The following is a 72089-nucleotide window of genomic DNA, read 5'->3' on the forward strand; positions in this document are numbered from 1 at the left end:
ACTGCCGCCGGTGTAAGAATAAGGTCGGAGGATGGTCACAGGGCATCATTAGGCAGCTGCCCCCCACCTACAGCTGCCAATTCCCAGCTGTACTTACGTACGAGTAAGACATTGAATATCTATTTCTCTTTTGTTTGTGTTGAACTTCCCGTTTGATGTATTTCTGCGGTGACCAGCTGTCCATCATGTTTGTGTTGTGGTTCTGCAGGCTGTCCTGTGACATGAGGGTGGTTGTTCAGATGAGGTCTCGCACTCTGGGCAACAGTGCGAACCGGCTGTACAACACCCTGCGGGAGCAGCACTCGGATGCCTGGATGCGGAGAGCGGTCCATTACCTCGGCGTGTGCGAGCAGTTCCTGGCCTTGTGCTCGGTGGGGGGGCAGTTTACACCTCCACCCCAGATGCCCCCCCTGCCAACACCCATCTGGCTGCTGACGGTCTACAGCTTCGACGTCCTGTCGCGGCTGGATGAGTACAAGGCCAGGATCACGTCCACTTTCGGATCCATCTTGAAGATGGATTCCACCAAGAAGGCGAGTAGAGTTTGTCACAATTTCATATTTTCTTTCAGCTGCTGTGACACCACATCTGTGTGTTTATGCTCCACGTTAACATTTCTATTCTCTTTCTCTGTCCAGATGACGAAGAAGCTCGCCGGTACCGCCTCCGACACGGCCGCCTGGGTTACCAACGTGGGTAACGAGAAGGGGCAGGTCCTCATGAGCGTCCTCACCTGCTCCGAGGGCGCTGAGGGCCTGTCCAGGATGGCGGTCGGATTGATGAGGCGGTACAGACTCGCCGGGGTAACCCCCCAGCTCATCTACGTGGACCGCGACTGCTGCAACAGAGACGGCGTCCAAGACAGCTGCTTTGTTTCAGGTGTGAAACTGAGACTTTTAATACTAATACTGTATCAGTGATACACCAGCACAGTTTAACATGATTAAAGCACGTTATGGTTCTTCTCTCACAGGAGTGGGATCAGCTCGTGGTGAGACTGGACATCTGGCACCTGATGCGGCGCTTCGCATCAGGTGTCACCACCGTGAGCCACGAGCTGTACCCCACCTTCATGAGGCAGCTGTCTCACTGCATCTTCGAGGTGGACTCGGGAGATGCCCGCCGTCTCGCTGAGGCTAAGCGGTCCGAGCTGGAGGGGAAGCGCGGGATGGTTGGCCTGACTGACGCCGAGGTGATCAAGAGGATCTCCAGAGAGGAGTGGAGGCTCCACTGCCGCAGGAGGACACGTGGGCCCGAGGAATCGGCACTCCGCATCCAGGAGCTCCTCAACACCTTCGGTGGACCAGCAGGACGCAACACCCTGGACATCCCGTTGCTCAACGCTCTCCGCATCAAGGACATCTGGAGTACGCAGAGGCCTCACCTCAGCTGCATTCAGGACCCGCCAGGTGTGCAGCTGTACACCCAGACCCGTAGGCTGACCAAGGGCGGAGTCAGCCTGCCGGTTTATCGCTGCGCGAGGGGCTCCACCTCCTTGGAGTCCTTCCACCTCCACCTCAACCGGTTCATCCCAGGTACTTGCACGTGTCTCACAGCTTGTCTCACAGATATATTCTTTATTCACAATTCGCAAATTCATGTTTGATCCAAAACCTGCTTCATCAGGGTCGCAAGCTAATGCCAAGCACTTCCAGGCGTTCCTGGTCGACGGACTGGTGAGGTGGAACGAAGACCGCGCAGCAGCAGCTGCACCACCGCCGTCTGCAGCTGAGGGACGGCTGGGGCCTCTGCACTCCTACAGTGGACACCTCAAGCACGTCCTTAACCAGAAGAGCCAAAGAGTGCTTGGCCTTGAGATGGTTAAGGACTTCACCAAGCCTGCTGAGTACACAGGTATGAGATGTGAAAGCACTTTATTCCACGAGGACTGAGAGGAGATGGAGCATTAACCCTTTGCTCTCTGCGGTGTCTGTCTGACAGGGGAGCTCATCGGAATAGAGTACCTGTACCAGCAGACGGGCAGAGTGCTTGAGGACGTCAGCTTGGACCCTGACACTCCGGACGAGGCTGCTGCCATCGAGAAGCTCGATGAGGAGGAGGAGGATGATGAGGGTATCGTGGAAGATGTGGAGGACCCCACCATCTTCGAGCCCGATACCCCCTCCACCAGCACAGCAGCAGCCCGGTCAGGTGATCCAGCTGACGCAAAGTCTGAGCCATCTGGACCGGACCAACATGCCTCTCCTGAGGCCCCTGAGGGTCAGGACCCTGAACCCCAGCAGCCCTCCTCAGACCCTGAGGTGAGTTCACTGACTACAGAACACTACTGATAATTATAATCATTATAATATTAATAACAATACAGATAGAATATTTCACCGTGCAGCGCTCTGTGCTCACTGACTCTGTTTCTCCTCCTCTTCCTCTCTCTCGTTTCTCCTCAGGAGAACATACAGGGTCCTAGTAACCAGCCCGGGTACCAGCATGTCCTGAAGCTGGCCCGGGCCCTGGTGGAAGGAAGAAACCTTCAGGGGCTTACTGACAGTCGGGTAGACAGACTCATCCTGCTCTGGAACCGCTTGCCAGAGCAGGACAAGCAGCGAGTTGTCTACCCCCCCAGATACCGGGAGAGGCAACCTAAGGGCCGGTTCAAGGCAGCGAAGGGGAAGGACTCCTCCTGTCCTGGAAAGGAGAGTCTCCAACGGTAAGACTCTCTTTAAAGATGAAGGTTTCCTCCAGTCAATATCTGCTGCATATTAACCCACGCTGATCTCCACCACCCTTTCAGCTGTCTTCTCGGATCAACCTCGGGCCCTGCAACTTGGCCCAGTGCCAGTCGCCTGGTGGAGGCCATTTGCAGCCAGCTCTGCCAGCTCCACCCAGCGGCCACGCGAGTCTCTGGGGTCTCCAGGACTCGATGGTCCCTCATCCTCGGAGACTACGTGGCCATCAGGGAGGCAGTGCTGGCCAGCCCGAGGCTGATGGCTCAGACGGAGATCCAGCTCTTTGAGCTCAATCAGAGGACCCTGACCCACTGGTAAGAGACTAACATTAAAGCTGTGTTGATGGGGGGGGGGGATCTGAACTGTGATTTAGAGTTTGATGGAGAGTCTAACAACAATCTGTGTTTGTCTCCAGGTTCTCTCGCCGGCAGAAGGAAGCAGTGACGACTAAGCTGCTGCAGGGAACTGGCATCGTACCTGCAGCAGCTGTTGCTGTCGATCCCCTTCCTTCTGCCAAAGGGCTGTCCTCTGTTCAGGTGGGACAAGGACAGCCCTTCAACTACGTCGTCCCGGAGGAGCAGCCAGGACCCTCCTCTGGTGGCCTTCCTCCTCCTCCTCCTCCTCCTCCCCCTCCAACTCCTCCAGCACTGATCCCGGGTGTCCTCAATGCCCCTGCCGGTCTGCCTCCTCTTCCTGGACCTCCGGAAATCCCAAGGTCTACAGCCTACAGGAAGAGGAAGGCGGACGAGGCTGCTGCTGATGCTGCAGGTCAGGGGCCGATGCCCGTGAACAAACCCCGCCGGCAGTACGTCTGTAGGAAGTGTGGCCAGCTAAAAAGACTGGACACTGGCCACACACGCCTGTATGGAGTGGCGTACTGCGCAACTGTCGGCGGGAAAACTGTGGAGGAGTGGAGGGAGGAGATGAAGAAGAGACATTCATAATGTATATACTGTATGTTTGTAAATAAAGTGTCATATAATAAAAAAAAAAAAGTTTGCAATCTTTACTTTGTCTGGAAGCTTTATTATTTCTACATTATACATCAATCAAAACAAGCTCTACACATTATGATAGTAATGATTAGCAGGATGAAACCACCAACACAAGAAATGATCTTATTAGAACTGCAATGCTCTCAGATGGAGCTCCTATATTATAATAATAATAATAACAATAATAATAATAACAACAACAACAACATAAGAGGATCTATGCTGCTGTGGACCATGAAGCTCCGGCTGTCCAGCTGCTCCTCTGATGCCCACATGTGGTCCACACAGCTGAGGAGACAAGGACAGATGTGCAACATCACCATCAACCTCCTAAGTTACTGTTGTTATCTTATATTTAATCACTATTACCCTCTATATGCTCATGAAGCTCCTGCTGTCCAGCTGCTCCTCTGATGCCCACATGTGGTCCACACAGCTGAGGAGACAAGGACAGATGTGCAACATCACCATCAACCTCCTAAGTTACTGTTGTTATCTTATATTTAATCACTATTACCCTCTATATGCTCATGAAGCTCCTGCTGTCCAGCTGCTCCTCTGATGCCCACATGTGGTCCACACAGCTGAGGAGACAAGGACAGATGTGCAACATCACCATCAACCTCCTAAGTTACTGTTGTTATCTTATATTTGATCACTATTACCCTCTATATGCCCATGAAGCTCCGGCTGTCCAGCTGCTTCTCTGCATGTGGTCCACACAGCTGAGGAGACTCACTATTACCAGATGCTCCACATTTTCACATTTCAACAACTTTGCCTTCAGTGGGGATCGATCTGGCGACCTTGTGCTCGGCAGCAGAGAGTGGAGGAGATGCCCCCCTTTCCTCCACTTTCTTCTCTCCCCCCACTGAGAAGAATGAACGGTAGCCTCGCGTGCTCCGGGAGCCCGTTCTTCTCTGTGCCAATTGTGCCAATTTCTGTCTCAATTTCTGAGCCAATCAGACTATCACTGCTTTTGGCGTCCAATCAGATGCCCGGATTGTCTCAATTTCTAAATCTGGAGCCGCCATGTTGGATCCTCGCTAGGAGCGCTCAGTATGAACTCGGACTTGACACTTATGACATCGTAAGTACAATACAGCCGGAGTTTTATAGTTGTTACTCTGTAAAAACTTTAATTTAATATCTGAAGTTATGACGGCACTGTGTTTATCTCTGCTTTGTGTTAAACAGCTGATTTTGCCCGTTTAGTTCAGCTGTCTGCTGGTGCAAACACCACTAACGCACCGCTGTCTGTGTGTTTATACTGTATATATATATATATATATATATATATATATATATATATATACATATATACAGTATATATGTGTATATATATATAACTGTCACTGTTATTAATGTAGAGATAATGAAAATGAGAGATAATTGAGCTGTTTCATGTATACATATATGTCAACAGTCCAGTAGAGCTGTAATGTAACCTGCAGAGAGTAAGTGTTGTGAAGAGTTGTTGATGTGGATTTAGAGAAGTAAATAATAAATACTAGACTAATATATTTCATTGATTTGGTTTTCATGAGAGAAAGTACATATAGAGAACATACTGTCATGTAACTGTGTTCTCCTCTCTGTGATATTATAGATCATAACCTTGGAAACTATGAATGTAAGTGTCACACATCATTTCTTATTCTCTCTTATGACCATAAAGTATTTACTGCAGTATTCTGCTAATGTTCATCTTCATGTTTAGATGGAACACCCTACATTCAGGAGAGCCCCTAACGGGACCCTCCTGCTCAAGGCCTCTCCAGAGGCCCTTGGCCCTCAGCAGGCAGCCAGGGGCCAGGCTCTCTACAGGGCCAAGAAGCCGGAGGAGGTGGACGCAGAGGCCTGGGCCCACGTCAGTTCCGAGGGTGGCGACACCTCCAACGCCACCCTCGTCCTGAGCCGGTGGAAGATCCAGTTCGGCCGATACCAGGGCAGGACCTTCCACTGGCTCCTAGAGAACGACGTGGGCTACTGCGTCAACCTGGTCTCCTCCCACCAGAAGGAGCGAGAGAGGACGGGGTCTCAGTCCCCGCTGATGGCCAACAAGGTGGAGTCCTTCAGTACAAGTAGGTCAAGTTCATGAAATAACAGAGTGATGACGGTTTAACCCTCTCTTTGTGAACCTGCAGGACGCCTTCAGCCGCTACTCCTCAGCGTACCCTGACTTCGAGGAGGCAGTCAGGTTCCACCAGGCGTTTGAGGAGAAGACCAGTGCTTCTGCTGCTGCTGGTGCTGCTGCTGCTGTTGCTTCATCCACCAGCACCAGCAGCAGCACCGCCACCAGCACCAGCAGCAGCACCGCCACCAGCAGCAGCAGCAGCACCAGCAGCGGCGGCGGCTCAGTTTCTGTCTCGACCGCAAGCCAGAGAGCCAGGAGTGCAGCTCAGTACGTGTTTTACTGTAACTCTCTCGGACTGTGATGGGCCTGGACGACCTCCCTGAAGAAATGTTAATATTTGTAATGTCTCATTATAAATGTAGTTGTGTGTCATTTATTCTCATTCTAGGCCTCTTGGTTCAGCTCTTGCGGCCTTTGTCTCCGGGCGGCGTTCTCTGTCTGCGGTGGAAATGCAGGCCCATGTTAAGAAGATGGTGGCCCCTAAGCCTGCATTTTCAGGCAAGTCCAGCCTAAATTATATTCAGAGTTAGTTCAACTTAATGGAATTCCTGTGTTCACTGTTTATTTTCTGCGTTTGTTCTCTCTCTCGTCATGTGATAACAGCCTCCCACTTCAGCCCCTTCGGACCAGCTCCGTCCTCCTCCAGGTCACCTGAGGAGCCTTCAGAAGATGAGCTGGTCGAGGCGGTAGTTGACTTAGAGAAGTGTGAGTAAAAGAAAAAGTTATATTCAGGTAACAATGTGTTAATAACAGAAAGATTTGATTTCATTGTTGACCCTTTATTTATTTTACTTTAAAATGTTCCTTTAATCAGAGGAGGAGAGGAGACCACTGGTAAGTTTGGGTTGAATTAAGAACTGTCTGATGTCTGCTTGGCGCTCATCTCAGATCACTAACCCACCTGCCATCCAATCCCCTGATCGGTGCATCTTTATCTAACATTTCACCTCACAATGCTGCCTGCCTGCCTGCATCACTCACTCACTCACTCACTCACTCACTCACTCACTCACTCACTCACTCACTCACTCACTAACTCACTCAGCATGTCTAATCTGTTGGCTTCATCATTTTGTCTCATCCTCACCTTCTCTCTTCAGAACCTCCTTCTGTTCTCATCTAGTTTAATACGCAGCTTGGCTGAATGTGTGCATCTCACTCAATATTAACACTATCTCCAGGCCTTGGTCAAGCCCTACACCCCTGCCCGACCACTTGGCTCTGCTGCCTCGGGGCGACTGGTTTCCCCGTCGCTCAGAGGTCCCTCCGGCCGATCCACCCGGTCACAGCTTTTTCTGTCCTGGCCCCTCAGTGGTGGAATGAACTCCCCACTGACGTCAGGACAGCAGAGTCGCTGCCCATCTTTAGGCGCAGGCTGAAAACTCACCTCTTCAAGAAGTACTACCCTGAGCCTTCCTCGTAGCACTTATTGCACTCGTATTAGTTGTTGCACTTACTGTATTCGTATCAGTTCGCTGCACTTATTGAACTTGTATTTGTTTACTGCACTTATCCTATTCGTAGTAGTTTGTAGCACTTACTATATTCGGATTAGTCTGTTGCAATTATTGTTTTCGTAGTAACTTGCCTCCGCACTATACTTTTGCTCTGGCTTATGCTTTGAGATGCTTGTTTAAGAAAGGAGATGCACTTATGACTTCTGGTGACTAGTAGTTCTCTTGAATACCTATGTTGAATACACTTCCTGTAAGTCGCTTTGGATAAAAGCGTCTGCTAAATGACTGCAATGTAATGTAATGTAATGTAACACAACAATCTCATTTGTTCCTCTTAATGATACTTTTAATTTATCTTGAAGCCTCAGATGTACAGGCCCCTCTCTCGCTCCTGCCACCACCACCACCACCACCTCCACCTCCTCAGGGAGCTGGTGTCTCTGCTGTGCTGGACGAGCCCACAGACGAGGAGCTGCTGGAAGCCTCACAGGACCAAGACAACACGGAGCAACTTCCAGCAGCCCTCGTCCCCCAGACTGCAGAGTCACCAGCTCCTTCACCGCCGCCTGCAGCCTCCACCCGGACACCGCCGCCTGCAGCCTGTCGGGTCGCCTCCGTGGAGGACCAGGAGGAGGTGCCCCGGTCCAGCCTTCCTCCCTCCCCCTCCTCCTGACAGCAGTGCTGAGGTAAGGCTGTCTGTCAAGCACTGGAGGTGTCCCTGCTGCCCTCGCTCATAACGTGCTGTCCTCGGGTATCAAAGTGTCCTCTTATGTTTCTGTTGTTGTCTCACAGCTGCTGCCTCTGTCCTGGAGGGCAGCTCTCACTGTGGAGCAGCAGCAGTGGGTCGGTCGGGTGCTGTTTACCAGGGACAGCAGTGGGAGGTCTCGACTCATCAGCGAGCTGAATCTCTGGTGGTCGCCCCCACAAGCCCGGCCGGTCTACAACCAGCCTCCCGCGTCCCCCGACCCCTTCTTCGCATGTCGGCTGTTCCTCTGGATGCCACAGCGGATTTGGCATCTGCAGCTGACATGCCCCCAGCCTTTGTGCACTGGGTCCATGACAAAGGCTGGGCTCTACAGGACCATCCGGAGGGTCCTGGACATCGACGGCTGGTACCTCATGGCCACCGAGTACCTGGACTGCCGGTGTAAGAATAAGGTCGGAGGATGGTCACAGGGCATCATTAGGCAGCTGCCCCCACCTACAGCTGCCAATTCCCAGCTGTACTTACGTACGAGTAAGACATTGAATATCTATTTCTCTTTTGTTTGTGTTGAACTTCCCGTTTGATGTATTTCTGCGGTGACCAGCTGTCCATCATGTTTGTGTTGTGGTTCTGCAGGCTGTCCTGTGACATGAGGGTGGTTGTTCAGATGAGGTCTCGCACTCTGGGCAACAGTGCGAACCGGCTGTACAACACCCTGCGGGAGCAGCACTCGGATGCCTGGATGCGGAGAGCGGTCCATTACCTCGGCGTGTGCGAGCAGTTCCTGGCCTTGTGCTCGGTGGGGGCAGTTTACACCTCCACCCCAGATGCCCCCCTGCCAACACCCATCTGGCTGCTGACGGTCTACAGCTTCGACGTCCTGTCGCGGCTGGATGAGTACAAGGCCAGGATCACGTCCACTTTCGGATCCATCTTGAAGATGGATTCCACCAAGAAGGCGAGTAGAGTTTGTCACAATTTCATATTTTCTTTCAGCTGCTGTGACACCACATCTGTGTGTTTATGCTCCACGTTAACATTTCTATTCTCTTTCTCTGTCCAGATGACGAAGAAGCTCGCCGGTACCGCCTCCGACACGGCCGCCTGGGTTACCAACGTGGGTAACGAGAAGGGGCAGGTCCTCATGAGCGTCCTCACCTGCTCCGAGGGCGCTGAGGGCCTGTCCAGGATGGCGGTCGGATTGATGAGGCGGTACAGACTCGCCGGGTAACCCCCCAGCTCATCTACGTGGACCGCGACTGCTGCAACAGAGACGGCGTGTCCAAGACAGCTGCTTTGTTTCAGGTGTGAAACTGAGACTTTTAATACTAATACTGTATCAGTGATACACCAGCACAGTTTAACATGATTAAAGCACGTTATGGTTCTTCTCTCACAGGAGTGGGATCAGCTCGTGGTGAGACTGGACATCTGGCACCTGATGCGGCGCTTCGCATCAGGTGTCACCACCGTGAGCCACGAGCTGTACCCCACCTTCATGAGGCAGCTGTCTCACTGCATCTTCGAGGTGGACTCGGGAGATGCCCGCCGTCTCGCTGAGGCTAAGCGGTCCGAGCTGGAGGGGAAGCGCGGGATGGTTGGCCTGACTGACGCCGAGGTGATCAAGAGGATCTCCAGAGAGGAGTGGAGGCTCCACTGCCGCAGGAGGACACGTGGGCCCGAGGAATCGGCACTCCGCATCCAGGAGCTCCTCAACACCTTCGGTGGACCAGCAGGACGCAACACCCTGGACATCCCGTTGCTCAACGCTCTCCGCATCAAGGACATCTGGAGTACGCAGAGGCCTCACCTCAGCTGCATTCAGGACCCGCCAGGTGTGCAGCTGTACACCCAGACCCGTAGGCTGACCAAGGGCGGAGTCAGCCTGCCGGTTTATCGCTGCGCGAGGGGCTCCACCTCCTTGGAGTCCTTCCACCTCCACCTCAACCGGTTCATCCCAGGTACTTGCACGTGTCTCACAGCTTGTCTCACAGATATATTCTTTATTCACAATTCGCAAATTCATGTTTGATCCAAAACCTGCTTCATCAGGGTCGCAAGCTAATGCCAAGCACTTCCAGGCGTTCCTGGTCGACGGACTGGTGAGGTGGAACGAAGACCGCGCAGCAGCAGCTGCACCACCGCCGTCTGCAGCTGAGGGACGGCTGGGGCCTCTGCACTCCTACAGTGGACACCTCAAGCACGTCCTTAACCAGAAGAGCCAAAGAGTGCTTGGCCTTGAGATGGTTAAGGACTTCACCAAGCCTGCTGAGTACACAGGTATGAGATGTGAAAGCACTTTATTCCACGAGGACTGAGAGGAGATGGAGCATTAACCCTTTGCTCTCTGCGGTGTCTGTCTGACAGGGGAGCTCATCGGAATAGAGTACCTGTACCAGCAGACGGGCAGAGTGCTTGAGGACGTCAGCTTGGACCCTGACACTCCGGACGAGGCTGCTGCCATCGAGAAGCTCGATGAGGAGGAGGAGGATGATGAGGGTATCGTGGAAGATGTGGAGGACCCCACCATCTTCGAGCCCGATACCCCCTCCACCAGCACAGCAGCAGCCCGGTCAGGTGATCCAGCTGACGCAAAGTCTGAGCCATCTGGACCGGACCAACATGCCTCTCCTGAGGCCCCTGAGGGTCAGGACCCTGAACCCCAGCAGCCCTCCTCAGACCCTGAGGTGAGTTCACTGACTACAGAACACTACTGATAATTATAATCATTATAATATTAATAACAATACAGATAGAATATTTCACCGTGCAGCGCTCTGTGCTCACTGACTCTGTTTCTCCTCCTCTTCCTCTCTCTCGTTTCTCCTCAGGAGAACATACAGGGTCCTAGTAACCAGCCCGGGTACCAGCATGTCCTGAAGCTGGCCCGGGCCCTGGTGGAAGGAAGAAACCTTCAGGGGCTTACTGACAGTCGGGTAGACAGACTCATCCTGCTCTGGAACCGCTTGCCAGAGCAGGACAAGCAGCGAGTTGTCTACCCCCAGATACCGGGAGAGGCAACCTAAGGGCCGGTTCAAGGCAGCGAAGGGGAAGGACTCCTCCTGTCCTGGAAAGGAGAGTCTCCAACGGTAAGACTCTCTTTAAAGATGAAGGTTTCCTCCAGTCAATATCTGCTGCATATTAACCCACGCTGATCTCCACCACCCTTTCAGCTGTCTTCTCGGATCAACCTCGGGCCCTGCAACTTGGCCCAGTGCCAGTCGCCTGGTGGAGGCCATTTGCAGCCAGCTCTGCCAGCTCCACCCAGCGGCCACGCGAGTCTCTGGGGTCTCCAGGACTCGATGGTCCCTCATCCTCGGAGACTACGTAGCCATCAGGGAGGCAGTGCTGGCCAGCCCGAGGCTGATGGCTCAGACGGAGATCCAGCTCTTTGAGCTCAATCAGAGGACCCTGACCCAGTGGTAAGAGACTAACATTAAAGCTGTGTTGATGGGGGGGGGATCTGAACTGTGATTTAGAGTTTGATGGAGAGTCTAACAACAATCTGTGTTTGTCTCCAGGTTCTCTCGCCGGCAGAAGGAAGCAGTGACGACTAAGCTGCTGCAGGGAACTGGCATCGTACCTGCAGCAGCTGTTGCTGTCGATCCCCTTCCTTCTGCCAAAGGGCTGTCCTCTGTTCAGGTGGGACAAGGACAGCCCTTCAACTACGTCGTCCCGGAGGAGCAGCCAGGACCCTCCTCTGGTGGCCTTCCTCCTCCTCCTCCTCCTCCCCCTCCAACTCCTCCAGCACTGATCCCGGGTGTCCTCAATGCCCCTGCCGGTCTGCCTCCTCTTCCTGGACCTCCGGAAATCCCAAGGTCTACAGCCTACAGGAAGAGGAAGGCGGACGAGGCTGCTGCTGATGCTGCAGGTCAGGGGCCGATGCCCGTGAACAAACCCCGCCGGCAGTACGTCTGTAGGAAGTGTGGCCAGCTAAAAGACTGGACACTGGCCACACACGCCTGTATGGAGTGGCGTACTGCGCAACTGTCGGCGGGAAAACTGTGGAGGAGTGGAGGGAGGAGATGAAGGAGAGACATTCATAATGTATATACTGTATGTTTGTAAATAAAGTGTCATATAATAAAAAAAAGTTTGCAATCTTTACTTTGTCTGGAAGCTTTATTATTTCTACATTATACATCAATCAAAACAAGCTCTACACATTATGATAGTAATGATTAGCAGGATGAAACCACCAACACAAGAAATGATCTTATTAGAACTGCAATGCTCTCAGATGGAGCTCCTATATTATAATAATAATAACAATAATAATAATAACAACAACAACAACAACATAAGAGGATCTATGCTGCTGTGGACCATGAAGCTCCGGCTGTCCAGCTGCTCCTCTGAAGTCCACATGTGGTCCACACAGCTGACAGATGTGCAACATCACCATCAACCTCCTAAGTTACTGTTATCTTATATTTGATCACTATTACCCTCTATATGCTCATGAAGCTCCTGCTGTCCAGCTGCTCCTCTGATGCCCACATGTGGTCCACACAGCTGAGGAGACAAGGACAGATGTGCAACATCACCATCAACCTCCTAAGTTACTGTTGTTATCTTATATTTAATCACTATTACCCTCTATATGCTCATGAAGCTCCGGCTGTCCAGCTGCTTCTCTGCATGTGGTCCACACAGCTGAGGAGACTGGCCAGCACTGCCTCCCTGATGGCTACGTAGTCTCCGAGGATGAGGGACCATCGAGTCCTGGAGACCCCAGAGACTCGCGTGGCCGCTGGGTGGAGCTGGCAGAGCTGGCTGCAAATGGCCTCCACCAGGCGACTGGCACTGGGCCAAGTTGCAGGGCCCGAGGTTGATCCGAGAAGACAGCTGAAAGGGTGGTGGAGATCAGCGTGGGTTAATATGCAGCAGATATTGACTGGAGGAAACCTTCATCTTTAAAGAGAGTCTTACCGTTGGAGACTCTCCTTTCCAGGACAGGAGGAGTCCTTCCCCTTCGCTGCCTTGAACCGGCCCTTAGGTTGCCTCTCCCGGTATCTGGGGGGGTAGACAACTCGCTGCTTGTCCTGCTCTGGCAAGCGGTTCCAGAGCAGGATGAGTCTGTCTACCCGACTGTCAGTAAGCCCCTGAAGGTTTCTTCCTTCCACCAGGGCCCGGGCCAGCTTCAGGACATGCTGGTACCCGGGCTGGTTACTAGGACCCTGTATGTTCTCCTGAGGAGAAACGAGAGAGAGGAAGAGGAGGAGAAACAGAGTCAGTGAGCACAGAGCGCTGCACGGTGAAATATTCTATCTGTATTGTTATTAATATTATAATGATTATAATTATCAGTAGTGTTCTGTAGTCAGTGAACTCACCTCAGGGTCTGAGGAGGGCTGCTGGGGTTCAGGGTCCTGACCCTCAGGGGCCTCAGGAGAGGCATGTTGGTCCGGTCCAGATGGCTCAGACTTTGCGTCAGCTGGATCACCTGACCGGGCTGCTGCTGTGCTGGTGGAGGGGGTATCGGGCTCGAAGATGGTGGGGTCCTCCACATCTTCCACGATACCCTCATCATCCTCCTCCTCCTCATCGAGCTTCTCGATGGCAGCAGCCTCGTCCGGAGTGTCAGGGTCCAAGCTGACGTCCTCAAGCACTCTGCCCGTCTGCTGGTACAGGTACTCTATTCCGATGAGCTCCCTGTCAGACAGACACCGCAGAGAGCAAAGGGTTAATGCTCCATCTCCTCTCAGTCCTCGTGGAATAAAGTGCTTTCACATCTCATACCTGTGTACTCAGCAGGCTTGGTGAAGTCCTTAACCATCTCAAGGCCAAGCACTCTTTGGCTCTTCTGGTTAAGGACGTGCTTGAGGTGTCCACTGTAGGAGTGCAGAGGCCCCAGCCGTCCCTCAGCTGCAGACGGCGGTGGTGCAGCTGCTGCTGCGCGGTCTTCGTTCCACCTCACCAGTCCGTCGACCAGGAACGCCTGGAAGTGCTTGGCATTAGCTTGCGACCCTGATGAAGCAGGTTTTGGATCAAACATGAATTTGCGAATTGTGAATAAAGAATATATCTGTGAGACAAGCTGTGAGACACGTGCAAGTACCTGGGATGAACCGGTTGAGGTGGAGGTGGAAGGACTCCAAGGAGGTGGAGCCCCTCGCGCAGCGATAAACCGGCAGGCTGACTCCGCCCTTGGTCAGCCTACGGGTCTGGGTGTACAGCTGCACACCTGGCGGGTCCTGAATGCAGCTGAGGTGAGGCCTCTGCGTACTCCAGATGTCCTTGATGCGGAGAGCGTTGAGCAACGGGATGTCCAGGGTGTTGCGTCCTGCTGGTCCACCGAAGGTGTTGAGGAGCTCCTGGATGCGGAGTGCCGATTCCTCGGCCCCACGTGTCCTCCTGCGGCAGTGGAGCCTCCACTCCTCTCTGGAGATCCTCTTGATCACCTCGGCGTCAGTCAGGCCAACCATCCCGCGCTTCCCCTCCAGCTCGGACCGCTTAGCCTCAGCGAGACGGCGGGCATCTCCCGAGTCCACCTCGAAGATGCAGTGAGACAGCTGCCTCATGAAGGTGGGGTACAGCTCGTGGCTCACGGTGGTGACACCTGATGCGAAGCGCCGCATCAGGTGCCAGATGTCCAGTCTCACCACGAGCTGATCCCACTCCTGTGAGAGAAGAACCATAACGTGCTTTAATCATGTTAAACTGTGCTGGTGTATCACTGATACAGTATTAGTATTAAAAGTCTCAGTTTCACACCTGAAACAAAGCAGCTGTCTTGGACACGCCGTCTCTGTTGCAGCAGTCGCGGTCCACGTAGATGAGCTGGGGGGTTACCCCGGCGAGTCTGTACCGCCTCATCAATCCGACCGCCATCCTGGACAGGCCCTCAGCGCCCTCGGAGCAGGTGAGGACGCTCATGAGGACCTGCCCCTTCTCGTTACCCACGTTGGTAACCCAGGCGGCCGTGTCGGAGGCGGTACCGGCGAGCTTCTTCGTCATCTGGACAGAGAAAGAGAATAGAAATGTTAACGTGGAGCATAAACACACAGATGTGGTGTCACAGCAGCTGAAAGAAAATATGAAATTGTGACAAACTCTACTCGCCTTCTTGGTGGAATCCATCTTCAAGATGGATCCGAAAGTGGACGTGATCCTGGCCTTGTACTCATCCAGCCGCGACAGGACGTCGAAGCTGTAGACCGTCAGCAGCCAGATGGGTGTTGGCAGGGGGGGCATCTGGGGTGGAGGTGTAAACTGCCCCCCCACCGAGCACAAGGCCAGGAACTGCTCGCACACGCCGAGGTAATGGACCGCTCTCCGCATCCAGGCATCCGAGTGCTGCTCCCGCAGGGTGTTGTACAGCCGGTTCGCACTGTTGCCCAGAGTGCGAGACCTCATCTGAACAACCACCCTCATGTCACAGGACAGCCTGCAGAACCACAACACAAACATGATGGACAGCTGGTCACCGCAGAAATACATCAAACGGGAAGTTCAACACAAACAAAAGAGAAATAGATATTCAATGTCTTACTCGTACGTAAGTACAGCTGGGAATTGGCAGCTGTAGGTGGGGGCAGCTGCCTAATGATGCCCTGTGACCATCCTCCGACCTTATTCTTACACCGGCGGCAGTCCAGGTACTCGGTGGCCATGAGGTACCAGCCGTCGATGTCCAGGACCCTCCGGATGGTCCTGTAGAGCCCAGCCTTTGTCATGGACCCAGTGCACAAAGGCTGGGGGCATGTCAGCTGCAGATGCCAAATCCGCTGTGGCATCCAGAGGAACAGCCGACATGCGAAGAAGGGGTCGGGGGACGCGGGAGGCTGGTTGTAGACCGGCCGGGCTTGTGGGGGCGACCACCAGAGATTCAGCTCGCTGATGAGTCGAGACCTCCCACTGCTGTCCCTGGTAAACAGCACCCGACCGACCCACTGCTGCTGCTCCACAGTGAGAGCTGCCCTCCAGGACAGAGGCAGCAGCTGTGAGACAACAACAGAAACATAAGAGGACACTTTGATACCCGAGGACAGCACGTTATGAGCGAGGGCAGCAGGGACACCTCCAGTGCTTGACAGACAGCCTTACCTCAGCACTGCTGTCAGGAGGAGGGGGAGGGAGGAAGGCTGGACCGGGCACCTCCTCCTGGTCCTCCACGGAGGCGACCCGACAGGCTGCAGGCGGCGGTGTCCGGGTGGAGGCTGCAGGCGGCGGTGAAGGAGCTGGTGACTCTGCAGTCTGGGGGACGAGGGCTGCTGGAAGTTGCTCCGTGTTGTCTTGGTCCTGTGAGGCTTCCAGCAGCTCCTCGTCTGTGGGCTCGTCCAGCACAGCAGAGACACCAGCTCCCTGAGGAGGTGGAGGTGGTGGTGGTGGTGGTGGCAGGAGCGAGAGAGGGGCCTGTACATCTGAGGCTTCAAGATAAATTAAAAGTATCATTAAGAGGAACAAATGAGATTGTTGTGTTACATTACATTACATTACATTGCAGTCATTTAGCAGACGCTTTTATCCAAAGCGACTTACAGGAAGTGTATTCAACATAGGTATTCAAGAGAACTACTAGTCACCAGAAGTCATAAGTGCATCTCCTTTCTTAAACAAGCATCTCAAAGCATAAGCCAGAGCAAAAGTATAGTGCGGAGGCAAGTTACTACGAAAACAATAATTGCAACAGACTAATCCGAATATAGTAAGTGCTACAAACTACTACGAATAGGATAAGTGCAGTAAACAAATACAAGTTCAATAAGTGCAGCGAACTGATACGAATACAGTAAGTGCAACAACTAATACGAGTGCAATAAGTGCTACGAGGAAGGCTCAGGGTAGTACTTCTTGAAGAGGTGAGTTTTCAGCCTGCGCCTAAAGATGGGCAGCGACTCTGCTGTCCTGACGTCAGTGGGGAGTTCATTCCACCACTGAGGGGCCAGGACAGAAAAAAGCTGTGACCGGGTGGATCGGCCGGAGGGACCTCTGAGCGACGGGGAAACCAGTCGCCCCGAGGCAGCAGAGCCAAGTGGTCGGGCAGGGGTGTAGGGCTTGACCAAGGCCTGGAGATAGTGTTAATATTGAGTGAGATGCACACATTCAGCCAAGCTGCGTATTAAACTAGATGAGAACAGAAGGAGGTTCTGAAGAGAGAAGGTGAGGATGAGACAAAATGATGAAGCCAACAGATTAGACATGCTGAGTGAGTTAGTGAGTGAGTGAGTGAGTGAGTGAGTGAGTGAGTGAGTGAGTGAGTGAGTGAGTGAGTGAGTGAGTGATGCAGGCAGGCAGGCAGCATTGTGAGGTGAAATGTTAGATAAAGATGCACCGATCAGGGGATTGGATGGCAGGTGGGTTAGTGATCTGAGATGAGCGCCAAGCAGACATCAGACAGTTCTTAATTCAACCCAAACTTACCAGTGGTCTCCTCTCCTCCTCTGATTAAAGGAACATTTTAAAGTAAAATAAATAAAGGGTCAACAATGAAATCAAATCTTTCTGTTATTAACACATTGTTACCTGAATATAACTTTTTTTTTACTCACACTTCTCTAAGTCAACTACTGCCTCGACCAGCTCATCATCTGAAGGCTCCTCAGGTGACCTGGAGGAGGACGGAGCTGGTCCGAAGGGGCTGAAGTGGGAGGCTGTTATCACATGACGAGAGAGAGAACAAACGCAGAAAATAAACAGTGAACACAGGAATTCCATTAAGTTGAACTAACTCTGAATATAATTTAGGCTGGACTTGCCTGAAAATGCAGGCTTAGGGGCCACCATCTTCTTAACATGGGCCTGCATTTCCACCGCAGACAGAGAACGCCGCCCGGAGACAAAGGCCGCAAGAGCTGAACCAAGAGGCCTAGAATGAGAATAAATGACACACAACTACATTTATAATGAGACATTACAAATATTAACATTTCTTCAGGGAGGTCGTCCAGGCCCATCACAGTCCGAGAGAGTTACAGTAAAACACGTACTGAGCTGCACTCCTGGCTCTCTGGCTTGCGGTCGAGACAGAAACTGAGCCGCCGCCGCTGCTGGTGCTGCTGCTGCTGCTGGTGGCGGTGCTGCTGCTGGTGCTGGTGGCGGTGCTGCTGCTGGTGCTGGTGGATGAAGCAACAGCAGCAGCAGCACCAGCAGCAGCAGAAGCACTGGTCTTCTCCTCAAACGCCTGGTGGAACCTGACTGCCTCCTCGAAGTCAGGGTACGCTGAGGAGTAGCGGCTGAAGGCGTCCTGCAGGTTCACAAAGAGAGGGTTAAACCGTCATCACTCTGTTATTTCATGAACTTGACCTACTTGTACTGAAGGACTCCACCTTGTTGGCCATCAGCGGGGACTGAGACCCCGTCCTCTCTCGCTCCTTCTGGTGGGAGGAGACCAGGTTGACGCAGTAGCCCACGTCGTTCTCTAGGAGCCAGTGGAAGGTCCTGCCCTGGTATCGGCCGAACTGGATCTTCCACCGGCTCAGGACGAGGGTGGCGGGAGGTGTCGCCACCCTCGGAACTGACGTGGGCCCAGGCCTCTGCGTCCACCTCCTCCGGCTTCTTGGCCCTGTAGAGAGCCTGGCCCCTGGCTGCCTGCTGAGGGCCAAGGGCCTCTGGAGAGGCCTTGAGCAGGAGGGTCCCGTTAGGGGCTCTCCTGAATGTAGGGTGTTCCATCTAAACATGAAGATGAACATTAGCAGAATACTGCAGTAAATACTTTATGGTCATAAGAGAGAATAAGAAATGATGTGTGACACTTACATTCATAGTTTCCAAGGTTATGATCTATAATATCACAGAGAGGAGAACACAGTTACATGACAGTATGTTCTCTATATGTACTTTCTCTCATGAAAACCAAATCAATGAAATATATTAGTCTAGTATTTATTATTTACTTCTCTAAATCCACATCAACAACTCTTCACAACACTTACTCTCTGCAGGTTACATTACAGCTCTACTGGACTGTTGACATATATGTATATACATGAAACAGCTCATTTCATTATCTCTACATTAATAACAGTGACAGTTATATATATATACACATATATACTGTATATGTGTATATATATATATATACAGTATAAACACACAGACAGCGGTGCGTTAGTGGTGTTTGCAGCCAGCAGACAGCTGAACTAAACGGGCAAAATCAGCTGTTTAACACAAAGCAGAGATAAACACAGTGCCGTCATAACTTCAGATATTAAATTAAAGTTTTTACAGAGTAACAACTATAAAACTCCGGCTGTATTGTACTTACAATGTCATAAGTGTCAAGTCCGAGTTCATACTGAGCGCTCCTAGCGAGGATCCAACATGGCGGCTCCAGATTTAGAAATTGAGACAATCCGGGAATCTGATTGGACGGCAAAAGCAGTGATAGTCTGATTGGCTCAGAAATTGAGACAGAAATTGGCACAATTGGCACAGAGAAGAACGGGCTCCCGGAGCACGCGAGGCTACCGTTCATTCTTCTCAGTGGGGGAGAGAAGAAAGTGGAGGAAAGGGGGCATCTCCTCCACTCTCTGCTGCCGAGCACAAGGTCGCCGGATCGATCCCCACTGAAGGCAAAGTTGTTGAAATGTGAGAAAAACAGTGGAGCATATAGAGGGTAATAGTGATCAAATATAAGATAACAACAGTAACTTAGGAGGTTGATGGTGATGTTGCACATCTGTCCTCATCTCCTCAGCTGTGTGGACCACATGTGGACATCAGAGGAGCAGCTGGACAGCCGGCTTCATGGTCCACAGCAGCATATATCCTCTTATGTTGTTGTTGTTGTTATTATTATTATTCTTATTATTATTCTTATTCTTATTATTATTATTATTATTATTATTATTATTATTATATTATTATTATTATTATAATATAGGAGCTCCATCTGAGAGCATTGCAGTTGTAATAAGATCATTTCTTGTGTTGGTGGTTTCATTCTGCTCATTCAAACATGCTCTCTGTTGAGAAAGTTACTACTGCTGACATGTTTCTATATTTTTCATTATTAGCTAATGTGACCTCTCAGACTGTGACCCCTCAGTGCAGCAGCATGACCCATCATGTTGATATGTACGGCTATCATTCTCCTATAATCATTACTATCATAATGTGTAGAGCTTGTTTTGAATGATGTATAATAAGAAATAATAAAGCTTCCAGACAAAGTAAAGATGTCAAACTTTTTTTTATTGTAAAAACAAATGAAATGAATACAAAGAAGGCGGACGTGATCCTGGCCCGCGTCAGGACGTCATAGCTGTACACCGTCAGCAGCAGATGGGGGATGTCAGAGGGGTATCTCGGGTGGAGTTGTAAACTGCCCCGCCATTGAGCACAAGGCCAGGAACTGCTCGTAATGGAATGAGGCAGCAGCTGTGAGACAACAACAGAAACATAGAGGACACTTTGATACCCGAGGACAGCACGTTATGAGCGAGGGCAGCGGGGACACCTCCAGTGTTTGACAGACAGCCTTACCTCAGCACTGCTGGCAGGAGGAGGGGGAGGGAGGAAGGCTGGACCGGGCACCTCCTCCTGTTCCTCCACGGAGACAACCCGACAGGCTGCAGGCGGTGGTGAGGGAGCTGGTGACTCTGCAGGCTGAACCCTGATGAGGGCTGCTGACAAATCGTTTGGGGATCAGATCCAGCAGGATCATTGGAAAAGTCCTTCACCACTGGAGACAGGAACTTACAGGTCAGGACATCCTGCTTTTAAAATCCTTCAGTGATGGATCTGGTTCCCCGAATATGGAGGACCCTTTTCCCGCCACTTACCTGGAGTTGGATTTTAAAAACTGTTCTGGGCCTCTGCTGCAGCCAACTCACCCGGTCTCCCTGGAAGGAGCCTCGGGAAAGACCTTTTACAAACTGTTGGTAAAAACACTTAACATTAAAAAACTGGACAGATGGACTGACACTCCTTGGAGGAGCTACTTTGGACTGGACCAAAGTGGAGGTCTTTGTACAAACCTCCACTGAGTAAGAGACACGGGGCCCTCCAGTGGAGGGTGCTCCATGGCATAATGGCAGTAAACGCGTTTGTCGCCATTATTAATCAAGCAGTAGAAGACAAATGCCCACTTTGTGGCAGGAGAGAGACTATCTTTCACTGTTTTTATGAGTGTCGTCGTCTTTCTGCTTTGTTTCTGTTTTTACAAGTTGTTTTTACCAGTTTTAAAGAGGTTTTTAGCAAGCAGGTTTTTATTCTTGGTTTTAGGTACACTCGCCAGCATAAACAGTAGAGCCAGCTTTTAAACTTTGTTTTAGGGCAGGCCAAGATGGCGGTGTATATAACCAGGAAGAGAAAGGTGGAGGAAAACCTCCACGCTTTATAGTTCTAAAGAGGAAACTTCACTTCATTAACAGTGCTGATTATTTATTGTATTACCAGTTTTATGAAATGTTATGTTTAAATATGCAAAATAAGCTTTATCTAAAGGTAACCGTTGGTGAATTTAGGAGAAATCTATGGACACAAACAGACAAAGTAATAAGATAAATGTTTTATCTTCACTACTCTGAAAGCGGACGTGTTATTGAAGAAAATAGACTCAAATCTCTATTTTGACCAGTAACTTTTCATATAAACCATGTTTGAGCCTGCAGAGTCTTAAGACTGGTTTGATTGAATGGAGTTCATTATTGACTCTATTTAGAAAGCTTTACAAAGCTTTGCGTTCACCAGCTGAAACTGTTTATTTTAGTCATATCCATCTTTGTCCCAATCGGGGATCGAACCGCCGACCTTCTGCGGATTACTCCTCTACTGATCTGTGCTGATCTTCTCTGTGTGGTTCCAGTTTTAGTAGAAGTGCTGTCAGTTTGACATCAGGACAATATAAAGTAATAAACAGATGTAATCAGAGCTCGTGCTCTCTGTCAGCCTCTTTAACACGTTTTACTAGAAACAAACAGATGAAGAACATTCTTAGAATAAACAAACCAGATGATTGATTTCCCTGGAGTAAAAACAAACATGATTAGAGAAACAAAATAAAAAGGCAGACATCTGCTTTTGAAAGTGAGATGAGACCTCACAGGGAAATTCAGAAGTCAAAGCAGCAACAGGAACGACAAAGAAACATGGGAGAGGATCCATCTGTTAATATATATAAATATGTACAGTCTGTCAATAAATATGAATAAATATAAATATATACAGTCTGTCAATAAATATGAATATGTACAGTCTGTTAATAAAAATAAATATGTACAGTATGTCAATAAATATGAATAAATATACATATATACAGTCTGTAAATTAATTAAAAATAAGAATAAATATGTACAGTCTGTAAATAAATATAAATATGTACAGTCTAAATATGAATAAAAAACAGATCAGCTTTCTCCTTCATGTTCCACAAACAGACATGCTCCTCTACTGATCCGTGCTGATCTTCTCTGTGTGGTTCCAGTTTTAGGAGAAGTGCTGTCAGTTTGACATCAGGACAATATAAAGTAATAAACTCTGGCGGAGAAGAATCAGTTTCTCTCTCGTGTTCGGCTCTTCTTCACAGCTTCAACAGCACATTTTAAAGTGAAGGTTTTACACTAAACATCAACAAACATCATTGTCTAAACATATTTAAATTGAATACAAGGATCGATGTTTAAAGTGAACGAGGAGAATCAGAGACGTTACAGCGGACCGTCCTCCGGACTTTAATGACCGTTAACGTCACATTTGATGGACGGAAAGTCTCCTCGAGACAAATGAAGACAACAGACGTGTTTCTAGACAACTTTTACCAAGAAAAGGGGAGAAAAAGAGGCGATGAAGAGTTTAAATCCGATCCTGAATCAGAGTGAAGGAGGCTCCGCTCTGCTGCTGCAGTACCGACGGCGGCCGCGGCGGCGCTGTTTCACCCTAAATGTGAAGAATCATAAAATCATGAAGAATCATAAACATAATCATAAATAATCCTTGAAATCATAAAAATACGGAACGCTTCACGAATTTGCGTGTCATCCTTGCGCAGGGGCCATGCTAATCTTCTCTGTATCGTTCCAATTTTAGTATATGTGCAATCGAAATTACACAAATAACCAATGTTCCTGGGGGTATTTATGGGGTCTTACCCCGGGCCAAGCCTTCATGATGGTAGTACAGTATGTGGGGCATGTGAGGGAGCCGAAAACAGGGTTAAAATCCATCTATCTGGGCAGAAAACACAAGTACTAGGAGGTCTGGCTGCTGTGCTGTGAACCCTGAACCTTCTCTGGCTCCAGAACCTGGTCTGACCCATTCTGACCCACTTCAGGTCCCGTCTGCTCTGCCCAGGAACCCACAAGGCTGCTGGGAACTCCATTCAGCAAAACCTTGACGTCAGTCGGCCAGGATTGGTGAGCTGCAGACGCGAGAACAAAAGGATCTACTCACGGCTCCGCCTGCATTCCACTCTGAGGACACACAGAGACACAGAGAGAGAGAGAGAGAGAGACGGGGGAGGGGGGGGGCACAGAGAGAGAGAGAGAGGAGAGACTGAGAGAGAGAGAGGGGGGGGACACACAGAGACACAGAGAGAGAGAGAGACGGGGGAGGGGGGAGGACACACAGAGAGAGAGAGAGAGACTGGGGAGGGGGAGGACACACAGAGACACAGAGAGAGAGAGAGAGAGAGGGGGGGGGGGGGAGGACACACAGAGACTCTCAGGCTGCAACACGTGACCTGCTCTTTCACCCGGACGCTCTCGGCAGCAGACGACGTTCTCGGCTTCCTGAATGCAGCGAAGGACTCGTGAAGCTGCTGAAGGTTTCTGCTGCTGGAACACACGAAGCAGACGGACGGAGGACGGTTTGAGGATCCACAAGCAGAAAGCAGCCTGAGGACAGAAGCTGTGTGAGAGGAGACCAACCAACACAGAGTCTACAGCTGCAGCTTCATGTGTGCACCATGTTGTTCTGCTGCATCTCAACTATTCAACACTTTAAATAAAGAACCCTGAACCTCTTTAAGGTCAAAACCCAACCAGCTTCATTCCACATCATCAGGACTGAAGAGGACCAGAGGGACGTCTAGTCCTCCTCCTTCACACTCATTCTAGAGTGGAGACGTGTGTGTTAAACAACCTGGACTGTTGTTATTCTAGTGAATAAACTCACTTTTCTATATTCACATTATAGTGTTTTCTTCCTGCTTCCTACTTCCTGTTTTCATTCAAATAATGTTGGTGCAGTTTCACAGACTCACCAGCAGGCGTCGCTCTATGAGCGGTCTATGGAGTGAGGGCCGCTGTGGTCTGACTGCAGAACATGAAGGAAAACACACAAAGTAGTGCATTAAACACGAGTCACAACTACTTATTTATATGTACGTGTCCTTCATGTGCATTGTTCTACTGTTAACAATAATGTATTTACCACAAGTGCTGTTAAATAATGCAGGGAAATTGCCAAACCATATTCAATTAAAGAAAACACACAATTTAGAATTGTACGGTCCATGGGTCTGACTGCAGAACATGAAGGAAAACACAAAGTAGTGCATGAAACACGAGTCACAACTACTGTATATATTTAAGAACACTTTAATGTCCTTTATGTGAGTTGGTGGATTGTTTATGGATCGTTCCGCCTATCTGTGGATCTATTTATCACACAGCGGAGGGATATCCAGCGGCAGTGAGCATAAACCCTTAATAAACGTTGTAATAATGTAAAGTGAACGGTCTCTCTGGTTATTGATTGATTTACAGTAGGCACTGGGGGGGGGGGGGGGCGGGGTTTGAGGCCTAGAGGAGTGAAGTTTACCTGAGCAGAGCATGAGCTGTGTGTTCTCATCAGAGCTGCTCCTCCATTTCTTCACCTTTCTTTTAGTGCATGTTAGCGTGCATGTATGCATGCTTTTGCATGAAGGTGCCCCACTGGTGAGCTCGTGGCCGCCGCTCTGCCCTCCACTGCGGTCGGAACCAGAACCCGATGCAGCTTGATGATGAGTTTACACCAGTTGCTGTTAAGCCCCGCCCCGGAGCACCAGAGGTCAAAGGTCAAAGTCTGACTTCAACCAGTCCTCTCTCCACCAGCTTCAAATGGCGGGACTTTTCTGTCTAGTTTTTATTTACATTTTATGTTTATATTAAACTGAATATTGATATAAATACGAATAATTATTATTATGGTAGCCTCTGATGAATACGAAAATATGGAACATAATGATGATGCTTATTGTTATTTTATAACTATTATTATCATTACTATTATTATTATTATTATCATCATCACATTATGATTATTGTTATAACCTTTGTTATTATTACTATTTTTATTAATAGTATCATCATCATAAGTATTTGTTACATTTAAAAATATATATATATTTTTTGTATTTTTTTTGTATATTTCCAATGTAATAATAAGTACTTCAAAAATAAAGATTAACATACAAATAACATTTTGTAAATTATAAATTCAATAATATATATTTATATATATATATATTTTTTAAATTAAATTAAAATGTTGCATATTTGTATTCAAAGATATTCAAGTGTAGAAATAATAGTATAGTTTTAAATAATACTAATATTAAAAGTATTGTAAAGTTTTTTTAGAATTTGTATTATCTCATGAGGTTCTCAGTAAAACAGCCACCAAATAATAATAAATATATAAATGTTACTCAGCTATATTGTAATAAAACAGTTTAATATATTAACATAATATCAGGTATGAATATAGTTTCACTTCATGTATGTCAAATAATATTAAATATATAAATCAGTCCTCCTCATGTCAGCACAAACTCATAAACAAACAAACAAACAACACTTTTGGGGTTGTCCTTCAGAATAAAAGTCGCTCTGTATGTTTTTCAACAGCTTTAAAATGAGTGACAGAATGTTTAGAGTTGTTACATAAAGTCTTTAAACTTTAAAGACTTTATGTAACAACTCTAAACTATATTATAGAGGGTAATAGTGATTAAATATAAGATAACAACAGTAACTTAGTAGGTTGATGGTGATGTTGCACATCTGTCCTTGTCTCCTCAGCTGTGTGGACCACATGTGGACTTCAGAGAAGCAGCTGGACAGCCGGAGCTTCATGGTCCACAGCAGCATAGATCCTCTTTTGTTGTTGTTATTATTATTATTATTGTTATTAATATAATATAGGAGCTCCATCTGAGAGCATTACAGTTCTAATAAGATCATTTCTTGTGTTGTTCTGCTCATTCAAACATGCTCTCTGTTGAGAAAGTTACTACTGCTGACATGTTTCTATATTTTTCATTATTAGCTAATGTGACCTCTCAGACTGTGACCCCTCAGTGCAGCAGCATGACCCATCATGTTGATATATACGGCTATCATTCTCCTATAATCATTACTATCATAATGTGTAGAGCTTGTTTTGAATGATGTATAATAAGAAATAATAAAGCTTCCAGACAAAGTAAAGATGTCAAACTTTTTTTTATTGTAAAAACAAATGAAATGAATACAAAGAAGGTGGACGTGATCCTGGCCTCGTTCTAATCCAGCCGCGTCAGGACGTCATAGCTGTACACCGTCAGCAGCAGATGGGGGATGTCAGAGGGGTATCTCGGGTGGAGTTGTAAACTGCCCCGCCATTGAGCACAAGGCCAGGAACTGCTCGTAATGGAATGAGGCAGCAGCTGTGAGACAACAACAGAAACATAGAGGACACGTTGATACCCGAGGACAGCACGTTATGAGCGAGGGCAGCGGGGACACCTCCAGTGTTTGACAGACAGCCTTACCTCAGCACTGCTGGCAGGAGGAGGGGGAGGGAGGAAGGCTGGACCGGGCACCTCCTCCTGTTCCTCCACGGAGACAACCCGACAGGCTGCAGGCGGCGGTGAGGGAGCTGGTGACTCTGCAGGCTGAACCCTGACGAGGGCTGCTGTGTTGCTCCGTGTTGTCTTGGTCCTGTGAGGCTTCCAGCAGCTCCTCGTCTGTGGGCTCGTCCATCACAGCAGAGACACCAGCTCCCTGAGGAGGAGGAGGAGGAGGAGGAGAGGAGGAGGAGGAGGAGGAGGAGGTGAGGAGGAGGAGGTGAGGAGGAGGAGGTGGTGGTGGCAGGAGCAAGAGAGGGGCCTGTACATCTGATTAGACATGTTGAGTGAGTGATGCAGGCAGCAGAGTGAGGTGAAATGTTAGATACAGATGCACCGATTAGTGATGTTCTGACAGCTGATTGGATGGCAGGTGGGTTAGTGATGTGAGATGAGCACCAAGCAGACATCAGACAGTTCTTCATTCAACCCAAACTCACCAGTGGTCTCCTCTCCTCCTCTGATTAAAGAAAAATGAAATCATGTCTTTCTGTTATTAACAGATTGTTACCTGAATATAACTTTATCTTTTACTCACACATTCAACTACGGCCTCGAGCAGCTCTTCATCTGAAGCTCCTCTGAAGATCTGGAGGGGGCCGGAGCTGGTCTGAAGGGGCTGAACTGGGAGGCTGTTATCCAACGACGAGAGAGAAGAAACACAGAAAATAAACAGTGAACACGGGATTTTAATTAAGTTGAACCTACTTGTACTGAAGGACTCCACCTTGTTGTCCGTCAGCGGGGACTGAGACCCCGTCCTCTCTCGCTCCTTCTGCTGGGAGGAGACCAGGTTGACGCAGTAGTCCTTATGATCATAAGAGAGGATAATAAATGATAACAAAGAAATGATGTGTGACACTTACATTCATAGTTTATAAGGTTAGATCTATAATACCACAGAGAGGAGAACACAGTTACATGACAGTATGTTCTCTATATGTACTTTCTCTCATGAAAACCAGATAAATTGAAAATATCTTCCTAGTATTTATTATTTACTTCACTTACTCACTTACTCTCTGCAGGTTACATTACAACTCTACTGGACTGTTGATATATATGTATATGAATGAAAGAGCTCATTTCATTATCTCTACATTAATAACAGTGACAGTATATATACACATATACAGTATATGTGTATATATACTGTATATGTGTATATATATACAGTATATGTGTGTATATATACAGTATACACACACAGACAGCAGTGCGTTAGTGATGTTTGCAGACAGCTGAATAAAACGGTTTAAACAGCACCAACATCAGCTGTTTAACACAAAGCAGAGATAAACACAGTGCCATCATAACTTTAGATATTAAATTAAAGTTTGACAGAGTAACAACTATAAAACTCCGGCTGTATTGTACTTACGATGTTATTATCTGTCAGTCCGAGTTCAAATTGAGCGCTCCTAGCGAGGATCCAACATGGCGGCTCCAGATTTAGAAATTGAGACAATCGAGGCATCTGATTGGACGCCAAAAGCAGTGATAGTCTGATTGGCTCAGAAATTGAGACAGAAATTGGCACAATTGGCACAGAGAAGAACGGGCTCCCGGAGCACGCGAGGCTACCGTTCATTCTTCTCAGTGGGGGGAGAGAAGAAAGTGGAGGAAAGGGGGGCATCTCCTCCACTCTCTGCTGCCGAGCACAAGGTCGCCGGATCGATCCCCACTGAAGGCAAAGTTGTGAAATGTGAGAAAAACAGTGGAGCATATAGAGGGTAATAGTGAGTGTGTGGACCACATGTGGACATCAGAAAGCAGTGAGCATATAGAGGGTAATAGTGATCAAATATAAGATAACAACAGTAACTTAGGAGGTTGATGGTGATGTTGCACATCTGTCCTTGTCTCCTCAGCTGTGTGGACCACATGTGGACTTCAGAGAAGCAGCTGGACAGCAGGAGCTTCATGGTCCACAGCAGCATAGATCCTCTTATGTTGTTGTTATTATTATTATTATTGTTATTATTATAATATAGGAGCTCCATCTGAGAGTTCTACAGTTCTAATAAGATCATTTCTTGTGTTGGTGGTTTCATTCTGCTAATCATTACTATCATAATGTGTAGAGCTTGTTTTGATTGATGTATAATGTAGAAATAATAAAGCTTAATAATAAATAATAAAGATCATTTCTTGTGTTGGTGGTTTCATTCTGCTCATTCAAACATGCTCTCTGTTGAGAAAGTTACTACTGCTGACATGTTTGTCTATTTTTCATTAATAGCTAATGCGACCACTCAGACTGTGACCCCTCAGTGCAGCAGCATGACCCATCATGTTGATATGTACGGCTATCATTCTCCTATAATCATTACTATCATAATGTGTAGAGCTTGTTTTGATTGATGTATAATGTAGAAATAATAAAGCTTCCAGACAAAGTAAAGATTGCAAACTTTTTTTTATTATATTATATTATATTATATTATATGACACTTTATTTACAAACATACAGTATATACATTATGAATGTCTCTCCTTCATCTCCTCCCTCCACTCCTCCACAGTTTTCCCGCCGACAGTTGCGCAGTACGCCACTCCATACAGGCGTGTGTGGCCAGTGTCCAGTCTTTTTAGCTGGCCACACTTCCTACAGACGTACTGCCGGCGGGGTTTGTTCACGGGCATCGGCCCCTGGCCTGCAGCATCAGCAGCAGCCTCGTCCGCCTTCCTCTTCCTGTAGGCTGTAGACCTCGGGATTTCCGGAGGTCCAGGAAGAGGAGGCAGACCGGCAGGGGCATTGAGGACACCCGGGATCAGTGCTGGAGGAGTTGGAGGGGGAGGAGGAGGAGGAGGAGGAAGGCCACCAGAGGAGGGTCCTGGCTGCTCCTCCGGGACGACGTAGTTGAAGGGCTGTCCTTGTCCCACCTGAACAGAGGACAGCCCTTTGGCAGAAGGAAGGGGATCGACAGCAACAGCTGCTGCAGGTACGATGCCAGTTCCCTGCAGCAGCTTAGTCGTCACCGCTTCCTTCTACTTACTGTTGTTATCTTATATTTGATCACTATTACCCTCTATATGCTCATGAAGCTCCGGCTGTCCAGGTGCTCCTCTGATGTCCACATGTGGTCCACACAGCTGAGGAGACTCACTATTACCCTCTATATGCTCCACTGTTTTTCTCACATTTCAACAACTTTGCCTTCAGTGGGGATCGATCCGGCGACCTTGTGCTCGGCAGCAGAGAGTGGAGGAGATGCCCCCCTTTCCTCCACTTTCTTCTCTCCCCCCACTGAGAAGAATGAACGGTAGCCTCGCGTGTATTCTCTGTGCCAATTGTGCCAATTTCTGTCTCAATTTCTGAGCCAATCAGAGTGTCACTGCTTTTGGCGTCCAATCAGATGCCTCGATTGTCTCAATTTCTAAATCTGGAGCCGCCATGTTGGATCCTCGCTAGGAGCGCTCAATTTGAACTCGGACTGACAGATAATAACCTCGTAAGTACAATACAGCCGGAGTTTTATAGTTGTTACTCTGTCAAACTTTAATTTAATATCTGAAGTTATGATGGCACTGTGTTTATCTCTGCTTTGTGTTAAACAGCTGATGTTGGTGCTGTTTAAACCGTTTTATTCAGCTGTCTGCAAACATCACTAACGCACTGCTGTCTGTGTGTATATGTATTTATGTATGTATACATATATGTATATGTATGTATATATATATATATATAGAGAGAGAGAGATAGATAGACGTTCGGTCAGGGTAGGCATCATCCATCCATCCATCCTCCGTAACTGCTTATCCAGTTAAGGGTCGCGGGGGTGCTGGAGCCGATCTCAGCTGTCAATGGGTGAAGGCAGGGTTCACCCTGGACAGGTCACCAGCCTATCACAGGGTTGACATATAGAGACAGACAACCATTCACACTCACATCCACACCTACGGGCAATTTCAGAGTCATCAATTAACCTAAGCTGCATGTCTTTGGACTGTGGGAGGAAGCCAGAGAACCCGGAGAGAACCCAGCTGACACGGGGAGAACATGCAAACTCCACACAGAAGGTTGTCTGGCCCGGGAATTGAACCCGGGCCCCTCTTGCTGTGAGGCGACAGTGCTAACCACTACACCACTACACCACCGTGCAGCGTGGTAGGCATCATGCAAAGTAAAAAAAAACAAATAATGTTTAAAGTTCTTATATATATAATATAGTCATAATATTAATGATGAGGGTTCATTCAGTAAAGCAGCAGTATTTCTATCATTCAGTAGTTTCTGAGTGCAGTTCTGTTAGACACAGTCAGTAGCAGGTAAAGAGGCTGATGGCCGCTGACTGATTAAAGAGAAACATGAATGCATTTTTTAAGGTAATGCGTTAAGAAAGCAGACCTGGTGATATCCTTCAAAGTAAAAGCGCAGACTCGACATGTGTTTTTATTGGTCGTACTGATACTACAGATCCCAGTCATGTTGATGTACCTGCTAGTTTCTAAATGTTGTCTCATTGTGAGGATGTTGAGAGTTTGACAGATTTAACATCAGGATTAATCCGGATCGACCCCTCACATCTGGATTTAACGCTTTATTGTGTATTAAATACAGACTCTGTAATCTGTCTGATGTTTAATGTAAACCTGGTTTTAACGCTCTGTTTTACATGTTGCTGAGAATTTATATTCTGTTCACATTTGTCCCTGCAGTACAATAATAACTGACTCATTTATTCCTTATCAATACTTCCAGTCACATCTATTAATATGTGATGTGCATCTACTGTCACCAGAGAACCTCAGAGTAATGACCTTCATCGGCAGCTTTCTAGTTTTACTCTCTTTATAGGAAAAATGTTGTCAAAAATCAAGTAGCCATGACTAAATAAAATATGGCTAATTAATACTGTCTCTTCTATTTTCAAGACCATGAACACTGTATATACTAATAACATCAAAATACTGTACATTATGATCATTTCAAAATTCTCTTATTTCATTTATCTCTTATTCATTTAATTTGTTTGTTTATACATAAAAACATATCTAATCAATTTAACTCTTAAACTTGATCGAAACATTTTTGTCTGATACAAACAATATATAAAGAATTAGAAAACAAAGAGCAAAAAAATAAATGCAAAAGGCTTTAGCCTTTTTCCAGCACTTTGTAACTAAACACTGTTGAAAAAGCTTCTCCATAAATGGATAGATATTTGAATAAAGTTTTTCTTCCTCCTTATTTTGACAAAGAATTACAAGATATAGTTAAGCTTTACAGATCTCTATATTTAAATATTTTGACCCACAGAAGGAAGGAACCTGCAGCCTGGAACTCTGGTTGTCATGACGCAATTTTCAGTTCAATAATACATTTGATAATCAGACCCAGCAGATGCAGCAGTTTGAACCAATCGTTACGTCATATTTTTCCCTCTCTCACTTTAGTTTTACAAAGAAGGTGAGCTTAGTTTGACTACAGCTCCAACTGGACCTTTGGACACTGAGGCAGCAAAGTATCATACAAGGTACAGTATGTTGTGCAGAGTAGCATAGTTATGGATTGATTCAACATTAGCTCCAGTTTGTATATATTGAACAAAAAAACTCTGTGTTGTTAAGTTTCACTGAGTCTTCTAGGGTTAAAGTCATCTAATTGTAGATACATCATTCTAATATATTGGAGAGAAATTATGCTTTTACACATGATATTGATTTAAATGTAGCGTTATGTGATAAAATCATATAACAGCTAAAGAAAGCTAAACGAAAAACAAACAAATTCTGTGACAGCATGTTGCCTAGAGATACAAACTGGCCCAAACATCTCAACTGCAGTGACTTGCAGTGATTAAATACAAAACATCTTCTTCTTCATCTTCTTCCTCGTCTTGGTCTCCCTCTTCTTCTTCTTTTCCTTCTTCTACTTTATGACACATTGAGTGAAAAACTAAAGATCTTTTTTATTTCCTACAGATTTACCATCAAACAGCAAAATGAAACATGTGACTGTCAGGATATACCTCCTCCTCTTCCTGTTCCGCCATCTTCTGACTTCAGTTAACCTGGAGGAGGTGGATGAATTGCCGGTGGAAATCATTGTTGACAGCTCTGCCTGCAGCGCTACCTGTGGGCTGGGCGTTAAAACTCAAACCCTTTGCTTACTAAAGGATGGCGAGAAAGCCATGGAAGAAGTGACAAGTAAAGATGGTACAGAGGTACTACAGAGGTGTCTTGAACATCTAACACTAAGGATACATTATTTAACCTGATTAAATCATGATTAACTTAAAATCATGTTGCTACAATTGTCAAAACTTGCTCAAAAAAGCTCTGCTTGATTACTTTAAATCTGGATTTACTCATTTTAAACCTAGTTCTGCTTAACTCTGATCAAAACTAATTTTGGATTTCATGATCTAATTGTTGTCATTTGCATGTGTAAATGGCTTAATAGACGGTGTCGGAGGAATGCCGTGTCCGTAAGGTAAAGTGTCTCGATTCGTGGCAGTGTGGACTCAGGACCATGACTGTGACTTCAGGGCAGAGAGTGGAGATCGACTGTCTGGGAGAAGTCATGGAGGCGATGGGGAGGTTCTCCTGGAGGTAAGAATGGAGGAGATTTGGTCGCGATTTGTGTCCCTTTGATTACAAACAACTACCTACAAACCTATTGCGGGATATAATTACATTTTTTAAGTCTTGAAATTATGGTTGACAGACTGAGGACACAACCTTTATTTACCAGTGTTAAAAAGTTGCATTCTGCCATTCAAAGCTTGCGTGAAAATTAGATGGTCCATTGTTTTTCTCAAGGTAGTGTTTCATCTTTAGGAGGCAGAACAGCCTGTAATTGCAGCGGCTTTTGATTGAGGGCAGTGTTTAGTGTGATGTTTTCCTTCATGGCCTAGGGTTTCATGGCGTTACGCCCGAGGAATAATCACCTCTGATGACTCTCTGTTTCATCGCTGGGATGCTCCTCTGCTGGATCGAGTGCTTCTGGACCCCATCAGGGAGGAGGATGCAGGTAAACACACATATCCATGATCTCACACAGACTGGATTTTACTTTAAGTTCAGAACTCCATTTCCTGGTGAGGTATTTTGATAAATTAAGATAGGAGGTATTGACACGTACATCAGAACAGTCACACTCTACAGTTTCTGTTTTTCAATGAGGTAAAGTCACTGTGAACTCAACTGTTACTCAAAATGTATTTTGCAACTATTGAAGTCTGATGCTGTGCTTTCATTTGGCTGAGAGGTTTGAGTGACGATAAAGGTGTGGTCAGATGGTCAACAATAATAACCCTATAATAGTAGTAGATGTTTATATGCCAACTTATTTGTTGTCTTGGTTTTTGCACTTCCTTTTGAACTATGCATGTGGGTTGACTTGTATCAAATTTGACACATAACTTTAATTGCACGTTTTTTTTCACAAAGCCATTACGTTTTCATTATAAGAAAAATGGGAAAGATAATAGTGCTTTAAAGTGCCAAATATAACCTGCAATTAAACTATTCCTAAAAAAAAATGAGAAAAAAGATAATTTTCACAATGACAGCTTAGAAGCAGGGCTGAAATTTCCACACAGGCAAACACACAGAAAGCAATGGGTGCACCTTCATACAAAAACACACTAATCATGTCATTTTCAGGTACTTATCGCTGTGTCGTGCAGGATGTCACCTTACGCAGGGTGAAGAGGGCCTACTGGGGGATCCGAGTTTTGCCTGTCGGGGTTCTCAATCTGGACTATGAAAGCTCTCTGGCCCAGTGGGACTCCCCTGGAAACAAGCAGAACGAGACCGTGTCAGACCAGCATTACTACAAGGCGGCTCTTCTTTACACAGTACTGTTTGGTTTAGGAATTCATTTGTTTGGACATGCTATGACACCCTAGTTGTTATTTTGGGGGGTAGTGTATTATTTTTTTTTAACTACTTGCTTAACAGTGTAGCCAATGAAATGTTAATAGTGACATATTGTTGTGTAAATGGCCGTTACAAAACACCTCTTGCGTAGCCACCAGATTAAAAACAAAAATCATTATGATTAAATTCATTAAAAGTTCATTTCATTGGGCATGCTAAGATGATGATCCCTCTCATCAGCGGTGAATTTGTTCTGCCTGAACACACAGATGCTGATCAGTTTGAGCCTGTCAGGCGTCGGCGCTGGATTGATGCTGCTGGGCCTCTACTGGACAGTGAAGAGGAGAGAGCTCAAGCAATTTGACAGATGTTACTGTTTTTCCTTCGCTCAGCCCACAAACAATTAAATTTCTATGCCACATTGATGATATCTCTAGAATGATCCCCTCAAAAAAAACAATAAAACAACAAATAAACAATATCCAAGATAGAATGAAGACCATTGATTTTGGTTTTCAACTGGAAAATGAAAATAAAATAAAGCCACGATAAGCTCAATATTTTTGATTATAACAATATATCAAATAACACTCGTGGTGATAAACCTACAGAGAATTATTGACTGAATCTGCAGCTCCCCTCGGCTTTATGTGGCGCTCAAGGAGCTACATCTCATAATTTCGCTGTCATCTTTACTGTTCTTTTTTCTGACAACAAGCAGTCGTTTTCAACAAAAAGCTCTGAAATTCCACTATTAACTACCTGATAAGCATCAAACAGCAGAAAACACAGTTGGGCCCTGATTAGATAACCTGCAAAACCTACTGCCTTTTTTTGTTGAAGCCTACAAAAAAGCATCTTGCTCATGCTTTTTTGTTGTTGCTTGGCAACAAGAAAGAATCACCTGTCCTTAGCCTGTGCATTCCGCCTCTAACAACACAGGTAAAAAAGACATTAGCTTACTTTTCAACTATTTCAGCTGAGGCATTCAGGGCGCTCCTACAAAATCGTGAGCAGGTAAAACATGAGGCACTCAGCAAAGCAAAAGCAAAAAAAGTTAAAAAGCTTCACCCTCATAGAAAACAATTACAAAAAGCCACTACAGGCTGCTGAAAAGTGCTCTTTCCAATCTGTGTCTTAGAGACAAACTGTGAACACAGTGGAGCATTTAGCAGCTAAAGAACCAGATAGTTGATAGCGACAAAAAATTTGCTAAAAGGCGGCTCTTCTTTACACAGTACTATTTGGTTTAGGAAGTCATAGGTTTGGGGATTCAATGATGAAGTCATTCATATTTTGTGGGTTGATGTATTGTTTTTTAACTACTTGCTTAACTGTTTGGTTTAATAGTTTAGTCTGCGGAACATTCTGAGGAACAATCCTGCCAATTGTTTTTGGGAGATGGGACCGAAAAACTTTGGGTTTAAATTCTATGGAGGTGACGATTGAGCAGTGCCACACTGACACCAAGATGCTGGAGGCCCAGGCAGTTTTGTTTGGCTTGCTAAAGGGAAGGGATGCACCGGGGAACCAGAACCATGACAGAGAGGCACAGACCATGCATCTGTTAAATGAGAGGTTTTCCAAATCGACTCTTTCTGGGGCTCAGAAACAGCTCATGCCAATAGGGAATGCCACAATCAACAGACTGAAAGTTCCTCGTAGTTGCTTAAGATTTTTTAAATTTTTTTAAAGGGCACACAGAAGCTTAGTTTTCACTTATTCTGGCTGATAAGACTCTGTCCAGGCCAAAGCTATGCTGGAAGTATGTGAGGTCCATCTCTGTCCTTTAAACGTCATTTCAAGTGTCTTACCAAAAAACTCTGAGTGAAGTTTGGTTTCACCAGCAGATGATGAGGCTTATATTTTAAATATGCATGAAAGTTTATTTTCTTTCTAAACCATAGATTCTTTGTATCATGCCGCCTTAGGTTTCCGCACACATCATTGCAGTTTGTTTTAGAAAGTAGTTTTGTCCTCCTTATACAACTGTAGAATGGAACACTAGTACATTCTTCTAAAAGGCAATATTACACAAATTGCCTCCTTGTCTATGTTTTCTACTGACTCCTAAAACTATCAGTAGCAATATTCAGTCACACGGACAACTTGTGAACATCATTCCTCAAACCCGCACTGCTTTAGGTGGAAGTTATTTACTGCTTTTAATGTGAAACTTTTTATGCTGCAATGTGGCCAAGACTCCCATGAAAAACACATTTTGAATCTCAATGACAATCTCAAATATTCCTGGTTAAATGAAGGTACAATAAAAAAGTACTGATAGGAAGAATATGATTGGAAGTTTCCCCAAACTAACTGCTGCACCAAAACTGAGAGGAGAGAGGAGGACCAAGCAAAACTAAAGCACCTGTGGAGGTTGACCATGGCCAGCAGATGGCAGTGTTGGTTCATTAAAAAGGTTCTGACAGAAAGCATGACTTTAAGCATGAGCATATTGATTTAATTGCTCCAACGTGACCACGCTGCATGATGGGACTGAGCTGCCACAATGGAATGAATCTGATGAAGAGGGAGGAAGACAAAGGATCCTCTCAAAACAAGATTGTTGATGCTCATTACCAATCAGGAACAAAACTGTTGAATGGATGAAAAGTTTTAAGGCAGCTTTGTTATTGTAAGGTCCTTAGCACTCAATTGTAAACAAGCAACGAGAGCAACGTTTGAGCTGTGGGGGTTGTGAAATAAATCCCTGTGGCATTTTCTAATGATCAGACTCTGGTCCAGAGACTCTGCAGGTCTTTCCAGAGGGTAAGTGGACATTGTCCAACTGATGAACTAGATTTTTTTTTTAAATAAAGTAAATTGACCTTCTGGTGGAGGATGAACACTAACTACATAGATTTTTCGCAAACCTGGCAACCCAAAAGCTATTATGTAAATTAGCTTTGAAGCATTAGTTGTTAAGCATTCATAAAGCCATTAACTGCAAACATTTTCAAAGTGTGATTTTCTAGATAGTACCACAAAATGGTAATATTTAGCTAAATCAAAATGGTTTAGTTTTCATACTCAAAACTGTAGCCCACACTTTGCTTATCAACTTCACACAAAAATAACAGTAGCTGCGGAATATTTATTGGGTTGAAAAGTAAAGATGCGGTATAGAGGTTAGAAAAAAGGCTTGTAAGTGAACCACGATTTTAGGATTTTACTATTTCCAAGGTCAACCTCGACAGAAATAAAATAAATCGATCTTTGTTAGTCTTTCTACTGTTCCAACAATCATCAACTCTGGCTTGTGAGTTTGAAAAAAGACTGAACAAGAGGCAGGTATAAAAAAGGGGTAACCAACATAACATTTCCACTGTTTATTAACCCTGTTTTCTGGCGTGCTTGTAATGTTGAATCTGACACACCATAAAAAAAAGAAAAAAACATAAAGGCTACTCATCTACTGGCAATAGGAAAGGAGTCTATTGCAAATTAGTTTACCAGGTTTTCAGTGTTAAAAGAAACTGCATACCTGCTAATTTTGGTGGAAAAAGTAACAAAGACAGATTTAGGGGATTTAATAAGAGCTTGGAGTACTGCCCAACCAGTGCCCTGTTTATGTTAAACTTATAAAACTACCCAACAGTGAATTTAATTGTTAAAATTAACTCCACCTCATGCAGCAGGTAGAACATTACAGTAACACTGTTCTGTATAATAAGTGGGCTATTTTTGCTGATACTTCTGCACATTTTGCTGATAGTGCATCTGTGCTTTTTTGATTAAAACTTTGAGCGCAAGACTTTTACATCTAATTTTCACACTGTAGTATTGCTGATCTTTAAAGAATCTGAATATCTAGGCCAGTTTCAGGACAAGTCACAATAATAACAGATGTTGACATCATCATTGTGCTAACACACTAAGGCAGAGAGAGATAGGCGATAAGGACAGATGTCTTTGCTTGTCTGTGATGAGCGTTTTTATTGCGCTGTTTTGGGAGGAGCAGAGGAAAAAGAAGGGCTCAGGGGAAATAACACAAATTCAATTATGATGACATGCTTACCGTAATTCATTCATTTCCTTGTGGAACTTGCCCCATTGAAACCCCCGAAGAACGTCATTTCCCTCCATGTGCTTATTTACAACATCAGTCTACAAGATGTAACTGTTGTCCCAGCACTTACTGCACAAACAATTTAATTACTGCTCCGCTGAACCATCATAGAACACATTATACTCTGCCATTGAATCAATACACGGATGATTTCTCCACGACAAACACCTCCAAAAAAAGATTCTGAATGACAATGAGGCAAAGAACTCAGATGTTAAATGTTTATTAAAACCATGTTGAGCCCTGGAGAGATGAGATCAACAAACACTACCCTTGTTCTTAGTTTTCTGAAATGAAAATGTAAAGTAAACTTAATGTCACAATGAGTTGCCAGTGACCTTTAGATCTTTGCCTTCTTAGAAAAGGTCTTCTTATTTTTTGAAATTTTATTTTTTGTTGCTCCTCTTGAGCCATATTCTCAAAAGCATTGGTGGAAAGTAACAAAGTACATTTACAGCTTAAGTACATATTTGAGGTACTTGTATTTCCACCTTATACTACCATATGCCCAGTATATGATCAGACACAGCGTTTTTCAGTGCAAATTGATAAAAAAAAAAGAGCAATTGGACTCAGCTGCAAAACTTTATGTGCATCTTTGCGCTGTAATCTCAATTTCTTTTGGGACCTTTAAGCGGTGCAGCTATTGGTTGCAAATTATGCAAAATTCATGGGGCTATCAGAAGCCTCATTCTATATGAGGAATACAATATAAATCTATTGTGAGCGCTGGTGAAACAGCTCATGGACATCTGAGTTGAACATATTGTGTAACTTCCTGTTAGTACAAAGCCATTGTAGGTTGACAATTTGAAGAGGTCTTACGAGGAAACACAAAAGCCCTTTTACGACTGGACAAGAAACCAAATATCAAATATCAACTGGCTTTTGTCTTCAGTGGTAAATGTTACAATGGGCATTGATTCCTGGGACAAATTACTCTGCATTAGTCACAGGTATTTATGTGCTGCAGCTTCAGTTGGCAGTGATGGAAACATCGCTCTCGGGTGGAAACACTAATTTCCTCCCCATTTCTGGAGCTTTCTGTGTCATCTTGGCCACAAATTCCATCCTTCGTCTTTGTCCAAGCAGCCCCCAAACATCATTCCAATTTTGTCGGCATCGAGTTTGAAGGAGAGACTGATTATGTAAAATAAATTAAAAATAAGTAATCATAACATTTTCACTGTTTACTATCACTGTTTTCCTTGTTCTCCACTACGGTTGTAGTAAACACAAGGTTAACGTTGTGAATTCAAACAAAAACACTCACTTAGGTTCAAGCAACAACACCAATACGTTAGGTTCATGAAAATTGTCATGGTATGGCCTAAAATAACTATGAAACTAAATAAAACGTATACAACAGCTACTAATAAAAATACACAACTTTAAAATAACTCAACAACTGGTCTCCTGGTTAAAATTCTTTTTTTGACCCACCCACCCTGGTAGGTTGTTTTCTGTCTTTTTACTAAATGATCACACTCAAAAAGCACTTTCTCTGAGCGTCTAATAATGATAATGGTTAAAATTGCTGATAGTTGAAAGCTTGGCTCTTCTCATACAGATGTTGAAGGGTGCCTTGTGCGTCAAGTGTCAGACTCCGAGGAGTGTAACAAAGAGTCAGTATTAGACACCTTTGGGATGAGAACGGGCTGGAATATGGAATATATCCCTATAAATAGAGAAATATTGGAGCTTACCTGCAAAAAATATGGTTGCAGCCTGAATTGTTGATACTGTTCCAAACTATTAAACCAACAAATTACATTTTCTCTCAAGTGCAAATCAATATGGATATTATAGTCTATTATCAAGCATGGGGACTGCAGTTTGAACAGGATGTTGCAGAACAAAGCCGCCAGCATGTTCTGAGAGTCTTTCAGATTTTAATTATATGGGTCTCATTTATGGACATTGAATGGTTTCCAAGTTAAGAACCTGAAAGGAAAGAGTGGGAAAAAAAATCAGCAAATGGCTTTCATTAGATTCAGCTGCTTAAATGATCATTTATTCAAGCCTGGGGCATAGAGTGGTTTGCACAAAGCGATGTTTCGATCTCTCTTTCTCTCCTCTGTGGACTTCAAACGGTGCAACAAATTATGTTCTGACGACTGTGAGAATATACAATCAGCCCACAGTTTGCATGCGCAGAATACAGTGCACAAAAGGTATGACATGAAAAGTTAACAACCACCTTTGGTAGAGGACACTAAATTAAAGAGAACAAGACATATCATTAAACAATCTTTCATCAGAAGGTCTTGGGGCCGAGCGTGACAATATTCCAGATCCTTACTTCATATCTCTGACGTTACCGCAGACCTTTCAGCATGAGCCCAGCTGTAAGACGGCAGTTAAACAAAGCCAAAGGTCAATGTCTCCTTAATCCTGTTTTCTGTCACTTAACATTTATTCTGTTTGTCATCCTGAGTTTTGAAAAGATGGCAACCTGCGGTTCTGAAAAATGAAGCCAATGCGGAAATGCCTTAAACCTGCATTCTTTCTAATGGACATAGAAGTCTATGATAAAATTACCCTACTTCTCACTTAATTTATTACCTCAGTTAACACTGTAACATGACTTAATTGATTCAATTATTATAGTTCTTCAAAAAAGCAGGATGTTCATTTTGTAAATGATGGCCCCATTTATAGTAAAGTAGATGATAAAGCAAGTTATGCTTTCGGGCATGGCTACCTTGTGAATGAGTTGGAATAGAGTTGTCCATGTTTGTGTATTAGAACTTTCACAGTGTGTTTTTGTTCATGAAACATTCTGGTCACATAAAAAAATTGTTATTCGGTGTTCGGCTGTAGTTAGCTCCACCTTCTTATGTCGCTTCTGGTTCCAAATAATCAAGATGGCAACAGCCAAAAACTAAGATGGTTACGGCCAAAATGCTAAACTTGAGGCTTCAAGACCGGTGTCCACAAACCATCTGGTTACCCACGTTGACTACATCTCTTTCTTATATATAGCTAAGGGCCAAACAACGGCCCTTAGCTGTGATATAATCACAACATACCCTGGCCTGTCCTGAGCTACTGTGTAAATATATATTTCTGACAATAAAGCTTATTTTACAATAACTTATTTATTTTACTTTGTATTTTGGTCTTGAGGTCTGTCTTATAAAATGTCCAACCATCAGCAAATATTATCTGAATATTCTTTGGAGCTGCACATAAGAGGCAATGGACCACTCAAGATCATTTTTAGACTCCAGTGCTAGAGATTTTATGGAAAACTATTTCAACATAAAAAAATGGTGTGAAATTTCGAGAGAGGAATCATTTATTTACTTTATTTATACACAGTGAAAACAAATTCTCAAGGAAATACACAAAGCAGATTCTATAAGCCCATACGTTTCAACAAAATACCTTTTTTAAAAGAAAATAACTCCATCACATTCGTGTTGGTACTCTCTTAACCTTTTCCACTGCATCCATTGTTTGTTTTGCTGCTGTCCTCTTCTCTCCAGTTCCCAATACCAAAGTAGCATTGACCTTTCTGTGAAACACTCCTGCTCTTTTGTGTATGAGTGCACCATCTTTTTTTAATGTCACTGTGGTGTCCAAATGTGCTCTCCACCAGAACAGAAAACTAAGAGAGGATGACAGGCCTTGATCCAGAGCTGATTGAAGAACATACTTTAAACTGGCATTTGTATAGAGCTTGCAGATCTATACAAATGGGGGGGGGACTGCCAATTCGAAAGACCAAACAAAAATATGAATTGTTTTCTTGTTTCTGCCAGTTTGATTTAATCCAATAAACAAACTATCAAACCATTCATGGACCACACAGCCCCCTTTAGTGGCCCAGTAGACACAGGATGGCTGAGGCTCTTGGTACGCAACCTTTATCTCCATCCCAACCATTTAGTATACCATATATTAATTTAGTGCATTCTTACACTGCTGTTAGTTAGTTAGTAGTTGTCTTTTTCAATTAATCACGACTGTAAATTTAGATTGCATGGACCTATTAGCAGAAGTGAAATGCTGCCCCCTGTTTGTAATATGGAGTTTTTTTTTCACAAAACCAGACCTACTCTTTGAAAACACTTCTGATACATATAAACAAATGGAAAAGTACTCAGTTCTGCTTCTGTGTTATGTCTGATTTATACTTCTGTGTCTGTGGGCCTATGCGTTTTGTGTGGGCACCTCTCCTGCGTGTCAGGCGTAGGATGTCATTTCTTTTTTATTTGGACCTTTTTTTTTTTTTTTTTTTTTTTTACAGATCCTTGGTCAGGCAGTCTTTGCTTGATTAGACAAGCATGATTCAATAGTTTCATGTAAGTTTGGCCCGAATTTCGATGATGATGAGGTTCCTGTGCCTAGAATTAATAAGGAGAAAAAGAGGTGCAGGTTTGTGCAGCCTCTAAGTACAACCACGCCAGTGGTGCGAGAGTACAGCCTGTTTTGTTCAGCATATGAGAGCAATTGATGAGGAGAGGCACTTCAGATATTTCAGGACGTCTGCTTGCCGGTTTGAGGATTTGGTGCATCACTCTTGCATCCTTTCTGAATCAACAAACCATCTAGAGTGTTCCTGTTGGTGTTGTTGAAAGGTTGGCAGTCACACTCTGGGTTCTTGCCTCAGGTGCCTCCCTTGCAGCCAGCTTCAGACTTGGGTCCACCGCTGTGCCCTGCATCGTCTCCGAAGTCTGCCATGCCCTGGAAAAGGATTTTAAATCTCCCCCAATATCATCAAAGTGGGCATCCCAAGACCCCTAAGATATTTGGAACTTTGTTGTGTCAGAACAGAGATGGAAAGCATGTAGCTAGAAAACCTTTATCGAGATCTGGCAGCAATAACTTTAACCATGGGCAACTGTTCATCCAGGTCGTCTTTCCAATGCTAAGGCTTCAAGGGTTGCCATGGTTGCATTGACCTGAGACTGACTGACTCAACCGAATAACGGCAGTCCAAAGTTTTTTTGTTTAGTTTGTACTTTTTCTAGCTTTTAGCTTTTTCTGTGTCTCTAACTACAAGTATTTTCAACAGACTAGTTAAGTGTGTTTTGCTAGAAATAAAAAAAGATATCACATGACTTGCCATCCAAGAGTCAAAACGATGCATTTGTCAATCTGATTAATCTATCAAATAGTTCATCATGTGCTTCAGCAATTAAATTAAAGTGTTTCATATTTTAAATACATTTTGGCTCACATTGGCTCACAATGTTGCAGTTCAAAAAATCAATCATTTGAAAAGCATCTTCACAGGTTTAAAGCTTGAAAATTTACCAAACTTTGTCTGAAACTGATTTGAGAAATGTTTACGTGCATTAAAAAACAAGTTTATATATAACTTGTTTAATATGCATGTATATACAAACTACACATACCTTGAGCATGTGTGTTTGTGTTTGTGGAATTAGGGTGACTGAGTGAAACTACTCAGTGCCAGTTACAGCATTCATCTGTCCTTCTGGCTTTCTCTGCTGCTTTGCAAAGGCTCTGCTCAATCTCAAAGAGGATTTGGTGGATTTTAAATCTGGCCACAGATTTTGCTTTTCCGGGAAACTTTTTCAAGGTGTCAGCGACAATCTGTCCCTATCTTGTGTCCACCTCATCATCACCAAGATGAGAGGATCTCTAGCAATGTCATCAAGGCGAAGAAGCATTTCACTCTCTTACATCTTCCTCTTAGCTGGTCTGGATGGGGGAAACAGAGAGGATGGTGGTAAGAGGCAGATGATGGAGCGGGTGCACATGGGTGTAATGTTGGCCCAGTGGAGGGGGTGTAATGTCAGTCTGCTCTTCATCCAATGTAATGGTGAGCTAATCTGAAACATATTGCAGAGAAGTGCTAGGCAACTGGGAGGATTTTTCCGACTCACTCAGTGGGCTGAACGGATCCTCTCAGTCAAGCTGAAATGATATTACGACATAGAGTTTATAGAGATTCTGCATCTCATTAAAGTTACTGTGAGGAACTTTTAACAGGTTATGAAATAATTTTATTTATAAGTTTAATAATAATGCCTCTTTATGACCCACATAAGTGCATAAGACCTTCAGCGAGAAGATTGGCTATTTCTATATAGTTATAATCAATGCTTCTCATTAGTGCCACCGGGTCAGATTCCATGCAATATCAGATGAAATCATGCAAGTTTACCAGAAAGTCCTTAAACTCAGACTCCCGTTGGTCACCAGCCAGCTGCGTACAGATTCAGATACAGCTTTGTTAAAAAACACTACTATTTAAACCACAAAGTTCCTTGTGGTAACTTTAAAATGTTCTAAGCCCTATGACTATTATAACCTTGTGTTAAAAAAGTTTTTGCCTGTGTTCTTCACAAAACCTATTCATTACAGTTGAATTCACATGATGTGAAAATTGAGCGGGTGCCTTATATTCCCTTTTAGATTTCCAATCTAAAACTATACAGTAAAAACTCACTTAACGTTTGTAATGGCTCAGCCAAGCTTGAGTTTGCCATTAGTTTTGGTCCTTCGTGACTTTTCTGAGTTTCTTCTTTTTTGCCCCCTCCTTATTTTCTTCTTCCTGTCTTTCCTTGAATCCATAGCGCTGTTTCAGCCGGACTCTCTGTTCTTGTCATGCTGTTTGTGTGTTTTGGGGGATGGCTCTGTATTTAGGTCTGTGAGATCAGGTCAGCTTGTTTTCGGTGCATAGACAAAGCTGTTCACCTTGAATGTCAGGAAATGTCAAAAAACCTGACTGTGGGGATTTCAAAATAAAACACCTCACACATTTTTCACAATGTTTGCAAAACAGAGTATATTACTGATCTTTTAAACACTGAACACCACACATCTTTGCTCTGAGGTGACATCTGTAAAAGATTTGCCAGAGTGAGATCCTGACCATCACTGGTGATCTGATTCACTCACAACTGTACAGTTACTGGACAAACACTGAGAACATTCATTCATTTCAAGTGCTAGGCCACCAACTGAATGTCAGCATGGTTGTTTTTGACTGTGATTATGTGGGCTGTGTGTGAGACAAGAGACTCCTAATGATCTATCTAATTCTAAAGGGATGTTTCAAGAGTCAGCAAGATGATGTGAGTCATATTGTCAGTGTGCAACATGCAATCATTGCCAAATTGTGTGGTGTGGAAAAATATACAAAGCAAAAAGCAGTAGGTGTTTAAAACAGCTTTACTTCATCTGGTTTTCCCAGAATTCCGAGAGCCAGTGCACTCAATGGACTAATCAACATCATCGTCTACTGATGGTGCTCATCACTAATGTTTTCTGAAAAAACACAAATACACCAGCTGCATTTGGTGCATACCAGAACAGCTGCCAGAATTAGATGAGGCTGCAATTTTTAAATGCCAAGACTATTTTCTGCCAAATTTAAATTATTTGTACAAGTTAGCTCATGAGTTAGAAAGCAAGTGGAACTAGTAGTCCTGCTAACAGTTCTACAGACGTCTTTTTTAAAATGGGGTTCTTAAGTGGAAATGCATTTTGGGCTTCAGGGTATTTTTTTTCCTGCAATTGAGTAATCTCATAATATTAATGATAACTTTATTTATATAGCAACTTTAAAAACAGAGTTTACAAAATGCTCATGACATCGCGACATTTCAGCTGCTGTGCAAGGTGACCACTGACCGAGCTGCATTATTTGACTAGTTGGGGATGAGAATGTGTTGTTTTTTTAGCTCACCAAAGGATTCAAGTATTTTTGTCATATACATTAAAATAACGCCAGTACATTTCCATACCGGTGCTAATTGTGGGCTGAAAATGTTGGTGGGGTTGTAACGTTAACGGAAATACGATATCAGTCCCTCAACATTTGGAGTTCTGATCTGGCACATCTGATCACAGAAGTTGCATTTTAAAGGATGTAACCATGGCTTATGATTGGCATTTGTAACTATTTTCTGACATTTTACAAATCTAACAATTTGATTCATTTGAAAAAATAAACAACGGATTGATAGAAAATAATTGTCTGTTGCAGCCATAACTCCATAACTCAGAATACAGAGGCAGAGTGGTACAAAAAAACAAGATTCTGGTAGGAGTATCACTTCTAACCATAATGTTTCAGACTCCATTTTCATCCATTAACCACTGGGGCAGAAATGGACATATTGAATGTGACTGAGCGTTAAAGCCAGTGCCCTCCTAAGATTGTGTGTGTGTGTTTATGGGCATGGGCATGTTATTCAAACAGACAAACCAAGCAGCTGAATAACTATCAAGGTAAAGTAAACGGGATAAAACATTGGTGATGACACACACACACACACACACACACACACACACACACACACACACACACACACACACACACACACACACACACACACACACACACACACACACACACACACACACACACACGATGGATGACCTTTTCTAGAAGACCTGCTCAGGTGCACCTGCTCAGTAATTGGAGACAGTCACAGGGGGGAGTCTGTGTGTGTGTGTATGTGTGTGCGTGTGCGTGTGTTTGTGTGGGTGTGTCTCCTGCAGTGACGACAGAGCATATTACATTTCACTGACATTTATATATTGGAGGTACTGGTGAGAGCTGACCGTTTGAATGTGTGTGTGTTTGTGTCTCATGAAGTAACAAAAGGACATGTTTTCCATGTTTTTATTTATTGTTTTCAATTGTTTTGTCTTTATTGCCTTTTTCAACTGTAATGCATGCGCTGTCCTCACATCCAGAGGGTCACATTTATTATAAATTAGGCATAACCACGTCAAGCATAAAACTTCCTGAGGCATCAAAACTTCTGTGGATGAAAATCTGTACTGTATCCACCTGATTTGATTTTATGTTGAATACAGATTTATAAAATATGTATAGTTTCTTAAACATTAACATTTTACAAAGCCACCCATTTTCTGATCAATGAACCCTGTCAGCAGATCAGCTATGTTTGGGTTTTGATCTGCCACCTTGAAGTTGGGTTAAGTTTAGTCAACTATAGCTCATTGATTAAAAAAATCAATACCAGTTTTAAGTTTAGCTATATTAAGAATGTTTTTTTGCCGGTTTACCTTGAGAGACTATAGGTTTATGTTTCCAACAGGGAACTGAAGCCGTTATGCTCTTGCCAAAGCTCCCAGAATTCATTGAAAAAAATGAAATAACCAGTCAAACAATTACTTTCTTGTTAAACATGTTATCATTCCATGTAACTTTCAATAACTATCCCTCAATTTACTTCGTCACCTGCTCTGCGCGTCGCTCATTGTACTACCTTACTTCCCCTGACCAACGCTGAAACACAGACAATCAACGCATCAGTGGTTCGGAGAAATGTCATAGTGACTGAGCTGATATAAGATAAGATAAGATAAGATAAGATAAGATAAGATAAGATAAGATAATCCTTTATTAGTCCTACAGCGGGGAAATTTGCAGGATTACAGATATTTTGAAGTTTTGAAGCTTTATCTAATTTAAGATCTAAAGTCCTTGTTGTGTCAATGAACAATATATATGTATATATATGTATATATATATATATATATATATATATCTTCTGATGGCAATTCTAAACTGACACATTTCAGCACGGCTGCTTTATAAACTCCAAGGGTAAACCCTGTAATAGAAAAAAGCGTTTTCTGGTGTCAAAGTCAGACACTTTGCACAACAAATCATTCAACCCCAACCACTTCCCAAAGGCTCCACAGCATAACAGACCCTATTTTCACAGCCACAAAAGGTTACATACCAGGAAAGCACAAAGTGTTTGTCCTCAACAGAAAAAAAAAAAGAAAAAAAACATTATTTATTATATTATATTTATATATATTATTATTTATTCAGTCTCCTATATTCACTTTAATCATTTCATTGATTGCATTCTCTGAGCTGTCAATGTCATAAGACCTCATTTACTTTAAATTGGGGTGTCTTAAGTGAAATCTTGCAGCAGGAAAAAAATAATAAAATAGTTGACATAAACCCTTAATTCAATTTTTTTTAAGTGAAAATGTGTAAAGTGAATATGTAGTATATCACCATTATCGCTCTGCTTGAAAGTGTAGTCTAAGGGGAAACCTTTTAATGATTATAAAGTTGTCTAATAAATGCTTTAATGTTTACAAACAGCACAACATGGCGTTATTTATAGTAACTAAGCATCAGCTCCTTGACTCTCCACTTTATTCATCTTGTTTGTCGACCTCTTTTGTTCTCCTAATTTAATTGGTCCCCTTCCTGTTTCCCTGCTCTTTATCTTCCTCTGTCTTTCCCTCTTTCTCTCTCATTCGGTCAATCCCTGCCTCTATCTTTCGAAGGGTAATTAAGAGAGAGCTGCAGAGGGAGCATGTCACGAGAATTGCGGAGTAATGATTCATTTGCATAATTTCTTTCAATAGCGAGGCTTTTGTCTCATCTTCTTTATCACAGTATCTTTTGATGTGATGTTCAAGAGCAACTCTCATTATTTCCACTTAATCCATGCAGGCATCTGTTGCCTGATTGAGGGAAACACATGTCAAGTCAATGTTTTCAACTGGCACATTATCATGCAGGCCGCATTGTAATGACTTGTCTTACTAAAGGTGTCCTGCTGAATCTTCTTTTTCATATTCTGATCATAAACACACTTGTTATGAAATAACTCAATACAGATTGTGAAATTGAAGAGCAGGCCAAGACATGAAAATTGTAATATGCATTATTTGGAATACTAGGAAGTGCAAAGCTTTATTTCAGCCTCCTTCAATGTTGTTAGGTCGGACAAGCCCGACAAAAAGAAAAACGGCGACACCTGTTACGTTTCTGCAGTGTGTATTAGCACCAAGAAATACAGATTCAAGAGATTGACAGCAAGGACAACAGTATGTGATGTAATGATTTCTTCCCTCTGCCTCCTTTCAGAGAAGGTGTTTGACAGACAGCAACATGCAGAAATTAAAAAAAAGTAAATGAAATGGTGGACTGGCAAGCTATTTGAGACCTAGACATTTAGCTGCAATTGGCAACAATGTTTTTCTAAATTCTGTTTCTCTATCGACAGGATTTTTCTTCTTGAGATGTACTGGCTGTTTCAATCATAAATGAATAAAACCAACAAACGTCCATTTCTATCATGCAAACACCATTCATAAACAGCTCTTCCTCTGTTTGCATCCACAAACACACCATTAAGCAGATTGCTTGCTGATATTACTGGCATAATTCATCATGCATCAGTGTCTCTCCTCCCATAAATTGTCATCCCTGATTACTTTACAACAGCTGTGTTACTCCATCGTTTTCATCTTGACTTGCACAAAATTGAGCTGTGTGTCCACCGGGAAACTTCTTTGCAGCACACTTAGCAGTTTTTCCTCATTTATTCTGAAACACATGAACTGCTCTGGGTTCCCTAGAGTGGTGACAGTGAAAGAACATTCTTAAGTAACTGTAAAAGTAGAAACTGAGCATCTACTGTATTTTTCATGCAGTTCTCCAGATAATATCCTGGAAAGTGCAAATGTTTGAACATAAGCTAGAAATATTCACTGCCAGGATTGGGAAAACCACCATTTGTTTTACAACTGGGAACATCAAACAAGAAACAAGAGATTTTCTATGGTTGTTGCAAATGCAAAAATCTAGACAAAAATCATATCAAGCCAAAAGTGAAACACTACTTGGTTATTTATTTTTTAAAGTAGCACCCCTTGGATGCTGGTCAGTTCATTTTATTTTTTCATTTCAATTCATAGATATAAACCATGTCACAGAAAGATCTGGACAGATTTAAGGGGAAGTGAGATAAAGGCTTTGTATCAAATAAAGGACCTGAAACAAGGATGTCACAATTTGATAGTATACCATCTAGGTACATGCAGATACTTCACAGCAGTTGAACTTTATGTACAATTTAGCAAAAGTGGGAAAGAGGTACACAACTCATGTTTTAAATTTGTTCTGGTTGCAAAAGGTTATTTTTTTATGTGTGACAATCAAGTCCCGACTGACTAAGGTCCTGTTGGTTGTCAGTAACTAGTTACATGCAGAATATGTAAGATGTAAATGTATGTAATCGTACTCTGGACATGTTTATATATAAAGCATTTTTACCTCTGCAATTATCTTTACAAATAAATATGTTATAATATTCACGGTTTATTTCACAGCCTCATTTACTCATTACATTATTTCTTTCGATCTTTTCTGTCCGTCTTTTTCAGAGTTCAATCACTTTAAGGGACTATCTTGTGTGTGTGTGTGTGTGTGTGTGTGTGTGTGTGTGTGTGTGTGTGTGTGTGTGTGTGTGTGTGTGTGTGTGTGTGTGTGTGTGTGTGTGTGTTTGTGGAGTATTTGCTCATCGTGATCACTGCTGACTCAACTGTAGGGCCTCACACTTTTTTTTTGCATTTGAATATCAAGGGGTCTCATGAAGCTTTTAAAAACAGCAACACAAAACCATTGATGAATGTTAGCGTGAGTGGTTTTTGTGTGCACAGCATGCACAAATACTTAAAAAATGTCAATCATTCATTTCTGTCTCAGTGTTTGTGCTTCCGTCCAACAAATGCTTGTTATGTGAGCTCTGGGCATTATCCACAACACAAAATATGTACTATGTTTGTATGCTCTGTTCAATTTTGATCTAATGCACTGTACATATGTATATTACATTACATTACATTACATTACAGTCATTTAGCAGACGCTTTTATCCAAAGCGACTTACAATCAGTAGTATATTACATATCATTCACCCATTCACACACTGATGACAGGCTACCATGCAAGGTGCCACCATCAGACTCTAACTAACATTCATGCATCATCCAGTCCACACCGATGGCAAGCCTTCGGGAGCAACTTGGGGTTAAGTGTCTTGCCCAAGGACACATCGACTGCCGAAGCCGGGTATCGAACCAGCATGCACATAGTTAACTGGGAATTAGTTAAACGGTTTGAGTGATGTTTATGTTGCTGCTCATGTTGTGAAATAAAAAGCCACATAAACAGTATATATTATAACACTATATCACCTGTGTTGGGGATGTTATGACTTGCTGCTTAGGACTCCCAAAAAGCTGCAGTACCAAACTAAGTCCAAGTTATCTTACTGTTGAACCACTTGCTGGAACTAAAGGATAACCTTTACTATTTATATGCTATACAGTATAAATGATATAGATACAGTGGCATCGTGGCTATGAACTGTGTTACAGGGGGGGGGGTTAGGGAAGATAGGGAGACTGTGTGACCACTGCTCAGCTGATGAAGAGCGATGACGAGCTACTGTCGGACTCTCTGTGACAGGACAGGTTGTCTACTGGAGCTTTATCAGTCACCAGAAACACCTTTGTGGCCCTTTGAGAGTCATTGTGTGGGTAACTGTGTTGAAGCCAGTTGCCAGGAAAATTTGTTCCTATATAACGGATATATTGAATGTGCATATTTTTGCATTCGGTCAGTGAGAGTACCATAGTACAACCAGCTGAGCAAGTGACATGTGATTAATAACAAGTATAACATGCAAGAAAGTTCACTAAGAGTGTGTGGGGGGGATATTTGTTATTTGTTAGCTGGCTACATTGTTACCTAATCTTTTTTTATTAATTACAAATCAAGATCTTTATTCAAACTTTAACCAAGCACTTTTGCTTCCCAGACTGAACAAATAATTTCACAATGTAAACCATGTGGCATTGTGCATTTCTGCAAGTGCGATACGAGGCTGATTTGAAAAGTATTTATGAAACCTATTCTTGTTTCAGAAATAGCAACATTAAACCTCCCCAGTGGATTTCAATAATGTACAATACCAACCTTTTTTTCTGGTCTTTGTTTTTGGTCTTTGTTTGTTTTTTTGGGGGGGAGGGGGGGTTTCCTTATCTTATACGAGGGTCAAAGGTCAGAGGGGTAATATTTTGTACAGATTGTAAATACCCAGATTGTAAATTTGTGATTGTCATAGTGGGCTATATAAATAAAATTGACTTGATTTGGCTAGCAGCTTTACTAAAAGCGGCCTTGCGTTGTATGTCTGTGGGGGCGTGTCAGTAAGTAGTCATAGCCCTGCTGTTTATGCCGTTACTAAATATCTTGTTGAGCTCTAAATATGGCACAGGAGTTAATGGCAATTCCATGTGTTGTGTTCACTGTCACTTCAGAGGAATACATCATACTAAATAGATAAATCAAATAAAGTCACTGTAAAACATAATCCTCTGAGTCTTGCCTATTAGGTCACAGTTAGCAAGGGGCAAGATAATTCAATTAATTCGAATTTCTAAATCGAAGAAGCTAATTTTGAGCAGAAAAGGCATATTTTTTATACATTATATTTAGTATTATTGGTGTAGCTTCACCTGTCATGTCTTTAGAGCAGAAGTTCAGTCTTTCTGCAGCTGATTTGTCTCACACAAGTTTAAATACATAATTCACATTCCTTACTCAACAGGGTGCCCTAAAAGTCATTAAAGGTTCTCGCAGCATGATCTAACTGAACTTCTGATAGATCTGTGCTGAGCTCTTTGAAGAGACAGTGTACAATATCACATTAATTCTTCACGCATTAACAGAAGATGTCGCAATTTCACATTAGCTTTAATGTGATAAAGTTAAGACAGCCTGCCAAAAGGATAAAGGACTGTCTTCTGCCTTTTGCAAAGATTTCTGGGCTAAAGAGATTTCGGTGTTATCGATACTTCCAAATCTTACCCACATTTCTTTTGACATGAAAAGAAAAGAACTCGAATAGATAAAATGTTAACATTGTTGAAACTTTCATGTGTAATTGTGATAATTTAACACAGAACGTGGAAAAGTCAGGCCTTTGCAGCTCTCGTATTGTTTTACCAATTTACAGATGCAATTTTTATACAAAGAAATGTTCATAAATAATCTGATATTTCTTCTACTTAGGGGTGTACAATATGACAAAATTAGACTGCAAATAATTAATATCTTTCCATGGTCTGCCTTTACAGAGAGATTGTTTGTATTTTGTTATAGTACACATTCCATAATCTAATTGACTAGCGCAGCTGCTAAATGCTGCTATATCACAATCTCCCCAAAGGCACTTGCTACCGCTACTTTAAGCTGCTAAAATCTGGAACGAGCAAGGATTATAGAACATCAACCCCAAGGCATTGAAATCGTTTAGCAGTCTGTTATTGGTCATTGTAAAGTTCATGTTTCACCGAGTATGCTCTCCTCACATTCTCAAAATAAAGTTCATTACAAACAGCCTTGGTAGTAAACAACAAGCTAACATGCTGATGTATTCTGTGTTTTTATAGAGAATATTCAGTTAAACAGATCAGTGCTGCTGTTTTGCTTTCATTGTTCTTTGAGAATTTGGCTAGAAGTAATTTCATGCAGCCCAGTTGCGCTTTATGTGGAGGGAGAACTGTGCCTTTAAACCTTTAAACTTTTAAATTTGAGAACTAAATTAAGTACAGTGTTTTGTTACCTTGTAGGGCAACATGTAAAAAAAGGGAAATTGATGAGGCCCATCTTCTTTTAAAAAAATTATTTGGTTGTAGTGTTCTGTAACTTGTAAAATAGCCTTCAAAAATATCATAAAAAATAATTTTGATAAGGTATTGGAATATGATATTATTTTTTGCCATATCACCCAGCCATACTTCTACTTTACTTTATCTGTGGGTATATCTTGCAATAGTTTGACACGTATAATACGACCTGGACTGCCTACATTAAGTATTACATGCAATTTATTTCTGTATCTGTACCTTCTATTGTGAGTGCAATGGAGACCTGAGGAGACGTGAAATAATCAAGAACCTGTGATCTTCATCTGCCCTGGGCTTTAAACATCTCCTGAAATCTGCTGTTTGATGTGTGCTATGTGACATGTTTCAATTACAGCTCCGGGGTCCTTTGATGATGTCCCACTGGGATGAGTTTCTGACGGGTTTGTGACTTTCACTGCAGTGCATGTCGCCTCCTTTCCCTTCTATACTCTTCCTGTCTCGTCTGTTGCTTTAAAGAAATAATGCAACTTACTTATCAGAGTTAAAGGGAAGAAAAATAAATCAAGTAGAATCATACGTTTGGTACGTAATTTGCATTCATTTTTACAATAGAGATTACAGATATGGCGTGTATCTTTACGCCAGACAATTATGACACCTGACTACTGGTCCTTTATACGTAATATTAATAAAAAATAGTAAAATTATATTTATACAGCACTTTTCTTCAAACTATATAGAATATTGTACTATATTCTATATAGTTTGATACTATTCTATAGTATCAAACACTTTCAAAAGTCTTTTCAAATGGAAAAGTTTCAAGATGAGTTGCTAGAGACTTCATATGTCTGAGTTCAGTCACACACCGCGTTTTGGGAGTAACCAGCCGGCATCAATCTGCGGCTCTTAGTGGTCGAGAGAGAACATACCAGCTCAATAAATCTGAGATGTATTTAGGAGAAAGGCTGTTGAAAGTCTAAAAGTGAACATTTTAAAATCAATTCAAAAACTAACACAGAGCCAATTCCCAGAAATGACTCCAGCAGCAACGTTTATTACCCACTGGAGACGGAGGAGAAAGCACTGGCTAGTATTCAAGTACAATGTATTACAATTATCAAGCCAAGAATAAATACAAGCATGTGTGACGTTTTGATGGTCAACAATTGATGGAAATGACCTAATATTAGAAATGATCTTGAGTTGGATGAATCAGACATTTTTGACTTGATCATTAAAAGAGAATTTGAGTATTTTGCCAAGTTTCCTTCAGACTAGTGGAAAGAAATCATCCCAAAAATTGCGTCTGTAGATAACTCCTAAATACAACCAAAGTTTTCATTAGATAATGCCTCAATTGCACAACTAATCGTAACATTTAATACAACTTTCCAATATCATTCCTACTATATTCTGAAGGTTTTTATAGAGGGTTTATTCATATATCATTCATAGCCTGATTCATAGAACATTGTATTTCCTAAAACATGGTGAAAATGTCTATTGACAGTATTTTCGGATTCATGGAGTGATTCAAAGAGATATCCAAAATTCCCTCCTAAAACCTTTGATTCTTATATGTCAACAAAATGAAACAAGAATTTCGGTTTTATGCAATGTTCAGATGTTTTTTTCATATCAGCATGCATTTTATAAGAGATACACACACTCTTTCTGTAAGTAATCAACTTTTTATGGTGATATGGTTTAGTTAGATTATTAAATCTATTCTATAGTGTCTCCCTTTAAAAAGTCCTGTGAAAGCTGAGGGTATTAGAGAAGCTACAAAAGATATTAAAGATTATTACTGATAAAGGAATATTGAATGGTCAATCAAACATTTAACTTATTTTTGGCTCCTTCATCTTTGATCCTTTAACCCCATATTCTGCATCAAGGCAACTAAATGCTGCCATAATTGTTGTGGGCCAGACTCAGAACAAAGCACATCAAGCTACTTTAGCTCCAACACATTGGAACAAAATCCCCATCAGAATAGCAAAATTGGTTTCATGTTTTTTAGGGCATGGCAATGTCTGTCCCTTGGTTGGTCAATCCACGCACAACTTTGGTCTGGACTGAAATATCTCAGCTATTGGATAGATTACCATCACCACATACATTTTGGACATTGGCGCCTGAGCAATGGAGCAAGATGAGCAACTGGACCACAATATTAATTAAAAATCCATTTTCAGTACCTATTCTCATATAAACTCCGGTCACCCTTTACCCAGACCTCTCTGCTTCCTTGAGGACGTTAACTGGACTGCTTGGTGGAAATGCGGCTTAGTGCTCGTTGGCCTTCAGTCCATGTGTTTCCACTGTCAACTGGGACTGTGCAGTCTGTGGGGGTGTCAACAACAACTTGCCTCGTTGACAATGCTTTGTAAATGGGACTTTTTTTTGCTGTGTCACCATTCTTATTCAACCAATGTGTTTATATTGTTGGCCAGCTCAACATTGTTTACATGAGAAAAAGTTTTTTACCAGAGCAAAAAGTTCTTAGAAGATCTAGCCTCTTAATTTTGCTCTCAAAATGCACCATATTGATACATAATACTTTATTCATAGTCACCAGAGGAAGAATCCTAATGGCTGTTGATCCCCTGACTTTTCCTCGGTGTCACCATGAGATTAACTTTTAAGATTTTTAGAAGAATGTCTCTGCAACATTCTTGACATTTCACACAGCATCCCCAGCAGGCCCAGATTACACTTATCCAATTAAATGTTTCTAATTATAAGTATCTACTTATCTATCTATCTTCCTCTACAGAGGCCTACAAACATAAAATCGTGTTCACTGTAAGGTGCTTCAAAATCAACTTTTCATGTTTCTGCCATGCTTTAAACCAGATCAACTATAAAGATCAGCTCAGTTAAGGGTTCTCGGTTAACAAACTCTTGTTTTTTTAAATTGTGAATAATTCCCCATCACTAGTACACCCTCACGCCTATGAATTTCCTGATTTTCCATTTGTTAGAAGTGTAGCTTTCAAGGCAGACCTCCTCTATCTCGTCTTGCTGACTATTCTTTTGTCTGTGTCCTTTTCAAACCATTACACACTCAGGGCATCATTGTCTTTCACTGAGACAGGATCATGTTTGACAGCTGTAATTATGCCTTCACTTGGCACTGGATTGTATAGTGAAGGTTTCAGGCTGTAGTTTGAGTCCAATTCAGTCCATGATAGCAGCTCTGAAAGCGCCAATTACTGAATGAAATGGAACCATTGGTGCTATTAAGGCTTGCGGTTGCAGTTTATCTCCATTTTAATTTACATGCTGTAATGTTCCAACTATAGTTGACACATCACTCTCAAGATGACGGCAGGGTGAGGATGTAGATACACACACTCTTTCCGTAAGTAATCAACTTTTTATGGTGATATGGTTTAGTTAGATTATTAAATCTATTCTATAGTGTCTCCCTTTAAAAAGTCCTGTGAAAGCTGAGGGTATTAGAGAAGCTACGAAAGATATTAAAGATTATTACTGATAAAGGAATATTGAATGGTCAGAGCAGCCCAGAGTATAAAATGAGAAAAATAAAGTATGAGTCACCATCGCAGGCTTTTTGGATTATTCATATCACTACCTGTATGGGGGAGAAATCGATTGTGTATACAAGAGTTCAGCTGAAGGAAGAACCTCTGCCAGATACTTTAAACACAAAATGCAGTCAGTTGTGCAGAACCCCTTTTTGTATAGATTTCTGAAGTTTTAGGTTATTTTTTTAAAGAAATGAAGCAAAGGAGAAATGAAGGAAATAAGGAAAAGAAATATATGAAAATGGTAGGAAGGAAAATAATAAAATGTTTTATCTATATATTCACTTTCTTTCAACAGATATTCAACTCACATTTTTATCATATAAATGAGCAGTTATTTTGAACTGCTACTAATTAGTAATCATTGGCAACAGAGTTAACAATAAGAACAGCACTTCAATGCAAGGAGCACAGGAGCATTTGTTTAAGAAGATCAACAATATTTGGAGTAAATTTAATTCCAACTTTGTTCAAACTCGGATGCCAAACAGATGCCCATAGGGTTAGTTTGTAAAATCCAGCATTGAGCATGACAAGGTAAACCTCAAGAGAAAGATCTAAATCGTCACCCATCCAAATCGAATTGTTTAAAGAGATAAAGAGAGATATAGTTAAATGTGATTATCTGGATTCTTAATCAAACATTTAACTTATTTTTGGCTCCTTCATCTTTGATCTTTTAACCCCATATTCTGCATCAAGATAACTGGCAACTAAATGCTGCCATAATTGTTGTGGGCCAGACTCAGAACAAAGCACATCAAGCTACTTTAGCTCCAACACATTGGAACAAAATCCCCATCAGAATAGCAAAATTGGTTTCATGTTTTTTAGGGCATGGCAATGTCTGTCCCTTGGTTGGTCAATCCACGCACAACTTTGGTCTGGACTGAAATATCTCAGCTATTGGATAGATTACCATCACCACATACATTTTGGACATTGGCGCCTGAGCAATGGAGCAAGATGAGCAACTGGACCACAATATTAATTAAAAATCCATTTTCAGTACCTATTCTCATATAAACTCCGGTCACCCTTTACCCAGACCTCTCTGCTTCCTTGAGGACGTTAACTGGACTGCTTGGTGGAAATGCGGCTTAGTGCTCGTTGGCCTTCAGTCCATGTGTTTCCACTGTCAACTGGGACTGTGCAGTCTGTGGGGGTGTCAACAACAACTTGCCTCGTTGACAATGCTTTGTAAATGGGACTTTTTTTTTGCTGTGTCACCATTCTTATTCAACCAATGTGTTTATATTGTTGGCCAGCTCAACATTGTTTACATGAGAAAAAGTTTTTTACCAGAGCAAAAAGTTCTTAGAAGATCTAGCCTCTTAATTTTGCTCTCAAAATGCACCATATTGATACATAATACTTTATTCATAGTCACCAGAGGAAGAATCCTAATGGCTGTTGATCCCCTGACTTTTCCTCGGTGTCACCATGAGATTAACTTTTAAGATTTTTAGAAGAATGTCTCTGCAACATTCTTGACATTTCACACAGCATCCCCAGCAGGCCCAGATTACACTTATCCAACTAAATGTTTCTAATTATAAGTATCTACTTATCTATCTATCTTCCTCTACAGAGGCCTACAAACATAAAATCGTGTTCACTGTAAGGTGCTTCAAAATCAACTTTTCATGTTTCTGCCATGCTTTAAACCAGATCAACTATAAAGATCAGCTCAGTTAAGGGTTCTCGGTTAACAAACTCTTGTTTTTTAAATTGTGAATAATTCCCCATCACTTGTACACCCTCACGCCTATGAATTTCCTGATTTTCCATTTGTTAGAAGTGCAGCTTTCAAGGCAGACCTCCTCTATCTCGTCTTGCTGACTATTCTTTTGTCTGTGTCCTTTTCAAACCATTACACACTCAGGGCATCATTGTCTTTCACTGAGACAGGATCATGTTTGACAGCTATAATTATGCCTTCACTTGGCACTGGATTGTATCGTGAAGGTTTCAGGCTGTAGTTTGAGTCCAATTCAGTCCATGATAGCAGCTCTGAAAGCGCCAATTACTGAATGAAATGGAACCATTGGTGCTATTAAGGCTTGCGGTTGCAGTTTATCTCCATTTTAATTTACATGCTGTAATGTTCCAACTATAGTTGACACATCACTCTCAAGATGACGGCAGGGTGAGGATGTAGCCATCCTGATCCAAAGAGGATGAGCAGCCCCCATTTAGATTTAACTATATTGTGAGTATTGTTTGTGTGTAGAGGTCTGTAGAGGGTCATCTCTGACAGATGCCCTAATGGATGAATGCTTTTGTAAATGACAGATATGCTTTCGAGTTGTCATCCTTTGAGCCTTTTCAACTGAGGATCATTCAAGCTGCTGCATTTTTGTAACACTAGTCTGTTCTCAGATGAATTAGTGGGGCCACAACCTTGGGGGATTCTGGTTGTTAATAATTACTTTTTTGAGTGTGCCACGTCAGATTTAGCTAACGCTCTAAAAATCAGATAACTGTTTAAATGGCTTGGATGAATACGCGTAAATGAGAATTGTGAATTGTCATAATGAATGCCACAGTAATATTATATCAGGTTGCGTGTCCTGCCCCATATGTCCTGTAATAAAGCCCTACTTTCGGAGATCCCTAAAGGAAAGTCTATAATTTTCAACAGTGTCAGCAGCAGAATTAAGGGGCATGCTGAAGCCAAGAAATGGGTAAAAATAAGGAGCGCTGTCAACACCGTGTCACCTGAGGGTCGTACTGACTCAAATATAGAAGAAATGGTTCAATATGGAAAATGCCTCGCCACAGCTCGGCCTCTGCAATGGGAGAGGGTCAAATGATAAAAAACATTTTTGCAGTTTGAGATGTTGATAATGATATTGTGGTTTTATACAACAACATCAATAGCCAAATTAAATGATGGTGATATTGTTAGACTATGTGAAGATTTTTTGAGTTATATTGCCCTTTAATTCCAATTGCAAAGTAAAACTGAATAATGTTAAAATACTTATGAAGTGTAACATATTTAGGGTTTTCAAACTCAAAATTGTGTCAATGATGAATAATCATTATAAAATCCATTGGTGAAAAACGTAGGCTTGGATATCAGACTAATTCAATATGATTGCTATGACAGGTCTTGTTCACTTGTAAATTTTGTTCATATCTATGGAAAATTCACAATAGGTGCATGCAGCAGGTTCTCCTGAATCACTTGTACAAGCCACTCAAGTGGTTCTTGCATGAGGCCCATTGTTCCATTCAGCCTTGAGCTACAGACACTCAGAACTGTAGACCGTCAGCCTGCTTTGAACCTAATGGTGTGATCTTTGCCTGCATCACAGGCAATTGGTCGCATGCATGCACACATCAACACAGCGTTTGAGACAGCGCTTGAGCTTATGTGGCTGAAAAGTGAGTAAAGAAAATGGACGAGAAAGAGAAAAGATGGAGCTGAGAGGGTATGCATTAAAGGGAGAAAAGACCTGCAGGAAACATATGATACAGATATGCTAAAACGTATTAATCATGCGCTATGTAGGAAAACTATGCATGCATATGCGTGAAGATTATTGTTCTCGTAGTAATTTGTTCTCGTAGTAATTTGTAGTAATTTGCCTCTGCACTATACTTTTGCTCTGGCTTATGCTTTAAGATGCTTGTTTAAGAAAGGAGATGCACTTATGACTTCTAGTGACTAGTAGTTCTCTTGAATACCTATGTTGAATACACTTCCTGTAAGTCGCTTTGGATAAAAGCGTCTGCTAAATGACTGTAATGTAATGTAATGTAATGTAAGATACTATTGAGAATAAAGAACAGAATACTCTTTTCCTGTTAGATGGAAGTACATATGCACAGACATTTACCAAAGAGCTGTTTCAGACAGTGTTGGGCTGATGATTCACGATGATCAACACAAGTCCGACATGTCAGGCGCAAACAACATTCCAAAAGTGCACAAACATTATATATATGAATAGTTGTAACACGTTCATCATGCCAACTTTAAACATTGATAATATGTCAGTGTTGTGTTTGCAGCTTGTTGAGTTGCCGCAAAGTAGACCTATATACCTTATACAAGCATGCCAGATTCAGCAAACAGTCCTAAATTCAGATAACTGTGTGAATGACCAGTGTAAACATGTAAGCACAATCTGGACAATTTACCAAACGTAGGTGTTCATCATCTTCCTCCTACACTGGAGATTGCGATGTTAACCCTGATTGCTGATTAAAACCTAACATTTCCTGATGATTCAAAATAAATACTATTAAATAACAAAATAATGGATGAATTTTATCATTACAAATGTACAGAAAATTGTGTTTATCACTATGGAGCCAAATCCAGGCCAAAAGTTTTGATAATTAATAATTGAAAACTGAAAGTTCAAGCTTTGGTCTTGATCTTTGAAAAACAAAACAATGTATTCAAACTAAAAATAGGTGTCGGAAAAGTTGGTTGAGCAAGGTCCTCATCCTTCTTTGTTATGCTGTCACTCATGATTAATTGCCCCATCTCAGTTAATGCCACACGCCCCATACCAAATCAAGACTATAAGTCTGAAAACTGAAAAAAATACAATCTGAAAGTGGAAAAAAGATCAGAAACTGAAAATAGATTTGAAATTGAAAAAATATGATTTTAAACTGTAAAAAATAAGATCCCAATCTGAAAATTTTAAATCTGAAACTGAAAAATATAAAACCTCAAATATCAAAATATATAAGAAAGTGAACAATGAAAATAGTTATTTTGTTCAAAACAATTACAGAACTGAATAGTTATTTTTTTTGCAAAGTTCACTCAATTAGCGGAGCTTTGTAAGCAACTTTTCTTTAAAAAACAAGGCTACTAATACTGCAGGGAGGAAGAGTAAGATGCATAATAACAATTGTGAAGACTTTATAGGCAAATGTACAACCACAAAGTAAATCCAAAAGCTATCCATTCATGCAGGTCGCATTAAAAAGACAAGTGTTACCACAGCCTTAGTAATGCCCAATACAAATTTTAATAATTGATGAAATACTAATAAGTATTATCAAATAAAATCCAAGTTTTATCCATTATGTGTTGTACTCATTGCCACACCCAAAACAATTAGTGTGGTGGAAAAGCTTTAACAGGTGGCACTGCACTTCTGCTCAGATTAAGACTTAATCAACCAGGGCATTTATAACATGACATTTTTTTCTTCTGTGAAATATATAGAAGTATGATCTTCACAAGACAAATCATCTTGGTCTATAAATGGCTCTCATTGATCTGCCGGCTCATCAACGCTTCAGTGCCTCCACTGTAAAAGATTCTGAGCCTAGGTAAAGATTTTATCTTGTATACAGACATATTTATACAGACAAAGCTTATCAATTAATGTACACACGTTTTCTTTACTCTAGTGACTGATCCATTCAGTTTTTGTATTGTATTGTGATTGCACCTGAGCTGCCGGACTTCAATGAATAATTAATGTTTCCATCTGAAAGCACTGCGGCTATGAATAAATATTTCACCAAAACCATTATTGTTTACAGTTTCCAACTGGTCACACAGCCCCGAGCGTTGTTCTGATTCATCCCAGGAGCTGCAACATGCATTGATCGTGCAGCCCTCAAGACACGTGAGGTGAATAATTGAATGCCTTGATCTTTATTTACAACAGAGGATATGAAGTGAACAAGTTTGCAGCATCTGCAGGGGCTTAATTTGCAATGTCCCTGTACACACATACAGACACTAGATTATACATGACGTATGCACAACAGGATTATGGGCAAACAGGTCAGTTCTTACACAAACACATTTGTCGTAATGTAGGCGAGCACAGCCGAAAAACTAGTTTCGAACATGAAGGCAGACAACTGAATGCCTCCACATGCAAAGACACACACAGACACAAAAACACGTCATGGGCAGAGGCAAAATGATTAAAGCTGGAAAAATGTACTTTCAAAAGCTGAGTTTACTCATTACCTGGTGTTGACCTGGTGTTGACCAAGTCAAATTAATCATTCTGTCTGACATTTATCAAACTCCACCTCAACATAATCTGCTGTTTGTTTAACATATTAATTCAAGGTCACATGTTTTGTGTAAGTGATTCATATATCCACTTCATGTCTCAGTCAAAGGTTACTAAATAGAAGAGTGATATAAAGGAGAGGGCTGTCTTGCAGCAAGGTAAACCAGTGAACATACTCTAAATATAGTGTACACTTATTACAATATAGATTTTCTTTAGGTGGCTTGAACATGCTGCTCCCATCTACAGATGCTTTAAAACCCCCCTTAAAAAAACCCATATTGAACTTCTTTCAGATATTTCTATATAAAAATTTTTTGGAAAAGAATGCAGATGTAATGACTGGAGTCTGACACCTCACAGCTGTTTAAAGGAGATTCATACTTTCATCTTTGTTGATCAGTCCTTTGTGCAAGAACCTTGACACAACGATTTGTCAAATTCACAAGGTTTGAGAGTAGATCTGAGCTGGCCTTTATGAAGATTAGAAGACTGATTCACAATACATACCTAGAAATGACACATGCAAACTGCAGGGGTTGATATGGTGCGGTGAGAACCGAGAGACACGGCTGTTTCTGACATTAATATATTTAATTATTTTCTTTAAAAACATAAGACATTCTCGCTGGTCCTGGACTGCTCCTCTTTACTCTCACTTTATTCTGGCCGGTCAGCGTTTTGAACCAAACTGGACTTAACGCTCATCGCTCTCAACAGCTTACTTTCTAAAATCCTGTGAATCAGTGGGGAGTTGTCTGTTTATAGTACTGTGTTGTCACTGTATGCCATATGTGTGTACTGCTAGCGTAGTGGTTTTTTAAAACTTGCTGGCACTGCTCCAATTTTGTCATCCAGAACTGCCGTAGGAAAACTGCCGATTTAAGCCAAGTGATTCCTCATGATATTTCATAAATCCGTCTTTTATTGAGCTGCAAAATTTACAGCCAATAAGTGTTGTTGCAGATTTGTGTTTTTAGAACCTTTCTGGCTCCAATCGACCTGCTACACATCGTTGGTTTCTAATTTTACCCTTACTCTTGTTCCTACTATATTTATCTCTGACTCCATTTCTCATTTTACTTATTCTTCTTAGTTCTTATGAAATTACAACTCACTCACAAACACAGAAATTCACTGACTGCAGATTGTCAACTATGGGAGACTATCACTGTAAAACCAGTTATACATCAACCAACCCATTCCACCTATATTTATAAAACTTGGGCTACAACAGTGAATCAATATTACAGCAGAGGTTTTTCTGTTTTAGCTGTTGTTGTTTTGGATGTTTGAGATTTTAGATATTTTGTGTGGTTTAGACAGGGCGCAAAGGGGATTTTTGCCTTGCTGCATTTGCACAAATTTGATATCTCGACTGTTTGTGCAGGCAGTACTAATTTGGTCCAAACAGTTTAGAATCAGATTGTACACGTTAGCTGTCGCTAGCTGATAACATATTCTATTACAACCCGTTCTAACTCCCAACCCGTCAAATACTGCCCATGGGTCTGTGCCCCTCGGCATCTGTAACAGATGTTCCAAGGCAGCCTAAACATCTGTATTTATCCCACCAGGCTTTCAGCTAACTTCAATCCTTCATCATTATAAGATGATCAGAGCAAATGACTTAGTTCAATGGGCATGCAAGCATCTGTGCAGGGAGGATGGGTGAAGAAGTTGGATGGGTAAAACAAACAAAGGACTTACACGGGGATGACTGCTGTTTGTGTCTCCTGTGAAGCCTAAACAATGTTGATCTATTTTACCTCAGTATTGCTACGTAGCTTACGTACTTAACAAACACCAGTCATGTTATAAATAGTTATTATATATAACAAACTTACTTATTCTAATCCAAACCACAATAATTTCCTAACCAAGAGCTTTTGCTGCATACACCTAATCAAGTTCTTATGTTGTAGAAAGTAAACGTTATGACTTGGTAAATCTCTGCTGGAAATTTATTTTGAAAAGAGACTGTATACATGTAATGAATTGAAAATGACACGCCACTGCTGACACGTAAAAAAACTGACACTAGCAGGGTACGTAGAGCGTCATAGTTTGAAACTTGGTATTTAAAGATTAAAACATGTGTTCCTATGTGCTTGATTTGTGTGACATCAAAGGCTTGTTCCAAGAGGCATAAGCACAACAGACAGTTCTTGGGAGAACTGCAACTGATCTGGTATTTATACTGCAGGGCTGATGAGGGAAAGTGGGAATAGGTGAGCAGGTAGGCGGGGTATAGGTCAGGTGAGGGGGAATGGCAGCTAAAGGGGTTACTGCAGGGCAGGAGGGAGAGGCTGGATCTGAAATGTGGTGGTAACGGCAACAACATTTTAATAAAACAGAAGAAGACTGCAAGCCGATTTAGACAATTCAATTTCCAAAACCACATAAAAAAAGGTCCTGCAGTTTAAAAAAAAAAATCCAAATTTTGAGTCCATTTACCTGCTTGTTCCAGAGCATTCACCTATTTTTCGTTCGGTTCAGTCTTTTGCCCTTTTCAGTTCATCAGAAGTTCACATGCAAATACTAATACTAGTATTTCTAATCTGACTGCTAATTACTTCTACAATGTGAGAACAATGGACATTTCTAATGCAAGACCCCTTACAGCAATAATTTCTTTATCACAATTAAAAACATTTCAGATAGCTAATAAAGTGAAATAGTCTGAAAAGAGAGAAACGTCATAGTTGCTTGGGAACCGAGACCTCAATTAACCTTCTGATGCTTTTTTCTGATATTTTCCATAACTCTTATTTCTCCTCAAAGGGGAACTGTTTTTTCACAGCTAATAAATCTGTGTGTGGGGGGCAGAGTGTTTCTGCTCTCCCACACACAGATTTATTAGTGCAACATTCGAATGTATTATCAATTTATTTATTGTGCTATTGAGTGGTAGCATATTGAGCTGCGGCAGCTTACTGAAAGGGGAGGCTGACTTTGGTTCACAGCCAGAGCTCATTCATCAACAGGATATTGATCACAGCACAACGCTCTGTGACATGTTTACCATCAGTGTCAGCACGGAGTGGTCCAGGCGGCATACATGTCCCTGGATCCTAATGAGAAAAAAAGACAAGAAGAAAAGAGCAGAATAAAAGGTCCCGCTTACACTTTTCCGAGCCTTCTAATATTCTGCCATGACTTTAAAGAACTGAGGACTAAACATTCATTGTTAGTCACAATGACAGGAGAAACTTTACCTACTTTAGCTTTAACTTTAGACGCATTCTCACATACATTGCTTTCACATAACTGGCTCACAATTTGTTCATAAACAACAGAGTCTTTTGCTGTTTCTTGAATTTGTCTGACGATTGTGGCGTCAGCCCTTAACAACAGAAGTTCGACAATCTCGTCATCACTCCAATTAGACATTTTTGTCGGTGCCGTCTTCTATGACCCTATTTTTTCTTTCTCGGAAGATTGTTTCCGTCTGGTTTCACACCAGCTGTGATAGAAAATCAAATAAAGGCCTTAGGTAGAGTAACTGGCTATCTCACTCTTTTAATTTCATCTCATCAGTTTAACAATATACATTAAGACGGTTAACAGGCTCTCATTGATTTTCTTCCCATCAATAAAATAGCAAGTGTATGTCACTAGAATTTTATATTAGACTGAAAAGTAGACTATATTATCAGAACTATAAGAACATTCAGGTTCCATGTGGCTCAAAGGTGTGCTGCAGATATACATGTTAAATGCTATGAAAAAAATTGTGTGAAAGGGGCGATGAGTGATGAGTGAGTTTAACAACAAAGAATACAACTGAAACAAAATTTATATAAAACAAATTAGGGACAGACAATATTCTCAGTGTAAATATGTCAGAACACAAATAAAATTACCAAGCCACATGAACATTTTCCAAAACGCTTCAGAAAAATACAAAATATAAATAAGACATTATCTTCTGTGCCTGTAAATAGTGAAATAATGCAGTCCATTTAACATGGATCTTTTTGATGTCATAATAAAACAATACCATATAAATTAAAAGAACAATTAGCTACATTTGGCTTGTTTTTCAAAGATATATAGCCATGATAGTCAGCAAATGTTACTTATAATTTATTCAGCTGTCATTGGCCACTGCTATGCACAAGCTGGGGACTTCCAAAATGGTTACCGTGCATGTAGCCTTATCTCAGAGGGCTCTATTGGTTCTAGTATTGATTATATCAGTGGGAAAAAAAATGCTACTATGTTGACAATGGATTGAAACTAATGAAAAACAAGAAACTGTCATTTTTTATAAGAGGAGCAGCAAATTACTGCAAATGGATCGTTCCCCTGTGATTCTCAGTTGAACCCCCACATCACCCTGCTCCTTGCAAGCGGGGCCATGAATGTTAGTTTACAGTTAAACCCTCGGTCTGGGCCCAAAGCAGCTGCTCATCCATGAACTGAAAATCAATTGTGGGTCGATTAGCAGAGAGACGGGTGTGGACGTGAGGTAAATAAAGCATGTGCTGTCTCTAAATAAGTCATAATAAGAGACGGCACATTACTGGATCAAATCCAAATTAAGAAGCTTTATTTATTTTACAAACCATTACAGATTTGCTTTGAAACAGTCTGGGTTTGTCTGTCAATATCTGGACATCACAAGCCTGACCTTGATGCATTTGGCCATGGTGGAGAGATGTGTAAATGTAATATAACTGAAATAAGCATTAATGTACTGTATGAGAGCATTCATGTAAAGTATGAGGTCCCTTTTAGGTTTCAATAATATTCAGGTCCCGTCTAATCTTCGGCTGTTGAACTGGACTGTCTGAATGCTTCACACATTTTTAGTGCTGATTTAGAAAAAGATGTGAGGGCAAAAAGTCAAGTGAAGAAATCATGAAGAAATCAATTTGGAAACACATGAGCAGTATGAAGAAAACATCTTCTCCAATTTGATGACACATGAGCAGCATATAGAAAAAATATTTTTGCTCAGCTTTAAAAAGATGTTTTCCAACTTGACGATAAATGGGCAGCATTTACAATACATCATCACCAACATGACGATACATCTGAAGCTTTTGCAAAACATCTTCAACAACTTCACTACTCAACTCAACTCATATGTTTATTAGGTATAATGTTACAGTCACTAAAAGGTGAACATTAACAGCATCACATAGCCTAGCAGACTGGCACATCGGCCACATATTCACACACACACACACACACACACACACACACACACACACACACACACACACACACACACACACACACACACACACACACACACACACACACACACACACACACACACACACACACACACACGGCAGACACAGCAAAATCAGCATAAAATGCAAATGAACACCGATAAAAAACTAATTTATATTGTCAAAAAAGCTTACTTTTGATGGTCACAGCAGGAGACGACGGGGCTCGGGTTGAACACTGAAATTATTTCATTATAGTCTCCTTCAAAGGAAAGCTGGGACAAAGGGTTTAGTCTGTATAATGCAGCAGCTTTAACACTTGCTCTAATGGCCCTAAAGTGTCATTTTAACTTCTACTTTGTTAGCACAATCACTTTCTTAATGGAAAATAGTTGACGTCTTACTATACTCTAGTACATTATTTTAAAGATTTACTGTGTCCTCCAGTGAATATAACAAAAAACTGATTTAATAACTTCATTAGACGTTTATTTAAGCCCTAAAGGGTTGCGAAGAACAGAATAAAATTTCCCTCCACTTTCATTTCATGGCAAAATGAGAGGACTTTCTGGATTTTCAGTCCTCTTTTGGGTTCTTTATTAATATGTTTTTAAGTTTTCATCACTTTGTTTGTTTCAACTTAACTTCCTCTGATATAGGATGATTGTAGCTTGTGAGACGAGAGCCTAAATATTTTTCACATTATGTCGTATTTTATGTAACATAATGTTTTTTCTTACCCTAACCAAGTGGTTTTGTGCCAAAACCTAGACGCCACTGCCACACAATAAAAACTATAGATAGGCCTTCTGAGACAAGATACTAAGCAAAAGGCTTATGCCAAAGCAGCAAAGCATGACAAGCAGGGATGAGATCATGTTGCGTATACACTAGACACCATTAGGGTTTCACATAAAATCAAACAAAAGCTTGTGACCCACACGGATGCACAAAGCATGAATCGCGCTTCAGCCTGCCTAATTCCCTATTTCCTCTGGCAGGGTGTTCCAGAGCCTTGTGGCTCTTATCTGTCCCCATTAGCCTTTAGCAGAGTGACTGGAAAAGATAAAAGAGCCCCTGCCTGGGTACCTCAAAGTAAGACCAGGGTTGCGCTAGGATAAAATTATCTAGATATATTGAAGAGTCAGACTATTTAGTGCCTGGTAAGTAATTAAAAGATGCACTGAAAGCCAATGTAAAGAGGCTAAAACCAAGGTGATTTGTTCGAACATGTTTACTCAGATTAAAGCCATTCAGCCGAGTTCTGTACTGTCTGTAGCCAGTCTGAAGTTGTTCTATTTATGCATGTATAAAAAACCGTAACAGTAATACAGGCATGATGATATCAAGGCATGTAGAATGGTTTCTCTATCTTTATAAAATTATACATCTGTGCTTCTGTCTCATTAAAGAATATACATATTCTTTTTAAAGTTCTTCATCTTCTATTATTCATCACAAAACTTTGAAACCGAGAAAAACCTGGAGATATTCATAGAAAGTTTTCATGATTTTAAGGTCTTCCTGCTTTATTAGTTAATAATAGTGAGAGTGAAATGAAATTGAGTGCAGAAGGTGGTGGGTCCTTTTTCTTTCAAAAGCTTTTTTGTGTCCTTTTATCAGTTGGGAGCAAAATCCAATTACTTAAAATCTCACTTTAAGATATTTTTTATAAAGTAGAAGATAAGTGAAGGGGAATTCATTGCTCTTATTATCTTTTATCAGGTGCAGACATTCAGAAAAGTAGCCCTTATAAATGTGGTCTATTTTTTTATTTTTTAGAAACGATCAGGTGAAAGTTGTTGCATTAATTAACCTAGGCTTTCTGTGACAAAAGAAGGTATAGAAAATAAGAAATATGGTGCAACAGGCTCATAGCAACAAACCTGTTACACCATATTCCCACAGTACACCCCACAGGATAGGAGGGACACGGTCATAAGCCTCCTACAAGTCCACAAAACACGTCGGCAAACCCACGGCCCCTCTTCAACCCTTCCAGGGTACAGAGCTGGTCCACAGCCATCACACTCTCTTGGAATCATGAATTAACTTAATGCCGATCCATTTTGTATAACATTAGCTATTTCATGGAAAATATGAAAACTGTGAACTGCTGATGGTGGCAGATAAAAGTTGGGAAATCTTGTGAAACTTAATGGGAAATAATTTAGTAAATGTTAAGACATTTCACTTAAAAACATGAACGTGAACTTCATTATGAGGAAAAGTCAGGTGATGAACAAAGTCATTCAAATTAATTGTCTGTGAAGCATGAATGTTTAAACAAAATTCAGTGACAAGGAGATGTGAAGATATTTCTCAGGATACATTTGAATTTTGACCTAAAAGTGGAACAAGAAAAGTCAGAAGATATTAAAAGTCATTAAGAGTCTTCCTCTAAGAACTACAAATGCCTGTACCAAAATCATGGCAATCCATCAAATGATTGTTGTAGAAACTTTGCAAAAAGGCAAAGCTGTGTGTCTTCTTCTCTCCTATTCTGTTTTACTGAATGTGCTACATCATATTGTTGTTATTTTATAGGAAGGTTTTGCAGCACAGAGTCGGAATTCATCTGAATTATTTGCTGCTCAGTGGGAAGTCTCTGAACTTTAGAAGAGTTGTCTTTTTCAAAGACAAAGTGGTTCAGCAGGGACCCGTTGTTATGTTGAGCTTATGAACGCATTTAGTGAAAAAAGACTGTATGTAACACCCATGATGTTAATACTGGTCTTTGAACGAATACCTCAATGCCAATCTTATTGGTGTGTGGGTGAGAATACATTAATGAAGGACGCTAAAAAAATACACAAGAGCAAAAGGCGAGAGGTAATCCAACACGAGAGATAGATGAATTTAAATGTATTCATGTCCACGACTTTTAGATTGATTACAGATGCACAAAAGCAGCATGTTCGGATGATCATAATAAGATAAATTACTCAGGTTCTACTTTTGAAACTGAATGATGAAGTAAAAAAACAACAACTGTATTCATTTTAATAATGGTAGGTTTTAGTTTCCTGCTACGTATTTTTATATTGACTCTCTATAAATCTCTGTAGTCCCACATTGTGACTTTCTGGTTTATATGAGAGGTCCCTTAACTGTAGCAGTGAATCAATAAAGAATAAAATAGTGAATATAAAATAATTGCTTTTCAGGAACCCATGAGGTCATTACCAGGATAAATCTGTTAAGTACAATTCATTCATCAATTACTTTGATGTAGGTTTTAAGGGATATTGGTGGGTGTTAATATGTC

General features: G+C 42.3%; 1 protein-coding gene and 1 non-coding gene across 2 annotated transcripts; one reads left to right on the forward strand and one right to left on the reverse strand.

Annotated features, from left to right (window-relative positions):
* The first annotated feature begins 4707 nt into the window (after positions 1-4707).
* On the forward strand, positions 4708-34970 carry tmem81 (transmembrane protein 81). Its single transcript, XM_054608708.1, has 7 exons — positions 4708-4769; positions 32134-32213; positions 32662-32903; positions 33143-33291; positions 33597-33712; positions 34348-34541; positions 34833-34970. The coding sequence occupies exons 3-7, from the start codon at positions 32682-32684 to the stop codon at positions 34968-34970; spliced, it is 819 nt and encodes a 272-aa protein (XP_054464683.1). The 5' UTR covers positions 4708-4769; positions 32134-32213; positions 32662-32681.
* On the reverse strand, positions 22870-22975 carry LOC129100438 (U6 spliceosomal RNA). Its single transcript, XR_008531672.1, has one exon. It is a non-coding gene; the product is annotated as a U6 spliceosomal RNA (small nuclear RNA).
* Positions 34971-72089: the final 37119 nt, after the last annotated feature.

Source organism: Anoplopoma fimbria, chromosome 12 (genome assembly GCF_027596085.1).
Source record: "Anoplopoma fimbria isolate UVic2021 breed Golden Eagle Sablefish chromosome 12, Afim_UVic_2022, whole genome shotgun sequence".
In the NCBI taxonomy this organism is placed as follows: Eukaryota; Metazoa; Chordata; class Actinopteri; order Perciformes; family Anoplopomatidae; genus Anoplopoma; species Anoplopoma fimbria.

What these genes read in the sequence shown, in the direction of transcription:
- tmem81 (XM_054608708.1), top strand. Translation starts at nt 32,682, where the DNA reads ATGAAACATGTGACTGTCAGGATATACCTCCTCCTCTTCCTGTTCCGC. An exon ending in CAAGTAAAGATGGTACAGAG is followed by an intron (nt 32,904 to 33,142) that starts GTACTACAGAGG and finishes ATGGCTTAATAG; the next exon opens with ACGGTGTCGGAGGAATGCCG. An exon ending in ATGGGGAGGTTCTCCTGGAG is followed by an intron (nt 33,292 to 33,596) that starts GTAAGAATGGAG and finishes TTCATGGCCTAG; the next exon opens with GGTTTCATGGCGTTACGCCC.